Below are 58,875 nucleotides of genomic sequence, written 5' to 3'. Positions count from 1 at the left end.
ATAAAAGCACATGTCCCATAAGGTTATGTTTTAATTGCATGTATTAGCTCTAGAATTACCACAGTTATCCAAGTAACTGTTAACGATCTAAGGAACCATACTGATATAATGAGCCTTTTGCGGTTTCACTTTTAATTCGTGTGTATTAGACATGCATGGCTTAATCTTTGAGACAAGCATATAACTACTGGCAGGATCAACCAGAATAATGTTTTTCCTTCATATTCCATTCATATTTTTTGAATCGAAATAAGCAATATAATAGATATATGGATTTTTCACTTTATATAATTCCATGATTTTTATTATATTGAATAAAATTCAATATTTCGCCTTTGGGTAAAATTTTAAATATATATTTATAAGTAAAATATCCATTCGATTACGGCCATTTTTATATAGCATTCGTAATCCATAATTTCATTTTTAATTTATACTTGTTTTACCAATATAACAAGAATTTCATATAATTATTGTAATATATATGTTTCTATAATTATATCTTTTTATATATACATATTTCATTATAAAATATCATTTTATTTCCAACATACATAATTATTGTATCCACACATGTACAATTTTTGTTTAACCAATATAAATATTAAGTTAAATCATTTGCATTTTGAAGATAAATTTAAAATTTATCTCTTTTCATATATCTCTCTGGTAATATATAACATAAAACAAGCGCATATGATAATATTTCCACATTTAATATATAATTTTATATTTCTTTCATAAGAATCCATATTTGTATTATACCGTAACGATATAATAATCCAACTATACGGCAGGTAATAAATAAATATTTGCCTGCCTCCAAAAATTAACGATAATATATGGAAACGATTTGTTATTCTATATATAATAGAAACTTGACTTTTGTTTCAACGATATTATCTAAAAAGCGTATATTCCTATTATCCGCGGAGCCAAGTCCCGTGTTCTATAGAACTGAGAAACAAATTTGTACGGATAATAATATACTTTATTGTATGTAACCAATATAAACATAATCCGAAATAAATATTTCGAATAATGCGGAGGTCGGCAACCACTGCCTACCTATAGTAGTTTTTGAACCCGCTGTCGTCAAAGCGGGTATTTTCAATTCCGTTTGCCACCCAACATACGGGCTATTCTCTTATATATTAAGAGATTATATGAACATTTCATTTTTTTTTCCATTATTCATATATAATATGATTATTTTTTTCTTTATACATATAATACATATTAATTTTCATATGTTTATTATTTAATTTACTCATATTATTGCCAAAATCATATGAATACATAAGTTTTGAACAATATGAGAGGTCGGCAACCACTGCCTACCTATAGTAGTTTTTGAACCCTCTGTCGTAATTCCGGTCGTTTACACTACTATACCCTCTCCCTATAATGGCTTTTCTCTATAATACTAAGAGAATGTGGGAATATTTCAGCATTTTTTTCCTTATACATATAATAATTAATCATTTTCATATGTATATTATTTAATTTACTCATATAATTCCCAAAATCATATGAATTCATAAGTTTTGAACAATATGAGAGGTCGGCAACCACTGCCTACCTATAGTAGTTTTTGAACCCTCTGTCGTAATTCCGGTCGTTTACACTACTATACCCTCTCACTATAATGGCTTTTCTCTATAATACTGAGAGAATGTGGGAATATTTCAGCATTTTTTCCCTTATACATATAATAATTAATCATTTTCATATGTATATTATTTAATTTACTCATATAATTCCCAAAATCATATGAATACATAAGTTTTGAACAATATGAGAGGTCGGCAACCACTGCCTACCTATAGTAGTTTTTGAACCCTCTGTCGTAATTCCGGTCGTTTACACTACTATACCCTCTCACTATAATGGCTTTTCTCTATAATACTGAGAGAATGTGGGAATATTTCAGCATTTTTTCCCTTATACATATAATAATTAATCATTTTCATATGTATATTATTTAATTTACTCATATAATTGCCAAAATCATATGAATACATAAGTTTTGAACAATATAAGAGGTCGGCAACCACTGCCTACCTATAGTAGTTTTTGAACCCTCTGTCGTAATTCCGGTCGTTTACACTACTATACCCTCTCACTATAATGGCTTTTCTCTATAATACTGAGAGAATGTGGGAATATTTCAGCATTTTTTCCCTTATACATATAATAATTAATCATTTTCATATGTATATTATTTAATTTACTCATTTAATTGCCAAAATCATATGAATACATAAGTTTTGAACAATATGAGAGGTCGGCAACGGTCTTTCCTCTATAATACTAAGATAATATGGGAATATTTCAGCATTTTTTCCCTTATACATATAATAATTAATCATTTTCATAAGTATATTATTTAATTTACTCGTATATAATTGCCAAAATCCTATGAACACATAAGAGAATACAATATGAGAGGTCGGCGCAACCATAATATAGTAGTTGATGACGAGGTGTTTGGCAACTTGATACAATTCTTTAAAGTCTTTATATCAAAAATATATGATAGGGACAATATCATATGCGTCACTAAATTGATGACGAGGTGTTTGGCAACTTGACACAATTCATTAAAAGTTTTTATATTAATTATATGATAGGGACAATATCATATGCGTCACTAAATTGATGACGAGGTGTTTGGCAACTTGACACAATTCATTAAAATTCTTTATATTAATTATATGATAGGGACAATATCATATGCGTCACTAAATTGATGACGAGGTGTTTGGCAACTTGACACAATTCATTAAAGTCTTTATATTAATTATATGATAGGACAATATCATATGCGTCACTAAATTGATGACGAGGTGTTTGGCAACTTGAACAATTCTTAAAGTCTTTATATAATTATATGATAGGACAATATCATATGCGTCACTAAATTGATGACGAGGTGTTTGGCAACTTGACACAATTCATTAAAGTCTTTATATTAATTATATGATATGGACAATATCATATGCGTCACTAAATTGATGACGAGGTGTTTGGCAACTTGACACAATTCATTAAAGTCTTTATATTAATTATATGATAGGACAATATCATATGCGTCACTAAATTGATGACGAGGTGTTTGGCAACTTGACACAATTCATTAAAGTCTTTATATTAATTATATGATATGGACAATATCATATGCGTCACTAAATTGATGACGAGGTGTTTGGCAACTTGATACAATTCTTTAAAGTCTTTATATCAAAATTATATGATAGGGACAATATCATATGCGTCACTAAATTGATGACGAGGTGTTTGGCAACTTGACACAATTCATTAAAGTCTTTATATTAATTATATGATATGGACAATATCATATGCGTCACTAAATTGATGACGAGGTGTTTGGCAACTTGATACAATTCTTTAAAGTCTTTATATCAAAAATTATATGATAGGGACAATATCATATGCGTCACTAAATTGATGACGAGGTGTTTGGCAACTTGACACAATTCATTAAAGTCTTTATATTAATTATATGATATGGACAATATCATATGCGTCACTAAATTGATGACGAGGTGTTTGGCAACTTGATACAATTCTTTAAAGTCTTTATATCAAAAATTATATGATAGGGACAATATCATATGCGTCACTAAATTGATGACGAGGTGTTTGGCAACTTGACACAATTCATTAAAATTCTTTATATTAATTATATGATAGGGACAATATCATATGCGTCACTAAATTGATGACGAGGTGTTTGGCAACTTGACACAATTCATTAAAGTCTTTATATTAATTATATGATAGGGACAATATCATATGCGTCACTAAATTGATGACGAGGTGTTTGGCAACTTGATACAATTCTTTAAAGTCTTTATATCAAAAATTATATGATAGGGACAATATCATATGCGTCACTAAATTGATGACGAGGTGTTTGGCTACAGGAAAAAATCATTTATTTATCGAATCATCAAGCAAAGGATAAGCTTCAGTGGATCGCAGTATGGCAGCTGCTCAACCACTTACAACACCTTGCCTGTTACAAAAGTCGTTTACAATTGATTCTAGGCTTTGTCATTGTATTAAATAATGCTTTTATATGTAACTAGCGCGGCATCAGGTGATCGAAGATCCTCCTAATTTACTATGTTACAAATTACATTGGCATCACATCCATTGTCGTTTATAAAATAAATTATAAACTTTAAATGGTTTAGAAGCCATACAATGCAAATTGCCCCTTATTTATCATTGCAGTCCAGCACGGATACGACCTTAGAGGCGTTCAGGCATAATCCAACGGACGTAGCGTCATACCACTGTTCGCTCGAACAAGTATTGTGCCATTGGTCCGTACCTGCGGTTCCTCTCGTACTACGCAGGAATGCTGTCGCAACAACGTTTTGTCATTAGTAGGGTAAAACTAACCTGTCTCACGACGGTCTAAACCCAGCTCACGTTCCCTTGCATGGGTGAACAATCCAACGCTTGGTGAATTTTGCTTCACAATGATAGGAAGAGCCGACATCGAAGGATCAAAAAGCGACGTCGCTATGAACGCTTGGCCGCCACAAGCCAGTTATCCCTATGGTAACTTTTCTGACACCTCTTGTTAAAAACTCTTTAAACCAAAAGGATCGATAGGCCGAGCTTTTGCTGTCCCTGTGTGTACTGAACACCGAGATCAAGTCAGCATTTGCCCTTTTGCTCTATGTGTGGTTTCTGTCCGCACTGAGCTGGCCTTGGGACACCTCCGTTATTATTTGAGAGATGTACCGCCCCAGTCAAACTCCCTACCTGGCAATGTCCTTGAATTGGATCATACCTGAGTAATTGGAGTTATACCAAATTTTCAAATCAAAAATACATAAATGCATCGTTTTATTAAAGAATTTGTTTGCGATTATATAACAAACTCGTGATACTTTGATCAAGAAGCTTGCATCAAAACCCAATACCATAAGATATAATAAATATATCCGTATAATGGCTAGGAAATGATACACGTTCCATTTAATCAAGTAAGTAAGGAAACAATAAGAGTAGTGGTATTTCATTGACGATACCAAACCGAGGTCTAATATCTCCCACTTATTCTACACCTCTTATGTCTCCTTACACTGCCAGATTAGAGTCAAGCTCAAAAGGGTCTTCTTTCCCCGCTAATTATTCCAAGCCCGTTCCCTTGGCTGTGGTTTCGCTAGATAGTAGATAGGGACAGTAGGAATCTCGTTAATCCATTCATGCGCGTCACTAATTAGATGACGAGGCATTTGGCTACCTTAAGAGAGTCATAGTTACTCCCGCCGTTGACCCGCGCTTACTTGAATTTCTTCACTTTGACATTCAGAGCACTGGGCAGAAATCACATTGTGTCAACACCCGCTAGGGCCATCACAATGCTTTGTTTTAATTAGACAGTCGGATTCCCCAAGTCCGTGCCAGTTCTGAATTGATTGTTAATTGATAATCGTTATAATTGATAAGAACTAATTGGTTTAACCCAAATAGTATTCTTAAAAATTTTAGCAAGAAAGTTCCACAATTGGCTACGTAACTAAACTATCCGGGGAACAAGTAACTAACATAAATGCTAGAAACTCTATTTACCCAGAACGAGCACATAAACCATGTTATTGTTTCCCAATCAAGCCCGACTATCTCAATCTTCAGAGCCAATCCTTATCCCGAAGTTACGGATCTAATTTGCCGACTTCCCTTACCTACATTATTCTATCGACTAGAGACTCTTCACCTTGGAGACCAGCTGCGGATATTGGTACGGCCTGTTGAGAAGTTTGCGTGTCCCCACCATAAATTTTCAAGGTCCGAGGAGAAAATATCGACACAACAGTATATGTCATGCTCTTCTAGCCCATCTACCATATCTCTCTGCGAAAGACTTCCATGGTAGTACGGCTATAAAACAGAAAAGAAAACTCTTCCGATATCTCTCGACGGCTTCTTTATGGTCGTTCCTGTTGCCAGGATGAGCACGAGGCCCATATTTAATAACAAACGGATACTCAACAGGTTACGGAATTGGAACCGTATTCCCTTTCGTTCAAAATTATTCAAGTGTATTATATTCGCTTTGTTTATATAGTTAGGCATTTTTGTTTTACTTGAAAATTTTCGGCTTTCGCCTTGAACTTAGGACCGACTAACTCGTGATCAACCACTGTTCACACGAAACCCTTCTCCACTTCAGTCCTCCAAGGTCTCATTCGATTATTTGCTACTACCACCAAGATCTGTACCAATGGCAGCTCCATGCAGGCTTACGCCAAACACTTCTACGCATACCATTGTACCTTCCTACTCACTAAAGTTTCAAAATTTATATCACAAGTAATATAAATCATCTACTTTAGCGGTAATGTATAGGTATACAACTTAAGCGCCATCCATTTTAAGGGCTAGTTGCTTCGGCAGGTGAGTTGTTACACACTCCTTAGCGGATTTCGACTTCCATGATCACCGTCCTGCTGTTTTAAGCAACCAACGCCTTTCATGGTATCTGCATGAGTTGTTAATTTGGGCACCGTAACATTACGTTTGGTTCATCCCACAGCGCCAGTTCTGCTTACCAAAAGTGGCCCACTGGGCACATTATATCATAACCTTGAACTTCATATCAAGAAAGTTAAGGTTCTTACCCATTTAAAGTTTGAGAATAGGTTAAGATCGTTTCGACCCTAAGGCCTCTAATCATTCGCTTTACCAGATAAGATTATTTTATATAATATTAAAATGCACCAGCTATCCTGAGGGAAACTTCGGAAGGAACCAGCTACTAGATGGTTCGATTGGTCTTTCGCCCCTATACTCAATTCTGACAATCGATTTGCACGTCAGAACTGTTTCGGTCTTCCATCAGGGTTTCCCCTGACTTCAACCTGATCAAGTATAGTTCACCATCTTTCGGGTCACAGCATATATGCTCAAGGTACGTTCCAGTTAGAGGCATAAATAATATAAATATACATTATACATAACTATATAGAACGCCCCGGGATTGTGTTAATTAGCTATAAATAGCTAAAAAACTAATCCCATTATTAGTCAAGTTAATTACGCTATTAGGTTTACATCCCAATAACTTGCACATATGTTAGACTCCTTGGTCCGTGTTTCAAGACGGGTCCCGAAGGTATCCTGAATCTTTCGCATTGTTAATCATACAAGAGCATATAATAAACACAAAAATCAATGATAATTATGCCATTATATAATTCCGAAAAATTAACGCTCTGTAATAATATAAATCTATCAGCACTTTATCAAATTAATAACATTTATTCTGTGTTAAAATGCAAGCAATTTAATTGGAATAAACTATAAGTTATATTTTATGATAAATTTGGGATATGCTAATAGATTACAATGTCCTTATATGGAAAAAATGCACATTATTCTTAATAATATTATTTAAATATTACAATTTTAATGATGAATTTTCCATAACGGATATTCAGGTTCATCGGGCTTAACCTCTAAGCAGTTTCACGTACTGTTTAACTCTCTATTCAGAGTTCTTTTCAACTTTCCCTCACGGTACTTGTTTACTATCGGTCTCATGGTTATATTTAGTTTTAGATGGAGTTTACCACCCACTTAGTGCTGCACTATCAAGCAACACGACTCTTTGGAAACATCATCTAGTAATCATTAACGTTATACGGGCCTGGCACCCTCTATGGGTAAATGGCCTCATTTAAGAAGGACTTAAATCATTAATTTCTCATACTAGAATATTGACGCTCCATACACTGCATCTCACATTTGCCATATAGACAAAGTGACTTAGTGCTGAACTGTTTTCTTTTCGCTCGCCGCTACTAAGAAAATCCTTGTTAGTTTCTTTTCCTCCCCTAATTAATATGCTTAAATTCAGGGGGTAGTCCCATATGAGTTGAGGTTGTATATATAACTATATTTTGCCATAAATTCTTTATATATAAATGATAAAACAATCAATTAAATTCGTTATAAATAGTTCCAATAGTTCTTGTAAGCAAAGTTATTTTTTATCCATTTAACGAACCAACGAAGAATAATAACATAACCAAGTTTTTTTTTTTTCGAATCATTAATAAGAGACAATTCTAGATGAAAAATATTTCAATTTTTTATGCTAGACATTTCTCAGTATTATTTGATTGAAAAAGAAAATATTTCTCTTCGTTTTTCACATTCAAATGTGAGATAATGTTTTTCATTTCTTTTTTAATATTATGAATAAAATCATTATTTAATCCAATAATATACCATATGCTTATAAAAAATTTATAAACAACTTAATTAGCATAGTCTTACAACCCTCAACCATATGTAGTCCAAGCAGCACTATAAAATTAATTAAAGTACATAACAGCATGGACTGCGATATGCGTTCAAAATGTCGATGTTCATGTGTCCTGCAGTTCACACGATGACGCACAGTTTGCTGCGTTCTTCATCGACCCATGAGCCGAGTGATCCACCGCTTAGAGTTTTATAATTCATTTTTATATAATGTCAATATTGTTTTTATTGAAAGAAATTAAAAATACACCATTTTACTGGCATATATCAATTCCTTCAATAAATTTATTTTTATACCTAAAATAAATGTTGCGAAATGTCTTAGTTTCATATAAGCATTATGTATCATAATAATCTGGTTATGGTTTGCTATTTTGGGTGACACATACTGCAAAATTTATATAAAACATTAACCTGATGGATGACAGGTACAAACATTGTATATTTTAGGTTGTTGCATTAGCCAACGTATGCTCATAACATAGATGAACAATACATATTCGCAACGCGTGTATATTATGGTCCATATACACACAAACTTATTTCGATTACCACATTCAAAATTATTTTAATTTTAATTCGACTTCCACTTTCGAATTTAGTTTAGTTTCTTCGATTTCCATTTTCGAGAATTTGTTTTTATAGGAAACGCCGTTGTTGTAGTAAGTACTGCCACAAATACGCACAACAACATTAATAATGTTAAAGTCTTTTTATGAGGTTGCCAAGCCCCACATATAAATAAAATAAAAGCCATCTACATTTTATTTTCACTTTAACTTTTGATTCCGTAGAATCATTTTGTAATATTTTTATTTTGGTAAATTGTATTTATTTGTATTATAACAAATGTTTATTAACGGTAAGGATATTATACAATAATGATCCTTCCGCAGGTTCACCTACGGAAACCTTGTTACGACTTTTACTTCCTCTAAATAATCAAGTTCGGTCAACTTTTGCGAAACAACCGTAACACGCAAGGCGTCACAGTGATCACGTCCGGAGACCTCACTAAATAATTCAATCGGTAGTAGCGACGGGCGGTGTGTACAAAGGGCAGGGACGTAATCAATGCGAGTTAATGACTCACACTTACTGGGAATTCCAAGTTCATGTGAACAGTTTCAGTTCACAATCCCAAGCATGAAAGTGGTTCAGCGGTTTACCCGGACCTCTCGGTCTAGGAAATACACGTTGATACTTTCATTGTAGCGCGCGTGCAGCCCAGGACATCTAAGGGCATCACAGACCTGTTATTGCTCAATCTCATTATTGCTAGACGCAATTTGTCCATTTAAGAAGCTAGTGTCCTTATAATGGGACAAACCAACAGGTACGGCTCCACTTACATAAACACATTCAAACACAATAAACATTTTACTGCCACCATGAATGAAGGCTACATAAGCTTCAGCACCATAATCCTGAAGATATCTATTTAATATATTTGAGTCTCGTTCGTTATCGGAATTAACCAGACAAATCACTCCACGAACTAAGAACGGCCATGCACCACCACCCATAGATTCGAGAAAGAGCTATCAATCTGTCTTACACACTTATGTTCGGACCTGGTAAGTTTTCCCGTGTTGAGTCAAATTAAGCCGCAGGCTCCACTCCTGGTGGTGCCCTTCCGTCAATTCCTTTAAGTTTCAGCTTTGCAACCATACTTCCCCCGGAGCCCAAAAGCTTTGGTTTCCCGGGAAGCGACTGAGAGAGCCATAAAAGTAGCTACACCCAATTGCTAGCTGGCATCGTTTATGGTTAGAACTAGGGCGGTATCTGATCGCCTTCGAACCTCTAACTTTCGTTCTTGATTAATGAAAACATCTTTGGCAAATGCTTTCGCTTAAGTTAGTCTTACGACGGTCCAAGAATTTCACCTCTCGCGTCGTAATACTAATGCCCCCAAACTGCTTCTATTAATCATTACCTCTTGATCTGAAAACCAATGAAAGCAGAACAGAGGTCTTATTTCATTATCCCATGCACAGAATATTCAGGCATTTGAAGCCTGCTTTAAGCACTCTAATTTGTTCAAAGTAATAGTACCGGCCCACAATAACACTCGTTTAAGAGCACTAGTGCAGGTTTTTAAATAGGAGGAACATATGAAAAAATACAAGTATTTAATCACATATAAGAACTCCACCGGTAATACGCTTACATACATAAAGGTATAGTACTAACCACAATTGTAAGTTGTACTACCCGTATGAAGCACAAGTTCAACTACGAACGTTTTAACCGCAACAACTTTAATATACGCTATTGGAGCTGGAATTACCGCGGCTGCTGGCACCAGACTTGCCCTCCAATTGGTCCTTGTTAAAGGATTTAAAGTGTACTCATTCCAATTACAGGGCCTCGGATATGAGTCCTGTATTGTTATTTTTCGTCACTACCTCCCCGAGCTGGGAGTGGGTAATTTACGCGCCTGCTGCCTTCCTTAGATGTGGTAGCCGTTTCTCAGGCTCCCTCTCCGGAATCGAACCCTGATTCCCCGTTACCCGTTGCAACCATGGTAGTCCTAGATACTACCATCAAAAGTTGATAGGGCAGACATTTGAAAGATCTGTCGTCGGTACAAGACCATACGATCTGCATGTTATCTAGAGTTCAACCAATATAACGATCTTGCGATCGCTTGGTTTTAGCCTAATAAAAGCACATGTCCCATAAGGTTCATGTTTTAATTGCATGTATTAGCTCTAGAATTACCACAGTTATCCAAGTAACTGTTAACGATCTAAGGAACCATAACTGATATAATGAGCCTTTTGCGGTTTCACTTTTAATTCGTGTGTACTTAGACATGCATGGCTTAATCTTTGAGACAAGCATATAACTACTGGCAGGATCAACCAGAATAATGTTTTTCCTTCATATTCCATTCATATTTTTTGAATCGAAATAAGCAATATAATAGATATATGGATTTTTCACTTTATATAATTCCATGATTTTTATTATATTGAATAAAATTCAATATTTCGCCTTTGGGTAAAATTTTAAATATATATTTATAAGTAAAATATCCATTCGATTACGGCCATTTTTATATAGCATTCGTAATCCATAATTTCATTTTTAATTTATACTTGTTTTACCAATATAACAAGAATTTCATATAATTATTGTAATATATATGTTTCTATAATTATATCTTTTTATATATACATATTTCATTATAAAATATCATTTTATTTCCAACATACATAATTATTGTATCCACACATGTACAATTTTTGTTTAACCAATATAAATATTAAGTTAAATCATTTGCATTTTGAAGATAAATTTAAAATTTATCTCTTTTCATATATCTCTCTGGTAATATATAACATAAAACCAAGCGCATATGATAATATTTCCACATTTAATATATAATTTTATATTTCTTTCATAAGAATCCATATTTGTATTATACCGTAACGATATAATAATCCAACTATACGGCAGGTAATAAATAAATATTTGCCTGCCTCCAAAAATTAACGATAATATATGGAAACGATTTGTTATTCTATATATAATAGAAACTTGACTTTTGTTTCAACGATATTATCTAAAAAGCGTATATTCCTATTATCCGCGGAGCCAAGTCCCGTGTTCTATAGAACTGAGAAACAAATTTGTACGGATAATAATATACTTTATTGTATGTAACCAATATAAACATAATCCGAAATAAATATTTCGAATAATGCGGGAGGTCGGCAACCACTGCCTACCTATAGTAGTTTTTGAACCCGCTGTCGTCAAAGCGGGTATTTTCAATTCCGTTTGCCACCCAACATACGGGCTATTCTCTTATATATTAAGAGATTATATGAACATTTCATTTTTTTTTCCATTATTCATATATAATATGATTATTTTTTTCTTTATACATATAATACATATTAATTTTCATATGTTTATTATTTAATTTACTCATATTATTGCCAAAATCATATGAATACATAAGTTTTGAACAATATGAGAGGTCGGCAACCACTGCCTACCTATAGTAGTTTTTGAACCCTCTGTCGTAATTCCGGTCGTTTACACTACTATACCCTCTCCCTATAATGGCTTTTCTCTATAATACTAAGAGAATGTGGGAATATTTCAGCATTTTTTTCCTTATACATATAATAATTAATCATTTTCATATGTATATTATTTAATTTACTCATATAATTCCCAAAATCATATGAATTCATAAGTTTTGAACAATATGAGAGGTCGGCAACCACTGCCTACCTATAGTAGTTTTTGAACCCTCTGTCGTAATTCCGGTCGTTTACACTACTATACCCTCTCACTATAATGGCTTTTCTCTATAATACTGAGAGAATGTGGGAATATTTCAGCATTTTTTCCCTTATACATATAATAATTAATCATTTTCATATGTATATTATTTAATTTACTCATATAATTCCCAAAATCATATGAATACATAAGTTTTGAACAATATGAGAGGTCGGCAACCACTGCCTACCTATAGTAGTTTTTGAACCCTCTGTCGTAATTCCGGTCGTTTACACTACTATACCCTCTCACTATAATGGCTTTTCTCTATAATACTGAGAGAATGTGGGAATATTTCAGCATTTTTTCCCTTATACATATAATAATTAATCATTTTCATATGTATATTATTTAATTTACTCATATAATTGCCAAAATCATATGAATACATAAGTTTTGAACAATATAAGAGGTCGGCAACCACTGCCTACCTATAGTAGTTTTTGAACCCTCTGTCGTAATTCCGGTCGTTTACACTACTATACCCTCTCACTATAATGGCTTTTCTCTATAATACTGAGAGAATGTGGGAATATTTCAGCATTTTTTCCCTTATACATATAATAATTAATCATTTTCATATGTATATTATTTAATTTACTCATTTAATTGCCAAAATCATATGAATACATAAGTTTTGAACAATATGAGAGGTCGGCAACGGTCTTTCCTCTATAATACTAAGATAATATGGGAATATTTCAGCATTTTTTCCCTTATACATATAATAATTAATCATTTTCATAAGTATATTATTTAATTTACTCGTATATAATTGCCAAAATCCTATGAACACATAAGAGAATACAATATGAGAGGTCGGCGCAACCATAATATAGTAGTTGATGACGAGGTGTTTGGCAACTTGATACAATTCTTTAAAGTCTTTATATCAAAAAATATATGATAGGGACAATATCATATGCGTCACTAAATTGATGACGAGGTGTTTGGCAACTTGACACAATTCATTAAAAGTTTTTATATTAATTATATGATAGGGACAATATCATATGCGTCACTAAATTGATGACGAGGTGTTTGGCAACTTGACACAATTCATTAAAATTCTTTATATTAATTATATGATAGGGACAATATCATATGCGTCACTAAATTGATGACGAGGTGTTTGGCAACTTGACACAATTCATTAAAGTCTTTATATTAATTATATGATATGGACAATATCATATGCGTCACTAAATTGATGACGAGGTGTTTGGCAACTTGATACAATTCTTTAAAGTCTTTATATCAAAAATTATATGATAGGGACAATATCATATGCGTCACTAAATTGATGACGAGGTGTTTGGCAACTTGACACAATTCATTAAAGTCTTTATATTAATTATATGATATGGACAATATCATATGCGTCACTAAATTGATGACGAGGTGTTTGGCAACTTGACACAATTCATTAAAGTCTTTATATTAATTATATGATAGGGACAATATCATATGCGTCACTAAATTGATGACGAGGTGTTTGGCAACTTGACACAATTCATTAAAGTCTTTATATTAATTATATGATATGGACAATATCATATGCGTCACTAAATTGATGACGAGGTGTTTGGCAACTTGATACAATTCTTTAAAGTCTTTATATCAAAAATTATATGATAGGGACAATATCATATGCGTCACTAAATTGATGACGAGGTGTTTGGCAACTTGACACAATTCATTAAAGTCTTTATATTAATTATATGATATGGACAATATCATATGCGTCACTAAATTGATGACGAGGTGTTTGGCAACTTGATACAATTCTTTAAAGTCTTTATATCAAAAATTATATGATAGGGACAATATCATATGCGTCACTAAATTGATGACGAGGTGTTTGGCAACTTGACACAATTCATTAAAGTCTTTATATTAATTATATGATATGGACAATATCATATGCGTCACTAAATTGATGACGAGGTGTTTGGCAACTTGATACAATTCTTTAAAGTCTTTATATCAAAAATTATATGATAGGGACAATATCATATGCGTCACTAAATTGATGACGAGGTGTTTGGCAACTTGACACAATTCATTAAAATTCTTTATATTAATTATATGATAGGGACAATATCATATGCGTCACTAAATTGATGACGAGGTGTTTGGCAACTTGACACAATTCATTAAAGTCTTTATATTAATTATATGATAGGGACAATATCATATGCGTCACTAAATTGATGACGAGGTGTTTGGCAACTTGATACAATTCTTTAAAGTCTTTATATCAAAAATTATATGATAGGGACAATATCATATGCGTCACTAAATTGATGACGAGGTGTTTGGCTACAGGAAAAAATCATTTATTTATCGAATCATCAAGCAAAGGATAAGCTTCAGTGGATCGCAGTATGGCAGCTGCTCAACCACTTACAACACCTTGCCTGTTACAAAAGTCGTTTACAATTGATTCTAGGCTTTGTCATTGTATTAAATAATGCTTTTATATGTAACTAGCGCGGCATCAGGTGATCGAAGATCCTCCTAATTTACTATGTTACAAATTACATTGGCATCACATCCATTGTCGTTTATAAAATAAATTATAAACTTTAAATGGTTTAGAAGCCATACAATGCAAATTGCCCCTTATTTATCATTGCAGTCCAGCACGGATACGACCTTAGAGGCGTTCAGGCATAATCCAACGGACGTAGCGTCATACCACTGTTCGCTCGAACAAGTATTGTGCCATTGGTCCGTACCTGCGGTTCCTCTCGTACTACGCAGGAATGCTGTCGCAACAACGTTTTGTCATTAGTAGGGTAAAACTAACCTGTCTCACGACGGTCTAAACCCAGCTCACGTTCCCTTGCATGGGTGAACAATCCAACGCTTGGTGAATTTTGCTTCACAATGATAGGAAGAGCCGACATCGAAGGATCAAAAAGCGACGTCGCTATGAACGCTTGGCCGCCACAAGCCAGTTATCCCTATGGTAACTTTTCTGACACCTCTTGTTAAAAACTCTTTAAACCAAAAGGATCGATAGGCCGAGCTTTTGCTGTCCCTGTGTGTACTGAACACCGAGATCAAGTCAGCATTTGCCCTTTTGCTCTATGTGTGGTTTCTGTCCGCACTGAGCTGGCCTTGGGACACCTCCGTTATTATTTGAGAGATGTACCGCCCCAGTCAAACTCCCTACCTGGCAATGTCCTTGAATTGGATCATACCTGAGTAATTGGAGTTATACCAAATTTTCAAATCAAAAATACATAAATGCATCGTTTTATTAAAGAATTTGTTTGCGATTATATAACAAACTCGTGATACTTTGATCAAGAAGCTTGCATCAAAACCCAATACCATAAGATATAATAAATATATCCGTATAATGGCTAGGAAATGATACACGTTCCATTTAATCAAGTAAGTAAGGAAACAATAAGAGTAGTGGTATTTCATTGACGATACCAAACCGAGGTCTAATATCTCCCACTTATTCTACACCTCTTATGTCTCCTTACACTGCCAGATTAGAGTCAAGCTCAAAAGGGTCTTCTTTCCCCGCTAATTATTCCAAGCCCGTTCCCTTGGCTGTGGTTTCGCTAGATAGTAGATAGGGACAGTAGGAATCTCGTTAATCCATTCATGCGCGTCACTAATTAGATGACGAGGCATTTGGCTATTTTTTTTTTTTTTTTTTTGATCGCGGAGGTATGGAAATCTATCGAAAGATACTAGGGCTGCCAACACTGCGTGTGGTCAGTTTTCCTAGCATGCACGATTCATTGCTCTATCGAACCGAAGTTCCGCAACGCCTACGTACTAAAACCATCCTCATAGCCATTTATATATAACCATTGTTTTGCGATGTTTATGCCTTTATTGATGTTATGCCAAGACAGCAAGCAAATGTTTTGAACCAAACGTTTTAGCTAAGTCCAATCTCGGGAAAACCCGCTCAGGTACATGAACTGTTTAAAACAACCGAGACTGCCTCTCATAACCTGGACGCTAATGATATGACTATCATATTTGCTGAGGAGACCCTTTGCTATCAATCTTTTAACGGATTGACCACTCCAGATCCCCTCCAGTTCAGGGTGGCAGAATGGAATTCAATGTCACCTGCGGCTTCGAATCTGCGACGCAATTCAGTTCGTATGTCCGGTCTGTCGTATCTATTGATTTTGCGCTGGTGTGCATCATCCATAGAGTGTCCGTCTGTCACAATTTGTATGTCGATCACATCAATGTGATCTTGTCGTAGTGCCACCAGGTCCGGTTTATTAAGGCCGGATTCGCACTGCAGACTTGGTTCAACAATGACCACGCAGCCTCTCTCCTCAAGTCCCCGCTTGATTCGATTTACTACGCAGTTGTGTCTAGCTACGCGCCTCCCATGCGATCGATAACATTTTTGCATTATGTGGTTTGTTGTTTCGGGAGCGTCACATCCTGCACGACACTGTCGTTCCAATTCGTGTCTTCCCCTTGTAGTACGAGACTTCGTGGGTAGGGCATTTATCCGCAGACGAATACCGTCTATATATTCCTTTCCTGTTAGTAAACGCGTGGGTTGATTAACCCACCCGTGTTGCGGTCCCCAATGGCCCGCTTCACGGAGTCCGCTGCCATCAACTGAGAGGTACAATTTGTTCGCCCAATATTTTTCTATTGCCGGACGCGATAACAATTCATTTTGTTCAGCTAATAATCTATCTCGGTTTTTTTTTTTTTTTTTTTTTTTTTTTTTTTTTTTTTCTTTGTGGTTCCGTACTTTTTTTTGTGCTTGCATTAGTTTATCTTCGCTGTTTTTTTTTGTTTTTTCGTGGCTATCCCTGGTTTGTATAGAGCTGTGGATGAGTCCTAGTTTAGGTCATAGTTACTCCCGCCGTTGACCCGCGCTTACTTGAATTTCTTCACTTTGACATTCAGAGCACTGGGCAGAAATCACATTGTGTCAACACCCGCTAGGGCCATCACAATGCTTTGTTTTAATTAGACAGTCGGATTCCCCAAGTCCGTGCCAGTTCTGAATTGATTGTTAATTGATAATCGTTATAATTGATAAGAACTAATTGGTTTAACCCAAATAGTATTCTTAAAAATTTTAGCAAGAAAGTTCCACAATTGGCTACGTAACTAAACTATCCGGGGAACAAGTAACTAACATAAATGCTAGAAACTCTATTTACCCAGAACGAGCACATAAACCATGTTATTGTTTCCCAATCAAGCCCGACTATCTCAATCTTCAGAGCCAATCCTTATCCCGAAGTTACGGATCTAATTTGCCGACTTCCCTTACCTACATTATTCTATCGACTAGAGACTCTTCACCTTGGAGACCAGCTGCGGATATTGGTACGGCCTGTTGAGAAGTTTGCGTGTCCCCACCATAAATTTTCAAGGTCCGAGGAGAAAATATCGACACAACAGTATATGTCATGCTCTTCTAGCCCATCTACCATATCTCTCTGCGAAAGACTTCCATGGTAGTACGGCTATAAAACAGAAAAGAAAACTCTTCCGATATCTCTCGACGGCTTCTTTATGGTCGTTCCTGTTGCCAGGATGAGCACGAGGCCCATATTTAATAACAAACGGATACTCAACAGGTTACGGAATTGGAACCGTATTCCCTTTCGTTCAAAATTATTCAAGTGTATTATATTCGCTTTGTTTATATAGTTAGGCATTTTTGTTTTACTTGAAAATTTTCGGCTTTCGCCTTGAACTTAGGACCGACTAACTCGTGATCAACCACTGTTCACACGAAACCCTTCTCCACTTCAGTCCTCCAAGGTCTCATTCGATTATTTGCTACTACCACCAAGATCTGTACCAATGGCAGCTCCATGCAGGCTTACGCCAAACACTTCTACGCATACCATTGTACCTTCCTACTCACTAAAGTTTCAAAATTTATATCACAAGTAATATAAATCATCTACTTTAGCGGTAATGTATAGGTATACAACTTAAGCGCCATCCATTTTAAGGGCTAGTTGCTTCGGCAGGTGAGTTGTTACACACTCCTTAGCGGATTTCGACTTCCATGATCACCGTCCTGCTGTTTTAAGCAACCAACGCCTTTCATGGTATCTGCATGAGTTGTTAATTTGGGCACCGTAACATTACGTTTGGTTCATCCCACAGCGCCAGTTCTGCTTACCAAAAGTGGCCCACTGGGCACATTATATCATAACCTTGAACTTCATATCAAGAAAGTTAAGGTTCTTACCCATTTAAAGTTTGAGAATAGGTTAAGATCGTTTCGACCCTAAGGCCTCTAATCATTCGCTTTACCAGATAAGATTATTTTATATAATATTAAAATGCACCAGCTATCCTGAGGGAAACTTCGGAAGGAACCAGCTACTAGATGGTTCGATTGGTCTTTCGCCCCTATACTCAATTCTGACAATCGATTTGCACGTCAGAACTGTTTCGGTCTTCCATCAGGGTTTCCCCTGACTTCAACCTGATCAAGTATAGTTCACCATCTTTCGGGTCACAGCATATATGCTCAAGGTACGTTCCAGTTAGAGGCATAAATAATATAAATATACATTATACATAACTATATAGAACGCCCCGGGATTGTGTTAATTAGCTATAAATAGCTAAAAAACTAATCCCATTATTAGTCAAGTTAATTACGCTATTAGGTTTACATCCCAATAACTTGCACATATGTTAGACTCCTTGGTCCGTGTTTCAAGACGGGTCCCGAAGGTATCCTGAATCTTTCGCATTGTTAATCATACAAGAGCATATAATAAACACAAAAATCAATGATAATTATGCCATTATATAATTCCGAAAAATTAACGCTCTGTAATAATATAAATCTATCAGCACTTTATCAAATTAATAACATTTATTCTGTGTTAAAATGCAAGCAATTTAATTGGAATAAACTATAAGTTATATTTTATGATAAATTTGGGATATGCTAATAGATTACAATGTCCTTATATGGAAAAAATGCACATTATTCTTAATAATATTATTTAAATATTACAATTTTAATGATGAATTTTCCATAACGGATATTCAGGTTCATCGGGCTTAACCTCTAAGCAGTTTCACGTACTGTTTAACTCTCTATTCAGAGTTCTTTTCAACTTTCCCTCACGGTACTTGTTTACTATCGGTCTCATGGTTATATTTAGTTTTAGATGGAGTTTACCACCCACTTAGTGCTGCACTATCAAGCAACACGACTCTTTGGAAACATCATCTAGTAATCATTAACGTTATACGGGCCTGGCACCCTCTATGGGTAAATGGCCTCATTTAAGAAGGACTTAAATCATTAATTTCTCATACTAGAATATTGACGCTCCATACACTGCATCTCACATTTGCCATATAGACAAAGTGACTTAGTGCTGAACTGTTTTCTTTTCGCTCGCCGCTACTAAGAAAATCCTTGTTAGTTTCTTTTCCTCCCCTAATTAATATGCTTAAATTCAGGGGGTAGTCCCATATGAGTTGAGGTTGTATATATAACTATATTTTGCCATAAATTCTTTATATATAAATGATAAAACAATCAATTAAATTCGTTATAAATAGTTCCAATAGTTCTTGTAAGCAAAGTTATTTTTTATCCATTTAACGAACCAACGAAGAATAATAACATAACCAAGTTTTTTTTTTTTCGAATCATTAATAAGAGACAATTCTAGATGAAAAATATTTCAATTTTTTATGCTAGACATTTCTCAGTATTATTTGATTGAAAAAGAAAATATTTCTCTTCGTTTTTCACATTCAAATGTGAGATAATGTTTTTCATTTCTTTTTTAATATTATGAATAAAATCATTATTTAATCCAATAATATACCATATGCTTATAAAAAATTTATAAACAACTTAATTAGCATAGTCTTACAACCCTCAACCATATGTAGTCCAAGCAGCACTATAAAATTAATTAAAGTACATAACAGCATGGACTGCGATATGCGTTCAAAATGTCGATGTTCATGTGTCCTGCAGTTCACACGATGACGCACAGTTTGCTGCGTTCTTCATCGACCCATGAGCCGAGTGATCCACCGCTTAGAGTTTTATAATTCATTTTTATATAATGTCAATATTGTTTTTATTGAAAGAAATTAAAAATACACCATTTTACTGGCATATATCAATTCCTTCAATAAATTTATTTTTATACCTAAAATAAATGTTGCGAAATGTCTTAGTTTCATATAAGCATTATGTATCATAATAATCTGGTTATGGTTTGCTATTTTGGGTGACACATACTGCAAAATTTATATAAAACATTAACCTGATGGATGACAGGTACAAACATTGTATATTTTAGGTTGTTGCATTAGCCAACGTATGCTCATAACATAGATGAACAATACATATTCGCAACGCGTGTATATTATGGTCCATATACACACAAACTTATTTCGATTACCACATTCAAAATTATTTTAATTTTAATTCGACTTCCACTTTCGAATTTAGTTTAGTTTCTTCGATTTCCATTTTCGAGAATTTGTTTTTATAGGAAACGCCGTTGTTGTAGTAAGTACTGCCACAAATACGCACAACAACATTAATAATGTTAAAGTCTTTTTATGAGGTTGCCAAGCCCCACATATAAATAAAATAAAAGCCATCTACATTTTATTTTCACTTTAACTTTTGATTCCGTAGAATCATTTTGTAATATTTTTATTTTGGTAAATTGTATTTATTTGTATTATAACAAATGTTTATTAACGGTAAGGATATTATACAATAATGATCCTTCCGCAGGTTCACCTACGGAAACCTTGTTACGACTTTTACTTCCTCTAAATAATCAAGTTCGGTCAACTTTTGCGAAACAACCGTAACACGCAAGGCGTCACAGTGATCACGTCCGGAGACCTCACTAAATAATTCAATCGGTAGTAGCGACGGGCGGTGTGTACAAAGGGCAGGGACGTAATCAATGCGAGTTAATGACTCACACTTACTGGGAATTCCAAGTTCATGTGAACAGTTTCAGTTCACAATCCCAAGCATGAAAGTGGTTCAGCGGTTTACCCGGACCTCTCGGTCTAGGAAATACACGTTGATACTTTCATTGTAGCGCGCGTGCAGCCCAGGACATCTAAGGGCATCACAGACCTGTTATTGCTCAATCTCATTATTGCTAGACGCAATTTGTCCATTTAAGAAGCTAGTGTCCTTATAATGGGACAAACCAACAGGTACGGCTCCACTTACATAAACACATTCAAACACAATAAACATTTTACTGCCACCATGAATGAAGGCTACATAAGCTTCAGCACCATAATCCTGAAGATATCTATTTAATATATTTGAGTCTCGTTCGTTATCGGAATTAACCAGACAAATCACTCCACGAACTAAGAACGGCCATGCACCACCACCCATAGATTCGAGAAAGAGCTATCAATCTGTCTTACACACTTATGTTCGGACCTGGTAAGTTTTCCCGTGTTGAGTCAAATTAAGCCGCAGGCTCCACTCCTGGTGGTGCCCTTCCGTCAATTCCTTTAAGTTTCAGCTTTGCAACCATACTTCCCCCGGAGCCCAAAAGCTTTGGTTTCCCGGGAAGCGACTGAGAGAGCCATAAAAGTAGCTACACCCAATTGCTAGCTGGCATCGTTTATGGTTAGAACTAGGGCGGTATCTGATCGCCTTCGAACCTCTAACTTTCGTTCTTGATTAATGAAAACATCTTTGGCAAATGCTTTCGCTTAAGTTAGTCTTACGACGGTCCAAGAATTTCACCTCTCGCGTCGTAATACTAATGCCCCCAAACTGCTTCTATTAATCATTACCTCTTGATCTGAAAACCAATGAAAGCAGAACAGAGGTCTTATTTCATTATCCCATGCACAGAATATTCAGGCATTTGAAGCCTGCTTTAAGCACTCTAATTTGTTCAAAGTAATAGTACCGGCCCACAATAACACTCGTTTAAGAGCACTAGTGCAGGTTTTTAAATAGGAGGAACATATGAAAAAATACAAGTATTTAATCACATATAAGAACTCCACCGGTAATACGCTTACATACATAAAGGTATAGTACTAACCACAATTGTAAGTTGTACTACCCGTATGAAGCACAAGTTCAACTACGAACGTTTTAACCGCAACAACTTTAATATACGCTATTGGAGCTGGAATTACCGCGGCTGCTGGCACCAGACTTGCCCTCCAATTGGTCCTTGTTAAAGGATTTAAAGTGTACTCATTCCAATTACAGGGCCTCGGATATGAGTCCTGTATTGTTATTTTTCGTCACTACCTCCCCGAGCTGGGAGTGGGTAATTTACGCGCCTGCTGCCTTCCTTAGATGTGGTAGCCGTTTCTCAGGCTCCCTCTCCGGAATCGAACCCTGATTCCCCGTTACCCGTTGCAACCATGGTAGTCCTAGATACTACCATCAAAAGTTGATAGGGCAGACATTTGAAAGATCTGTCGTCGGTACAAGACCATACGATCTGCATGTTATCTAGAGTTCAACCAATATAACGATCTTGCGATCGCTTGGTTTTAGCCTAATAAAAGCACATGTCCCATAAGGTTCATGTTTTAATTGCATGTATTAGCTCTAGAATTACCACAGTTATCCAAGTAACTGTTAACGATCTAAGGAACCATAACTGATATAATGAGCCTTTTGCGGTTTCACTTTTAATTCGTGTGTACTTAGACATGCATGGCTTAATCTTTGAGACAAGCATATAACTACTGGCAGGATCAACCAGAATAATGTTTTTCCTTCATATTCCATTCATATTTTTTGAATCGAAATAAGCAATATAATAGATATATGGATTTTTCACTTTATATAATTCCATGATTTTTATTATATTGAATAAAATTCAATATTTCGCCTTTGGGTAAAATTTTAAATATATATTTATAAGTAAAATATCCATTCGATTACGGCCATTTTTATATAGCATTCGTAATCCATAATTTCATTTTTAATTTATACTTGTTTTACCAATATAACAAGAATTTCATATAATTATTGTAATATATATGTTTCTATAATTATATCTTTTTATATATACATATTTCATTATAAAATATCATTTTATTTCCAACATACATAATTATTGTATCCACACATGTACAATTTTTGTTTAACCAATATAAATATTAAGTTAAATCATTTGCATTTTGAAGATAAATTTAAAATTTATCTCTTTTCATATATCTCTCTGGTAATATATAACATAAAACCAAGCGCATATGATAATATTTCCACATTTAATATATAATTTTATATTTCTTTCATAAGAATCCATATTTGTATTATACCGTAACGATATAATAATCCAACTATACGGCAGGTAATAAATAAATATTTGCCTGCCTCCAAAAATTAACGATAATATATGGAAACGATTTGTTATTCTATATATAATAGAAACTTGACTTTTGTTTCAACGATATTATCTAAAAAGCGTATATTCCTATTATCCGCGGAGCCAAGTCCCGTGTTCTATAGAACTGAGAAACAAATTTGTACGGATAATAATATACTTTATTGTATGTAACCAATATAAACATAATCCGAAATAAATATTTCGAATAATGCGGGAGGTCGGCAACCACTGCCTACCTATAGTAGTTTTTGAACCCGCTGTCGTCAAAGCGGGTATTTTCAATTCCGTTTGCCACCCAACATACGGGCTATTCTCTTATATATTAAGAGATTATATGAACATTTCATTTTTTTTTCCATTATTCATATATAATATGATTATTTTTTTCTTTATACATATAATACATATTAATTTTCATATGTTTATTATTTAATTTACTCATATTATTGCCAAAATCATATGAATACATAAGTTTTGAACAATATGAGAGGTCGGCAACCACTGCCTACCTATAGTAGTTTTTGAACCCTCTGTCGTAATTCCGGTCGTTTACACTACTATACCCTCTCCCTATAATGGCTTTTCTCTATAATACTAAGAGAATGTGGGAATATTTCAGCATTTTTTTCCTTATACATATAATAATTAATCATTTTCATATGTATATTATTTAATTTACTCATATAATTCCCAAAATCATATGAATTCATAAGTTTTGAACAATATGAGAGGTCGGCAACCACTGCCTACCTATAGTAGTTTTTGAACCCTCTGTCGTAATTCCGGTCGTTTACACTACTATACCCTCTCACTATAATGGCTTTTCTCTATAATACTGAGAGAATGTGGGAATATTTCAGCATTTTTTCCCTTATACATATAATAATTAATCATTTTCATATGTATATTATTTAATTTACTCATATAATTGCCAAAATCATATGAATACATAAGTTTTGAACAATATAAGAGGTCGGCAACCACTGCCTACCTATAGTAGTTTTTGAACCCTCTGTCGTAATTCCGGTCGTTTACACTACTATACCCTCTCACTATAATGGCTTTTCTCTATAATACTGAGAGAATGTGGGAATATTTCAGCATTTTTTCCCTTATACATATAATAATTAATCATTTTCATATGTATATTATTTAATTTACTCATTTAATTGCCAAAATCATATGAATACATAAGTTTTGAACAATATGAGAGGTCGGCAACGGTCTTTCCTCTATAATACTAAGATAATATGGGAATATTTCAGCATTTTTTCCCTTATACATATAATAATTAATCATTTTCATAAGTATATTATTTAATTTACTCGTATATAATTGCCAAAATCCTATGAACACATAAGAGAATACAATATGAGAGGTCGGCGCAACCATAATATAGTAGTTGATGACGAGGTGTTTGGCAACTTGATACAATTCTTTAAAGTCTTTATATCAAAAAATATATGATAGGGACAATATCATATGCGTCACTAAATTGATGACGAGGTGTTTGGCAACTTGACACAATTCATTAAAAGTTTTTATATTAATTATATGATAGGGACAATATCATATGCGTCACTAAATTGATGACGAGGTGTTTGGCAACTTGACACAATTCATTAAAATTCTTTATATTAATTATATGATAGGGACAATATCATATGCGTCACTAAATTGATGACGAGGTGTTTGGCAACTTGACACAATTCATTAAAGTCTTTATATTAATTATATGATAGGGACAATATCATATGCGTCACTAAATTGATGACGAGGTGTTTGGCAACTTGACACAATTCATTAAAGTCTTTATATTAATTATATGATATGGACAATATCATATGCGTCACTAAATTGATGACGAGGTGTTTGGCAACTTGATACAATTCTTTAAAGTCTTTATATCAAAAATTATATGATAGGGACAATATCATATGCGTCACTAAATTGATGACGAGGTGTTTGGCAACTTGACACAATTCATTAAAGTCTTTATATTAATTATATGATATGGACAATATCATATGCGTCACTAAATTGATGACGAGGTGTTTGGCAACTTGACACAATTCATTAAAGTCTTTATATTAATTATATGATAGGGACAATATCATATGCGTCACTAAATTGATGACGAGGTGTTTGGCAACTTGACACAATTCATTAAAGTCTTTATATTAATTATATGATATGGACAATATCATATGCGTCACTAAATTGATGACGAGGTGTTTGGCAACTTGATACAATTCTTTAAAGTCTTTATATCAAAAATTATATGATAGGGACAATATCATATGCGTCACTAAATTGATGACGAGGTGTTTGGCAACTTGACACAATTCATTAAAGTCTTTATATTAATTATATGATATGGACAATATCATATGCGTCACTAAATTGATGACGAGGTGTTTGGCAACTTGATACAATTCTTTAAAGTCTTTATATCAAAAATTATATGATAGGGACAATATCATATGCGTCACTAAATTGATGACGAGGTGTTTGGCAACTTGACACAATTCATTAAAGTCTTTATATTAATTATATGATATGGACAATATCATATGCGTCACTAAATTGATGACGAGGTGTTTGGCAACTTGATACAATTCTTTAAAGTCTTTATATCAAAAATTATATGATAGGGACAATATCATATGCGTCACTAAATTGATGACGAGGTGTTTGGCAACTTGACACAATTCATTAAAATTCTTTATATTAATTATATGATAGGGACAATATCATATGCGTCACTAAATTGATGACGAGGTGTTTGGCAACTTGACACAATTCATTAAAGTCTTTATATTAATTATATGATAGGGACAATATCATATGCGTCACTAAATTGATGACGAGGTGTTTGGCAACTTGATACAATTCTTTAAAGTCTTTATATCAAAAATTATATGATAGGGACAATATCATATGCGTCACTAAATTGATGACGAGGTGTTTGGCTACAGGAAAAAATCATTTATTTATCGAATCATCAAGCAAAGGATAAGCTTCAGTGGATCGCAGTATGGCAGCTGCTCAACCACTTACAACACCTTGCCTGTTACAAAAGTCGTTTACAATTGATTCTAGGCTTTGTCATTGTATTAAATAATGCTTTTATATGTAACTAGCGCGGCATCAGGTGATCGAAGATCCTCCTAATTTACTATGTTACAAATTACATTGGCATCACATCCATTGTCGTTTATAAAATAAATTATAAACTTTAAATGGTTTAGAAGCCATACAATGCAAATTGCCCCTTATTTATCATTGCAGTCCAGCACGGATACGACCTTAGAGGCGTTCAGGCATAATCCAACGGACGTAGCGTCATACCACTGTTCGCTCGAACAAGTATTGTGCCATTGGTCCGTACCTGCGGTTCCTCTCGTACTACGCAGGAATGCTGTCGCAACAACGTTTTGTCATTAGTAGGGTAAAACTAACCTGTCTCACGACGGTCTAAACCCAGCTCACGTTCCCTTGCATGGGTGAACAATCCAACGCTTGGTGAATTTTGCTTCACAATGATAGGAAGAGCCGACATCGAAGGATCAAAAAGCGACGTCGCTATGAACGCTTGGCCGCCACAAGCCAGTTATCCCTATGGTAACTTTTCTGACACCTCTTGTTAAAAACTCTTTAAACCAAAAGGATCGATAGGCCGAGCTTTTGCTGTCCCTGTGTGTACTGAACACCGAGATCAAGTCAGCATTTGCCCTTTTGCTCTATGTGTGGTTTCTGTCCGCACTGAGCTGGCCTTGGGACACCTCCGTTATTATTTGAGAGATGTACCGCCCCAGTCAAACTCCCTACCTGGCAATGTCCTTGAATTGGATCATACCTGAGTAATTGGAGTTATACCAAATTTTCAAATCAAAAATACATAAATGCATCGTTTTATTAAAGAATTTGTTTGCGATTATATAACAAACTCGTGATACTTTGATCAAGAAGCTTGCATCAAAACCCAATACCATAAGATATAATAAATATATCCGTATAATGGCTAGGAAATGATACACGTTCCATTTAATCAAGTAAGTAAGGAAACAATAAGAGTAGTGGTATTTCATTGACGATACCAAACCGAGGTCTAATATCTCCCACTTATTCTACACCTCTTATGTCTCCTTACACTGCCAGATTAGAGTCAAGCTCAAAAGGGTCTTCTTTCCCCGCTAATTATTCCAAGCCCGTTCCCTTGGCTGTGGTTTCGCTAGATAGTAGATAGGGACAGTGACTTTCGGACCTCTCCGAACTTGTTTTACGTGGCGTGTTCCACACTGAAGGGATTACAACCACGACACCCTGAACACCCACTAGTGGTGCATGTATCAACATGGTGCATGAGTCTGGATACGCCAGACAAGCGTCCCGGACTGGAAGCTATAGCTATGTACATAGCGACCACCCCGGTAGCAATTCGAGTACTTGCTTGCCGGGCAAGCACTCCCCCTTGCTGAGGAGCGAGATCTACCTAAAATCTCTACTGATCTCTGGGTCACAGCACCCGAGTTTTGCGCAACCAGCACCGCAACTCAAACGTCGAACACGAAGGCTCTACCCGCGATATGGGTACCAACCACAGCCACCACGATACTCCCACCAGGGGGCCTACCTCAATGTGCAGTCTTGGATAGCTGCACAACCCGTGGTACCGAAAGAGAGGCTCGGTGGGCCTCCTCCTTTTGCTCCGACAAGCACGGTTAGAGGAACCTATCACTATATTAGTCGCCTCTTACGACAAGCAATAGCGGCTGTGGAAGTATTCTCGCCCGCTAACCACACGGCGAAGTTTTGGGCTAAACGCCCCTCCTCCTACGGAACACCTCGTCCGCAAACTCTGCCAGCTGTTGAGTCCTCTGTTGATCTTCCAGGATTCTATCGAAGGTCCAGTTTTCGCCAAGGCGCTGCACTCCAAGTCCATCGAGGTTCCGCAAATCTGCATATAGGGGGCAGGCGCACAATATGTGCATCCAATCCTCATATGGATCTCCACAAGCGCAAGCAGTGGTATCGCTGAGGGCTCTCCCTTGCAAAAATGCGTTAAACGACCCGTGGCCTGTCAGCAGGTAAGACGTCCTCATCGAGAATCCAAAGCTTGGATTCCGATAGGCAAGAGTGACGTATGGGATGAACTTGTGCGTCACCCGTCCTGGCTCGCTGTCGTCATCCCATCTATTCTGCCAATTCTGCAGTAAGCACTCTTCTAGGCGCGTCTTCCTCTGCTTCCAGCTTAGACACGTAGTGTCCTCGTCGTATAGCCAGTCGTTCTCCTCCAGCGGGTATCCACGCTTCAGCTTGTATTTGACCGCTAGAAACTTAGCAGCCAAGTCAAGCGGGGGAGCTCCACCAAGTACCTGCAATGCCACTGTGGACACAGTTCGGCACACCGAAAGGCTTCCAAGCAGGATTAGCCTCTGGCAGGAAGCTAGTCTTCTCCGGGCGGCTACTTGCTCGGCGGTGTCATACCATACCGGGGCACCAAACAGCACACAAGGTGCCATGAGTCCGTCATATATGGTCCGCCTGGCTCGAGGACTGAAGCCCCAGTCTGCTCGAAGCACACGCGCCAATGCTCCAACGACTCCGGTCATTCGCTGGCGAAGCGAAGCTATGTGCGTGAGGAATTTCATTCCTTCACTGACCGTGATGCCAAGGTACCGACAGCTACGCACATACGGAAGGTTCGCTCCAGCAAACCTCACCGTAGGCGCACGTCTCAAGGCACCTTTCAGCAGCATTATTACCGTCTTGCTGGTCGAGACGGCAACGCCAACTTCCGCTCCCCACGCTTCTACGATGGACATCAGCTGTGCACCTTTTTCCTCTAGCATAGCTCGGGAATTTCCCTCGACGAGAAGCAGCAAGTCATCCGCGTATGCACTCAGCTGGCAATACGGCTGGAGACGCTGAAGCAGTACATCCATCAGTATGTCCCAGATAAATGGGCCACTGATTGATCCCTGCGGGCAGCCTCTAGTTACCGGTACATCCACAGTACCGAAACTGCTTCGGATCACTGCTCTTCGGCCGGAGAAAAAGCTCTGCCACAAGCCCATCTCCCGGCATCCCAAGTCGGCTAGTCGGCGGAGTGCAGCACTCCATTCGACGTTGTCGAATGCTCCTTTGAAGTCCACGAATGTGCCGAGCACGTATTGCGCCGGGCTGGCACCAACACTGCTCTTCACGTGCCTCCAAGCATCCTCCACACATCGTCCTTGGCGAAATCCAAACTGCCATCTGCAGCCTTCCGGAAGAACTTCTCTCACACGATTCACCATGATGGCCTCGAGCACCTTACCAAAGACTGGTAGCAAGCATATTCCTCTATATGAGGAGGGCTCACACTTGTCCTTATCTGGCCCTTTGAGCAGCGAGACAACTCGTGGGCACTTCCATTCGGCGGGAAAATATCCTAATCGGATGCATCGGGAAAACAACGATGCAAGGTGCTCGGGTATGGCGCGCCAGACTGCCTTGCAGATAGTGCCATTGATGCCGTCCAAGCCGGGAGAGCGCCTGCTCTTCAACCGGGCAACACATGCATCAACCTCGAATACTTCGAGGGCCGGTGGGACTTCCTCCGCGATGGCAGTCGGTGCTTCGGACTCCGCAACTGGGAAGAAATTGCGGAGGAGCACTCGTGCACAGTCACCCCAATCAGTGATCATCTCGCCATTCACGCGGAGGCACCCAATCTCCGTGCACTTCCTGCGGCCTCGGCAAATCTTGTAGACGCGCCCCCATGGGTCGTCGGCATGATCTCCCACGAAGCGTTTCCAGTCATCCATTTTCGCCCTCCAAATGAGCTTCTTGTAGTTGGCTGAGGCCCGCCTCAGCTCGGCCACTACACGCTCTATAGCGGCACCGTCATCACGACGCCTTCCATCTTGGAGTAGGCGACGAAGTCTCCGGACTTCGCGCCTTGCATCGCAGAGGTCGGCAGTCCACCAACGTGCTCTCCTGTTGGGCGATCGAATTGACTTTCTTCCCAGCGCAATATCACATACATTATGTACTATACTGCGCAGGGTCGAAACTTGCTGGTCCAACGGCGACTCTGAGAAGTTTTCCGGAAGTTCGGCTGTTCTACTCACCATTTCCTCCTTGAACAATCGCCAACGTGCATTGGAGAAGTTCCAGGACGGCACAGGAGCTATGCTCTCAACTGCGCGCGCGGTAGTTGGTTCGGCCACAACAGTAATGATGTTGTGGTCACTCAATTCCCACTCGTCCACTCTCCACTCATATGTGGCCCACATAGATGCTGCCTCATTGACGATTGTCACGTCGATATCGCTTGTAGCTCTGTGATTATCGAACGTGTACACCTCTGTTGACTGGTTTAGGGCGGCGACTCTTGCCTCCAGCATCCACTCTGACAGCAGCTCACCCCGTCTGTAGTTAGCTTGCCCCTCGGCATGACGAGAGAGTTTGCTAAGCCACATGGGGGACACTGCATTCGCGTCGAGGCCCAGGATTGCGGGGGTTCTGCTGGCCTGCAGCAGGACCGCATCCATGTACCGGAGGTACGGTTCCAGAGGTGCATCAAACTGGCAGTATGCGGCGCAAAGGAAGATGGAGCCAAAACTCCCTTTAACGACCAGACATACGCCATAATCTGTGGTGAGGGTCTCCACTGGCATACAGATGGCTTCCTGGTGATCCACTAGGATGGCTGCCTTCCCTCGCCGATCGATGAAAATTCTCATTCCTTCAGGCAGCACATCCATTCCGCGCCCGCCGAGATACGGCTCCTGCACCAGCGCGAACATAGACTCCGATCTCCTGAGTCGGACTCCGAGCTCGATGGTCGCAGCTCGGCCTCGGCCACAGTTCGCTTGGATGAAGCTAAACATTAGTGTCTAGCTTGCACCCTCGCCAGCAACGCCCCGTATATCGGGCAAACGCTCGAGAGCATGTGATGCCCCGAGGGTTGCCCTCTGTGGCGGCAGTTCCGGCAGTCCACCGGGTTTTGGCACTTTGCCGCAGTGTGGCCTTGTTGCCCGCACTGACGGCAGACACTGTCCTTCTGCCGGCATTCGCTGACCTTGTGGTCGAAACCCACGCATCTGTGGCAGGCGTATGTGCGGACCTGTGATCGGCATCGGAACGAAAACCACTTGATGTAGACACGACCTACATCAAGCTTCGCCATCGCCCGGTCGTCCACCTCTAGCGTCACATTTACTGTGGCGCCGTCGGCTACCGACCACGCCTTGGTCACCAGGTGCACAGACTTCTTAATTGGGACAGATTCATTTCGCTGTCGAAGTTGTTCTCGTGGAGCTCCTTCATAAACTCCTCAGGGCCGATAGCCGTGTCGACGTCATAGACGACGACCTTCGGCTTCTCGGCCGCATTCCGTGCCACATTTAGCCCAACCTCGGCGAATCTTTTGGAAGCTACCAACTTCTGCAGCTCTCCAACCGAAGGAGTACGAATGATCGCACCACCACCTCGACGGAGCTCACGGACCTCGTGTACTCTGACTCCGAGAGAGGGTGCAACCATCGTTCGCACCTTTTCCGCTATGGCTTTCCCCGATAGCGCAGGGTCGTCGCACTTCACCACCGCTGACCACGTCTCGCGGATCTTGGTGGTCCGCGGGGCAGCGGTGGGTGCAACCTGCTGCATCTGGGGAGCATTAACGGCCGTATTTTTCAACGGATTCGACGACGGCGGCGGCGGTGGCGGCATAGCAAGCCGCGTCTCCAGCTCTCCACACCGGAGCATTAACGCTAAGACCAGCTCATCGTAGCGGCTGATAGCATACGAGAGCTCTTCGGTGTCCACTTCTCCTAGTCTGCGGAAGCTGCTTCTCACCATGCGCTGTGTGGCCGACAGCTCTGCCATCATGGCTGCTTGCCCAGCGCGGGCGGCAGCGGTGGCGGCAGTGGCAGTGGTGGCAACAATTTTAGCAGCAGTGGAAACGGCGGAGACAGCAGTGTGGTCGGCAGCAGGGGCAGCAGCAGGGGCAGCAGTAGGATCAACAGCGGTGGCAGCAGCGTGGGGAGGGGCAGCATCGATGGCAGCGTTTGCCGTAGCCGCCCGGGCGTCCTCCAGCGACGAAAACGGCTCCTCCAGTACCCCAACGGGTTCTGGCACTCCATTCGCTGACAGGGCAACCAATTTCGGCTGCGTTGGCGCCGAGCTCTTAGATGCCAGGTGGCTTCTGCGCCTGCCTCGTTTAGACTTCCTCGAGGCACTACTTCCGCTCAAGGCACTCGCGCTACTGTCGCTCTCCATCGGCATAACTACGATGGTGGCTCCACCTACCGTCGACGCCAGCAACTCGTTTGCTCGCTGACAAAAGGTAGTTGCTTTGGAACTCGAGCTCCACCTATCGGTAGAGTCTGGTAGCACTAAAGCTCTCCCTAGACACAAACCTTAGCAGTGACAGACACCAAAAGCTTTGCGACAGCTGATCAAAAAGCTTACTCGAAAAAACTTACTCGTAAGCTCGCCTCGCAGCACGTGCTGAATGGAAAATTTGCAATAATTAATCGCTAATTACTTCCAAACCGCTTGTTTATAACACACGAAAATTAGCACACGACTTTCGCGGAGCACTAATTCACCGATTTTATTACTTTCCAAACACGGAAAACCAAGTTCTTCGCAATCTGTACACGAGCGCAACGAAAACACGTCCGTCGTTAATCCATTCATGCGCGTCACTAATTAGATGACGAGGCATTTGGCTACCTTAAGAGAGTCATAGTTACTCCCGCCGTTGACCCGCGCTTACTTGAATTTCTTCACTTTGACATTCAGAGCACTGGGCAGAAATCACATTGTGTCAACACCCGCTAGGGCCATCACAATGCTTTGTTTTAATTAGACAGTCGGATTCCCCAAGTCCGTGCCAGTTCTGAATTGATTGTTAATTGATAATCGTTATAATTGATAAGAACTAATTGGTTTAACCCAAATAGTATTCTTAAAAATTTTAGCAAGAAAGTTCCACAATTGGCTACGTAACTAAACTATCCGGGGAACAAGTAACTAACATAAATGCTAGAAACTCTATTTACCCAGAACGAGCACATAAACCATGTTATTGTTTCCCAATCAAGCCCGACTATCTCAATCTTCAGAGCCAATCCTTATCCCGAAGTTACGGATCTAATTTGCCGACTTCCCTTACCTACATTATTCTATCGACTAGAGACTCTTCACCTTGGAGACCAGCTGCGGATATTGGTACGGCCTGTTGAGAAGTTTGCGTGTCCCCACCATAAATTTTCAAGGTCCGAGGAGAAAATATCGACACAACAGTATATGTCATGCTCTTCTAGCCCATCTACCATATCTCTCTGCGAAAGACTTCCATGGTAGTACGGCTATAAAACAGAAAAGAAAACTCTTCCGATATCTCTCGACGGCTTCTTTATGGTCGTTCCTGTTGCCAGGATGAGCACGAGGCCCATATTTAATAACAAACGGATACTCAACAGGTTACGGAATTGGAACCGTATTCCCTTTCGTTCAAAATTATTCAAGTGTATTATATTCGCTTTGTTTATATAGTTAGGCATTTTTGTTTTACTTGAAAATTTTCGGCTTTCGCCTTGAACTTAGGACCGACTAACTCGTGATCAACCACTGTTCACACGAAACCCTTCTCCACTTCAGTCCTCCAAGGTCTCATTCGATTATTTGCTACTACCACCAAGATCTGTACCAATGGCAGCTCCATGCAGGCTTACGCCAAACACTTCTACGCATACCATTGTACCTTCCTACTCACTAAAGTTTCAAAATTTATATCACAAGTAATATAAATCATCTACTTTAGCGGTAATGTATAGGTATACAACTTAAGCGCCATCCATTTTAAGGGCTAGTTGCTTCGGCAGGTGAGTTGTTACACACTCCTTAGCGGATTTCGACTTCCATGATCACCGTCCTGCTGTTTTAAGCAACCAACGCCTTTCATGGTATCTGCATGAGTTGTTAATTTGGGCACCGTAACATTACGTTTGGTTCATCCCACAGCGCCAGTTCTGCTTACCAAAAGTGGCCCACTGGGCACATTATATCATAACCTTGAACTTCATATCAAGAAAGTTAAGGTTCTTACCCATTTAAAGTTTGAGAATAGGTTAAGATCGTTTCGACCCTAAGGCCTCTAATCATTCGCTTTACCAGATAAGATTATTTTATATAATATTAAAATGCACCAGCTATCCTGAGGGAAACTTCGGAAGGAACCAGCTACTAGATGGTTCGATTGGTCTTTCGCCCCTATACTCAATTCTGACAATCGATTTGCACGTCAGAACTGTTTCGGTCTTCCATCAGGGTTTCCCCTGACTTCAACCTGATCAAGTATAGTTCACCATCTTTCGGGTCACAGCATATATGCTCAAGGTACGTTCCAGTTAGAGGCATAAATAATATAAATATACATTATACATAACTATATAGAACGCCCCGGGATTGTGTTAATTAGCTATAAATAGCTAAAAAACTAATCCCATTATTAGTCAAGTTAATTACGCTATTAGGTTTACATCCCAATAACTTGCACATATGTTAGACTCCTTGGTCCGTGTTTCAAGACGGGTCCCGAAGGTATCCTGAATCTTTCGCATTGTTAATCATACAAGAGCATATAATAAACACAAAAATCAATGATAATTATGCCATTATATAATTCCGAAAAATTAACGCTCTGTAATAATATAAATCTATCAGCACTTTATCAAATTAATAACATTTATTCTGTGTTAAAATGCAAGCAATTTAATTGGAATAAACTATAAGTTATATTTTATGATAAATTTGGGATATGCTAATAGATTACAATGTCCTTATATGGAAAAAATGCACATTATTCTTAATAATATTATTTAAATATTACAATTTTAATGATGAATTTTCCATAACGGATATTCAGGTTCATCGGGCTTAACCTCTAAGCAGTTTCACGTACTGTTTAACTCTCTATTCAGAGTTCTTTTCAACTTTCCCTCACGGTACTTGTTTACTATCGGTCTCATGGTTATATTTAGTTTTAGATGGAGTTTACCACCCACTTAGTGCTGCACTATCAAGCAACACGACTCTTTGGAAACATCATCTAGTAATCATTAACGTTATACGGGCCTGGCACCCTCTATGGGTAAATGGCCTCATTTAAGAAGGACTTAAATCATTAATTTCTCATACTAGAATATTGACGCTCCATACACTGCATCTCACATTTGCCATATAGACAAAGTGACTTAGTGCTGAACTGTTTTCTTTTCGCTCGCCGCTACTAAGAAAATCCTTGTTAGTTTCTTTTCCTCCCCTAATTAATATGCTTAAATTCAGGGGGTAGTCCCATATGAGTTGAGGTTGTATATATAACTATATTTTGCCATAAATTCTTTATATATAAATGATAAAACAATCAATTAAATTCGTTATAAATAGTTCCAATAGTTCTTGTAAGCAAAGTTATTTTTTATCCATTTAACGAACCAACGAAGAATAATAACATAACCAAGTTTTTTTTTTTTCGAATCATTAATAAGAGACAATTCTAGATGAAAAATATTTCAATTTTTTATGCTAGACATTTCTCAGTATTATTTGATTGAAAAAGAAAATATTTCTCTTCGTTTTTCACATTCAAATGTGAGATAATGTTTTTCATTTCTTTTTTAATATTATGAATAAAATCATTATTTAATCCAATAATATACCATATGCTTATAAAAAATTTATAAACAACTTAATTAGCATAGTCTTACAACCCTCAACCATATGTAGTCCAAGCAGCACTATAAAATTAATTAAAGTACATAACAGCATGGACTGCGATATGCGTTCAAAATGTCGATGTTCATGTGTCCTGCAGTTCACACGATGACGCACAGTTTGCTGCGTTCTTCATCGACCCATGAGCCGAGTGATCCACCGCTTAGAGTTTTATAATTCATTTTTATATAATGTCAATATTGTTTTTATTGAAAGAAATTAAAAATACACCATTTTACTGGCATATATCAATTCCTTCAATAAATTTATTTTTATACCTAAAATAAATGTTGCGAAATGTCTTAGTTTCATATAAGCATTATGTATCATAATAATCTGGTTATGGTTTGCTATTTTGGGTGACACATACTGCAAAATTTATATAAAACATTAACCTGATGGATGACAGGTACAAACATTGTATATTTTAGGTTGTTGCATTAGCCAACGTATGCTCATAACATAGATGAACAATACATATTCGCAACGCGTGTATATTATGGTCCATATACACACAAACTTATTTCGATTACCACATTCAAAATTATTTTAATTTTAATTCGACTTCCACTTTCGAATTTAGTTTAGTTTCTTCGATTTCCATTTTCGAGAATTTGTTTTTATAGGAAACGCCGTTGTTGTAGTAAGTACTGCCACAAATACGCACAACAACATTAATAATGTTAAAGTCTTTTTATGAGGTTGCCAAGCCCCACATATAAATAAAATAAAAGCCATCTACATTTTATTTTCACTTTAACTTTTGATTCCGTAGAATCATTTTGTAATATTTTTATTTTGGTAAATTGTATTTATTTGTATTATAACAAATGTTTATTAACGGTAAGGATATTATACAATAATGATCCTTCCGCAGGTTCACCTACGGAAACCTTGTTACGACTTTTACTTCCTCTAAATAATCAAGTTCGGTCAACTTTTGCGAAACAACCGTAACACGCAAGGCGTCACAGTGATCACGTCCGGAGACCTCACTAAATAATTCAATCGGTAGTAGCGACGGGCGGTGTGTACAAAGGGCAGGGACGTAATCAATGCGAGTTAATGACTCACACTTACTGGGAATTCCAAGTTCATGTGAACAGTTTCAGTTCACAATCCCAAGCATGAAAGTGGTTCAGCGGTTTACCCGGACCTCTCGGTCTAGGAAATACACGTTGATACTTTCATTGTAGCGCGCGTGCAGCCCAGGACATCTAAGGGCATCACAGACCTGTTATTGCTCAATCTCATTATTGCTAGACGCAATTTGTCCATTTAAGAAGCTAGTGTCCTTATAATGGGACAAACCAACAGGTACGGCTCCACTTACATAAACACATTCAAACACAATAAACATTTTACTGCCACCATGAATGAAGGCTACATAAGCTTCAGCACCATAATCCTGAAGATATCTATTTAATATATTTGAGTCTCGTTCGTTATCGGAATTAACCAGACAAATCACTCCACGAACTAAGAACGGCCATGCACCACCACCCATAGATTCGAGAAAGAGCTATCAATCTGTCTTACACACTTATGTTCGGACCTGGTAAGTTTTCCCGTGTTGAGTCAAATTAAGCCGCAGGCTCCACTCCTGGTGGTGCCCTTCCGTCAATTCCTTTAAGTTTCAGCTTTGCAACCATACTTCCCCCGGAGCCCAAAAGCTTTGGTTTCCCGGGAAGCGACTGAGAGAGCCATAAAAGTAGCTACACCCAATTGCTAGCTGGCATCGTTTATGGTTAGAACTAGGGCGGTATCTGATCGCCTTCGAACCTCTAACTTTCGTTCTTGATTAATGAAAACATCTTTGGCAAATGCTTTCGCTTAAGTTAGTCTTACGACGGTCCAAGAATTTCACCTCTCGCGTCGTAATACTAATGCCCCCAAACTGCTTCTATTAATCATTACCTCTTGATCTGAAAACCAATGAAAGCAGAACAGAGGTCTTATTTCATTATCCCATGCACAGAATATTCAGGCATTTGAAGCCTGCTTTAAGCACTCTAATTTGTTCAAAGTAATAGTACCGGCCCACAATAACACTCGTTTAAGAGCACTAGTGCAGGTTTTTAAATAGGAGGAACATATGAAAAAATACAAGTATTTAATCACATATAAGAACTCCACCGGTAATACGCTTACATACATAAAGGTATAGTACTAACCACAATTGTAAGTTGTACTACCCGTATGAAGCACAAGTTCAACTACGAACGTTTTAACCGCAACAACTTTAATATACGCTATTGGAGCTGGAATTACCGCGGCTGCTGGCACCAGACTTGCCCTCCAATTGGTCCTTGTTAAAGGATTTAAAGTGTACTCATTCCAATTACAGGGCCTCGGATATGAGTCCTGTATTGTTATTTTTCGTCACTACCTCCCCGAGCTGGGAGTGGGTAATTTACGCGCCTGCTGCCTTCCTTAGATGTGGTAGCCGTTTCTCAGGCTCCCTCTCCGGAATCGAACCCTGATTCCCCGTTACCCGTTGCAACCATGGTAGTCCTAGATACTACCATCAAAAGTTGATAGGGCAGACATTTGAAAGATCTGTCGTCGGTACAAGACCATACGATCTGCATGTTATCTAGAGTTCAACCAATATAACGATCTTGCGATCGCTTGGTTTTAGCCTAATAAAAGCACATGTCCCATAAGGTTCATGTTTTAATTGCATGTATTAGCTCTAGAATTACCACAGTTATCCAAGTAACTGTTAACGATCTAAGGAACCATAAGTGATATAATGAGCCTTTTGCGGTTTCACTTTTAATTCGTGTGTACTTAGACATGCATGGCTTAATCTTTGAGACAAGCATATAACTACTGGCAGGATCAACCAGAATAATGTTTTTCCTTCATATTCCATTCATATTTTTTGAATCGAAATAAGCAATATAATAGATATATAGATTTTTCACTTTATATTATTCCATGATTTTTATTATATTGAATAAAATTCAATATTTCGCCTTTGGGTAAAATTTTAAATATATATTTATAAGTAAAATATCCATTCGATTACGGCCATTTTTATATAGCATTCGTAATCCATAATTTCATTTTTAATTCATACTTGTTTTACCAATATAACAAGAATTTCATATAATTATTGTAATATATATGTTTCTATAATTTTATCTTTTTATATATACATATTTCATTATAAAATATCATTTTATTTCCAACATACATAATTATTGTATCCACACATGTACAATTTTTGTTTAACCAATATAAATATTAAGTTAAATCATTTGCATTTTGAAGATAAATTTAAAATTTATCTCTTTTCATATATCTCTCTGGTAATATATAACATAAAACCAAGCGCATATGATAATATTTCCACATTTAATATATAATTTTATATTTCTTTCATAAGAATCCATATTTGTATTATATCCAACCAACCACACCAACACCACCACCACCACAGCTACGACAAACTAGAAGACATGGATACCGACTACACACCTACCAGAAAACCATCTACGGCATACTCATCACAACTCACAGAAGACCTAAAAATAAAAATCTTCCCTAAAGATAAGTCCAATAACCTATCCATAAACCTTAAAGCATCAAAACTAAAGGCCAAAGCCCACAAAAACAAGCACACTAACAACAGCGACAGCGAATCCATATAGAACCTTAAACTCTACACAAAACCCTAACCGTTAACACTACCTTTAAGTAAGTTATAAGCTTTAATTTTCTCACAAATGTCACTAACTATAATCCAATGGAATCTAAAAGGATATCTAAACAACTACAGCCATCTCCTTATTCTAATCAAAAAATACTCCCCCCACATAATTTCCCTCCAAGAAACCCATATACAATACACTAATAACATTCCAACCCCAATAAACTACAAACTATTAACAAATATTGCCACCAACAGATTTGGGGGCGTAGCACTACTAGTGCATAAGTCAATACAACACACTGTCCTCAACATAACAATCGATATAGAAGCAATAGCCATAAATATAGAATCTAAACTTAAATTAAACATATTTTCCACATACATTTCTCCGACCAAAAACATAACTAACCAGACACTCCATAACACATTTAACATACAACAAACACCCTCTCTAATTACGGGAGATTTTAATGGATGGCACCCATCCTGGGGCTCCCCAACAACAAATAAACGAGGAAAAATAACTCATAGATTCATTGACAACATGCACCTTATCCTGTTAAACGACAAATCTCCCACACACTTTTCAACACACAATACTTACACACACATAGACCTCACACTCTGCTCTCCAATCCTAGCCCCCCACGCCAAGTGGAAAATACTAAACGATCTTCACGGTAGCGACCATTTCCCTATTATCACAACACTATTCCCAACAACCAATCCACAAAAATTCTACAGACCCTTTTTTAAACTCAAAGAAGCCAACTGGGAACAGTTCAACGCTCTTACCCACCAAACCAACAAGAAATACCCCACCTCCCACAACGTAAACAAAGAAGCCGCTCTAATCAATAGAATCATCCTTTATAGCGCAAACCTCTCCATCCCACAAACCTCACCTAACACACATCCATACAGGGTTCCATGGTGGAATAAACACCTCGACCAATTACGTAAAGAAAAACAACTTGCCTGGAAAAAATTAAACCGCACAATTACTGTTGACAACATTCTAGACTATAGACGCAAAAACGCAATATTTAGATACGAACTAAAAAAGAGGAAAAAAGAAGCTTCCAGCTCTTTCACCTCAACCATCCATCCCACTACTCCCTCATCCAAAATATGGGCCAATATAAGACGCTTCTGCGGACTTAACCCAGCAAAACAAATTCATGCCATCACAAACCCAGTAAATAATGAGACTACATTGGCTAGCAACGAAATTGCTAACATATTCGCACAACATTTCTCTGACCTCTCCGGCGACTGGAACTTTTCAGAGGAGTTCCGGAACAATAAATATAGAAATAACCTACATCTCTACACCCCCTCTCCAATAGCCCAAACCATAGAAGAGAACATAACGTATCTAGAACTTAGCTCTGCACTACAAACATTAAAAGGATGTGCTCCAGGACTAAATAGAATCTCGTATCAAATGATCAAAAATAGCTCCCACACAACAAAAAACCGAATAACGAAACTATTTAATGAAATATTCAATAGCCACATACCTCAAGCCTACAAAACAAGCCTAATCATCCCAATCCTTAAGCCAAACACCGACAAAACGAAAACTTCCTCATACCGACCCATCTCCCTCAACTGCTGTATAGCAAAGATACTTGATAAAATAATTGCGAAAAGACTCTGGTGGCTAGTGACATATAACAACCTAATTAACGACAAACAATTCGGATTCAAAAAAGGCAAATCGACTTCGGACTGTCTACTCTATGTAGACTATCTCATAACGAAGTCAAAAATGCACACCTCCCTCGTCACTCTTGATTTTTCAAGAGCCTTCGATCGAGTAGGTGTGCACTCCATAATCCAGCAATTGCAGGAATGGAAAACGGGCCCCAAAATAATAAAATACATTAAAAACTTCATGAGCAACAGAAAAATAACTGTCCGCGTCGGTCCGCATACATCAAGCCCGTTACCCCTATTCAACGGAATCCCCCAAGGTTCACCCATATCCGTAATACTTTTCCTCATAGCATTCAACAAATTATCCAACATCATATCCCTACATAAAGAAATTAAATTCAACGCATATGCCGACGACTTCTTCCTTATAATAAATTTCAACAAAAACACAAATACAAATTTCAACTTAGACAATCTATTCGACGATATAGAAAATTGGTGCTCCTACTCAGGGGCATCGCTTTCCCTATCCAAATGTCAACACCTCCACATATGCAGAAAACGTCACTGCACATGCAAGATAAGCTGCAACAACTTCCAAATTCCTAGCGTTACGTCCTTAAAAATTCTAGGAATAACCTTAAACAACAAATACAAATGGAACACACACATAAACCTACTTCTACCCAAACTACACAACAAGCTAAATATAATAAAATGCCTATCTAGTCTTAAATTTAATTGCAACACGCATACACTACTTAATGTCGCAAAAGCAACAATTATAGCCAAACTGGAGTATGGTTTGTTTCTGTACGGCCATGCTCCCAAAAGCATTTTAAACAAAATAAAAACACCGTTTAACTCCGCTATCCGTCTAGCTCTCGGCGCCTATCGCTCTACCCCAATAAATAACTTACTTTACGAATCGAATACTCCCCCCTTAGAAATGAAACGAGACCTTCAAATAGCCAAACTATCCCAAAACCTAATCCTCTCCAAAAACACACCAATACATAAGTTCTTAAAGCCTAAAAAAGCTAATAAGAAAAAAACATCAACAATAGACCGAACAATCAAACTTAGCCTAGAACTTAATCTACCCTACAAACCAATAAAACTCCATAAAAACAGACCACCATGGACCCTCCCCAATCTAATAGATACGTCACTTAGAATCCATAAGAAAGAACAAACATCTCCAGACCAATACAGAAAATTATACGAACACACAAAGAATAACCTCAAAACACACAATTTCATATTCACTGACGGTTCAAAAATTAATTACACAATATCATTCGCCATTACAACGGAGACAGACGTCTTGAAATACGGCATACTGCCCCCATATTCATCCGTCCTCACCTCCGAAACAATCGCCATCCTAGAAGCAATAGAACTTACTAAAAACCAAAGAGGCAAATTTATTATCTGTTCCGACTCCCTATCAGCAGTAGATTCAATTCAAAACACTAATAATAACAGCTTTTACCCAAGCAGAATACGATCGCTAATAACGCAACACGCACCTAAAATTAAAATAATGTGGATTCCTGGCCATTCAGGAATAAAAGGAAATGAATTAGCCGATCAAGCTGCAAAATCAGCAAGCAGTATGCCACTTATCCTCACCCCAAACATAAATACCACAGATATAAAAAAACACCTTAAAGCCGACCTTGCGACAAAACAGAAAGAACACATAATAAACTGCAGTCCATGGTACCAATCTATTAACACGAACACCTCACACCCATGCGATTACCTTAAACAATCCCACCCAAATTGGACCAGACTCGACCAAATAAAAATAATACGACTTCGACTAGGACACACAAACATAACCCACCAACACTACCTAAATCCCAATTCAATACCAACTTGCCCGTTTTGCCAAGGTGATATTTCTTTAAACCACATATTAAACTCATGCCCATCCCTCCTACAAACCAAGCAAGATATATTTAACAACACCAACCCTCTAGACCTTCTTAGCAAACCCAATCCAGATAACATACAAAAACTCATACTTTTCCTCAAAAAAACTAAATTATACCACAAAATCTAAAAACAAAACAGGCATTTGTACATAACAAGCCAGCAATTAGTTACCAAATTAGATATTAACTAAATTAAGATATAATAACATTGTAAATAAATATAGCTGTAAGCCCCGTAGCTAATGCTATACTATCTAGGTTAGTCTAGTTTTGTAAACTATTCTATCTATCATAATAAATAAATAAATAAATAAATATTAAGAGATTATATGAACATTTCATTTTTTTTTCCATTATTCATATATAATATGATTATTTTTTTCTTTATACATATAATACATATTAATTTTCATATGTTTATTATTTAATTTACTCATATTATTGCCAAAATCATATGAATACATAAGTTTTGAACAATATGAGAGGTCGGCAACCACTGCCTACCTATAGTAGTTTTTGAACCCTCTGTCGTAATTCCGGTCGTTTACACTACTATACCCTCTCCCTATAATGGCTTTTCTCTATAATACTAAGAGAATGTGGGAATATTTCAGCATTTTTTTCCTTATACATATAATAATTAATCATTTTCATATGTATATTATTTAATTTACTCATATAATTCCCAAAATCATATGAATTCATAAGTTTTGAACAATATGAGAGGTCGGCAACCACTGCCTACCTATAGTAGTTTTTGAACCCTCTGTCGTAATTCCGGTCGTTTACACTACTATACCCTCTCACTATAATGGCTTTTCTCTATAATACTGAGAGAATGTGGGAATATTTCAGCATTTTTTCCCTTATACATATAATAATTAATCATTTTCATATGTATATTATTTAATTTACTCATATAATTCCCAAAATCATATGAATACATAAGTTTTGAACAATATGAGAGGTCGGCAACCACTGCCTACCTATAGTAGTTTTTGAACCCTCTGTCGTAATTCCGGTCGTTTACACTACTATACCCTCTCACTATAATGGCTTTTCTCTATAATACTGAGAGAATGTGGGAATATTTCAGCATTTTTTCCCTTATACATATAATAATTAATCATTTTCATATGTATATTATTTAATTTACTCATATAATTGCCAAAATCATATGAATACATAAGTTTTGAACAATATGAGAGGTCGGCAACCACTGCCTACCTATAGTAGTTTTTGAACCCTCTGTCGTAATTCCGGTCGTTTACACTACTATACCCTCTCACTATAATGGCTTTTCTCTATAATACTGAGAGAATGTGGGAATATTTCAGCATTTTTTCCCTTATACATATAATAATTAATCATTTTCATATGTATATTATTTAATTTACTCATATAATTGCCAAAATCATATGAATACATAAGTTTTGAACAATATGAGAGGTCGGCAACCACTGCCTTATACATATAATAATTAATCATTTTCATATGTATATTATTTAATTTACTCATATAATTGCCAAAATCATATGAATACATAAGTTTTAAACAATATGAGAGGTCGGCAACCACTGCCTTACCTATAGTAGTTTTTGAACCCTCTGTCGTAATTCCGGTCGTTTACACTACTATACCCTCTCACTATAATGGCTTTTCTCTATAATACTGAGAGAATGTGGGAATATTTCAGCATTTTTTCCCTTATACATATAATAATTAATCATTTTCATATGTATATTATTTAATTTACTCATTTAATTGCCAAAATCATATGAATACATAAGTTTTGAACAATATGAGAGGTCGGCAACGGTCTTTCCTCTATAATACTAAGATAATATGGGAATATTTCAGCATTTTTTCCCTTATACATATAATAATTAATCATTTTCATAAGTATATTATTTAATTTACTCGTATATAATTGCCAAAATCCTATGAACACATAAGAGAATACAATATGAGAGGTCGGCGCAACCATAATATAGTAGTTGATGACGAGGTGTTTGGCAACTTGATACAATTCTTTAAAGTCTTTATATCAAAAATTATATGATAGGGACAATATCATATGCGTCACTAAATTGATGACGAGGTGTTTGGCAACTTGACACAATTCATTAAAAGTTTTTATATTAATTATATGATAGGGACAATATCATATGCGTCACTAAATTGATGACGAGGTGTTTGGCAACTTGACACAATTCATTAAAGTCTTTATATTAATTATATGATAGGGACAATATCATATGCGTCACTAAATTGATGACGAGGTGTTTGGCAACTTGACACAATTCATTAAAGTCTTTATATTAATTATATGATAGGGACAATATCATATGCGTCACTAAATTGATGACGAGGTGTTTGGCAACTTGACACAATTCATTAAAGTCTTTATATTAATTATATGATAGGGACAATATCATATGCGTCACTAAATTGATGACGAGGTGTTTGGCAACTTGACACAATTCATTAAAGTCTTTATATTAATTATATGATATGGACAATATCATATGCGTCACTAAATTGATGACGAGGTGTTTGGCAACTTGATACAATTCTTTAAAGTCTTTATATCAAAAATTATATGATAGGGACAATATCATATGCGTCACTAAATTGATGACGAGGTGTTTGGCAACTTGACACAATTCATTAAAGTCTTTATATTAATTATATGATATGGACAATATCATATGCGTCACTAAATTGATGACGAGGTGTTTGGCAACTTGACACAATTCATTAAAGTCTTTATATTAATTATATGATAGGGACAATATCATATGTGTCACTAAATTGATGACGAGGTGTTTGGCAACTTGACACAATTCATTAAAGTCTTTATATTAATTATATGATATGGACAATATCATATGCGTCACTAAATTGATGACGAGGTGTTTGGCAACTTGATACAATTCTTTAAAGTCTATATCATATGCGTCACTAAATTGATGACGAGGTGTTTGGCAACTTGATACAATTCTTTAAAGTCTTTATATCAAAAATTATATGATAGGGACAATATCATATGCGTCACTAAATTGATGACGAGGTGTTTGGCAACTTGACACAATTCATTAAAGTCTTTATATTAATTATATGATATGGACAATATCATATGCGTCACTAAATTGATGACGAGGTGTTTGGCAACTTGATACAATTCTTTAAAGTCTTTATATCAAAAATTATATGATAGGGACAATATCATATGCGTCACTAATTGATGACGAGGTGTTTGGCAACTTGACACAATTCATTAAAGTCTTTATATTAATTATATGATAGGGACAATATCATATGTGTCACTAAATTGATGACGAGGTGTTTGGCAACTTGACACAATTCATTAAAGTCTTTATATTAATTATATGATATGGACAATATCATATGCGTCACTAAATTGATGACGAGGTGTTTGGCAACTTGATACAATTCTTTAAAGTCTTTATATCAAAAATTATATGATAGGGACAATATCATATGCGTCACTAAATTGATGACGAGGTGTTTGGCAACTTGACACAATTCATTAAAGTCTTTATATTAATTATATGATATGGACAATATCATATGCGTCACTAAATTGATGACGAGGTGTTTGGCAACTTGATACAATTCTTTAAAGTCTTTATATCAAAAATTATATGATAGGGACAATATCATATGCGTCACTAAATTGATGACGAGGTGTTTGGCAACTTGACACAATTCATTAAAATTCTTTATATTAATTATATGATAGGGACAATATCATATGCGTCACTAAATTGATGACGAGGTGTTTGGCAACTTGACACAATTCATTAAAGTCTTTATATTAATTATATGATATGGACAATATCATATGCGTCACTAAATTGATGACGAGGTGTTTGGCAACTTGACACAATTCATTAAAGTCTTTATATTAATTATATGATAGGGACAATATCATATGTGTCACTAAATTGATGACGAGGTGTTTGGCAACTTGACACAATTCATTAAAGTCTTTATATTAATTATATGATATGGACAATATCATATGCGTCACTAAATTGATGACGAGGTGTTTGGCAACTTGACACAATTCATTAAAGTCTTTATATTAATTATATGATAGGGACAATATCATATGCGTCACTAACTTGATGACGAGGTGTTTGGCAACTTGACACAATTCATTAAAGTCTTTATATTAATTATATGATATGGACAATATCATATGCGTCACTAAATTGATGACGAGGTGTTTGGCAACTTGATACAATTCTTTAAAGTCTTTATATCAAAAATTATATGATAGGGACAATATCATATGCGTCACTAAATTGATGACGAGGTGTTTGGCTACAGGAAAAAATCATTTATTTATCGAATCATCAAGCAAAGGATAAGCTTCAGTGGATCGCAGTATGGCAGCTGCTCAACCACTTACAACACCTTGCCTGTTACAAAAGTCGTTTACAATTGATTCTAGGCTTTGTCATTGTATTAAATAATGCTTTTATATGTAACTAGCGCGGCATCAGGTGATCGAAGATCCTCCTAATTTACTATGTTACAAATTACATTGGCATCACATCCATTGTCGTTTATAAAATAAATTATAAACTTTAAATGGTTTAGAAGCCATACAATGCAAATTGCCCCTTATTTATCATTGCAGTCCAGCACGGATACGACCTTAGAGGCGTTCAGGCATAATCCAACGGACGTAGCGTCATACCACTGTTCGCTCGAACAAGTATTGTGCCATTGGTCCGTACCTGCGGTTCCTCTCGTACTACGCAGGAATGCTGTCGCAACAACGTTTTGTCATTAGTAGGGTAAAACTAACCTGTCTCACGACGGTCTAAACCCAGCTCACGTTCCCTTGCATGGGTGAACAATCCAACGCTTGGTGAATTTTGCTTCACAATGATAGGAAGAGCCGACATCGAAGGATCAAAAAGCGACGTCGCTATGAACGCTTGGCCGCCACAAGCCAGTTATCCCTATGGTAACTTTTCTGACACCTCTTGTTAAAAACTCTTTAAACCAAAAGGATCGATAGGCCGAGCTTTTGCTGTCCCTGTGTGTACTGAACACCGAGATCAAGTCAGCATTTGCCCTTTTGCTCTATGTGTGGTTTCTGTCCGCACTGAGCTGGCCTTGGGACACCTCCGTTATTATTTGAGAGATGTACCGCCCCAGTCAAACTCCCTACCTGGCAATGTCCTTGAATTGGATCATACCTGAGTAATTGGAGTTATACCAAATTTTCAAATCAAAAATACATAAATGCATCGTTTTATTAAAGAATTTGTTTGCGATTATATAACAAACTCGTGATACTTTGATCAAGAAGCTTGCATCAAAACCCAATACCATAAGATATAATAAATATATCCGTATAATGGCTAGGAAATGATACACGTTCCATTTAATCAAGTAAGTAAGGAAACAATAAGAGTAGTGGTATTTCATTGACGATACCAAACCGAGGTCTAATATCTCCCACTTATTCTACACCTCTTATGTCTCCTTACACTGCCAGATTAGAGTCAAGCTCAAAAGGGTCTTCTTTCCCCGCTAATTATTCCAAGCCCGTTCCCTTGGCTGTGGTTTCGCTAGATAGTAGATAGGGACAGTAGGAATCTCGTTAATCCATTCATGCGCGTCACTAATTAGATGACGAGGCATTTGGCTACCTTAAGAGAGTCATAGTTACTCCCGCCGTTGACCCGCGCTTACTTGAATTTCTTCACTTTGACATTCAGAGCACTGGGCAGAAATCACATTGTGTCAACACCCGCTAGGGCCATCACAATGCTTTGTTTTAATTAGACAGTCGGATTCCCCAAGTCCGTGCCAGTTCTGAATTGATTGTTAATTGATAATCGTTATAATTGATAAGAACTAATTGGTTTAACCCAAATAGTATTCTTAAAAATTTTAGCAAGAAAGTTCCACAATTGGCTACGTAACTAAACTATCCGGGGAACAAGTAACTAACATAAATGCTAGAAACTCTATTTACCCAGAACGAGCACATAAACCATGTTATTGTTTCCCAATCAAGCCCGACTATCTCAATCTTCAGAGCCAATCCTTATCCCGAAGTTACGGATCTAATTTGCCGACTTCCCTTACCTACATTATTCTATCGACTAGAGACTCTTCACCTTGGAGACCAGCTGCGGATATTGGTACGGCCTGTTGAGAAGTTTGCGTGTCCCCACCATAAATTTTCAAGGTCCGAGGAGAAAATATCGACACAACAGTATATGTCATGCTCTTCTAGCCCATCTACCATATCTCTCTGCGAAAGACTTCCATGGTAGTACGGCTATAAAACAGAAAAGAAAACTCTTCCGATATCTCTCGACGGCTTCTTTATGGTCGTTCCTGTTGCCAGGATGAGCACGAGGCCCATATTTAATAACAAACGGATACTCAACAGGTTACGGAATTGGAACCGTATTCCCTTTCGTTCAAAATTATTCAAGTGTATTATATTCGCTTTGTTTATATAGTTAGGCATTTTTGTTTTACTTGAAAATTTTCGGCTTTCGCCTTGAACTTAGGACCGACTAACTCGTGATCAACCACTGTTCACACGAAACCCTTCTCCACTTCAGTCCTCCAAGGTCTCATTCGATTATTTGCTACTACCACCAAGATCTGTACCAATGGCAGCTCCATGCAGGCTTACGCCAAACACTTCTACGCATACCATTGTACCTTCCTACTCACTAAAGTTTCAAAATTTATATCACAAGTAATATAAATCATCTACTTTAGCGGTAATGTATAGGTATACAACTTAAGCGCCATCCATTTTAAGGGCTAGTTGCTTCGGCAGGTGAGTTGTTACACACTCCTTAGCGGATTTCGACTTCCATGATCACCGTCCTGCTGTTTTAAGCAACCAACGCCTTTCATGGTATCTGCATGAGTTGTTAATTTGGGCACCGTAACATTACGTTTGGTTCATCCCACAGCGCCAGTTCTGCTTACCAAAAGTGGCCCACTGGGCACATTATATCATAACCTTGAACTTCATATCAAGAAAGTTAAGGTTCTTACCCATTTAAAGTTTGAGAATAGGTTAAGATCGTTTCGACCCTAAGGCCTCTAATCATTCGCTTTACCAGATAAGATTATTTTATATAATATTAAAATGCACCAGCTATCCTGAGGGAAACTTCGGAAGGAACCAGCTACTAGATGGTTCGATTGGTCTTTCGCCCCTATACTCAATTCTGACAATCGATTTGCACGTCAGAACTGTTTCGGTCTTCCATCAGGGTTTCCCCTGACTTCAACCTGATCAAGTATAGTTCACCATCTTTCGGGTCACAGCATATATGCTCAAGGTACGTTCCAGTTAGAGGCATAAATAATATAAATATACATTATACATAACTATATAGAACGCCCCGGGATTGTGTTAATTAGCTATAAATAGCTAAAAAACTAATCCCATTATTAGTCAAGTTAATTACGCTATTAGGTTTACATCCCAATAACTTGCACATATGTTAGACTCCTTGGTCCGTGTTTCAAGACGGGTCCCGAAGGTATCCTGAATCTTTCGCATTGTTAATCATACAAGAGCATATAATAAACACAAAAATCAATGATAATTATGCCATTATATAATTCCGAAAAATTAACGCTCTGTAATAATATAAATCTATCAGCACTTTATCAAATTAATAACATTTATTCTGTGTTAAAATGCAAGCAATTTAATTGGAATAAACTATAAGTTATATTTTATGATAAATTTGGGATATGCTAATAGATTACAATGTCCTTATATGGAAAAAATGCACATTATTCTTAATAATATTATTTAAATATTACAATTTTAATGATGAATTTTCCATAACGGATATTCAGGTTCATCGGGCTTAACCTCTAAGCAGTTTCACGTACTGTTTAACTCTCTATTCAGAGTTCTTTTCAACTTTCCCTCACGGTACTTGTTTACTATCGGTCTCATGGTTATATTTAGTTTTAGATGGAGTTTACCACCCACTTAGTGCTGCACTATCAAGCAACACGACTCTTTGGAAACATCATCTAGTAATCATTAACGTTATACGGGCCTGGCACCCTCTATGGGTAAATGGCCTCATTTAAGAAGGACTTAAATCATTAATTTCTCATACTAGAATATTGACGCTCCATACACTGCATCTCACATTTGCCATATAGACAAAGTGACTTAGTGCTGAACTGTTTTCTTTTCGCTCGCCGCTACTAAGAAAATCCTTGTTAGTTTCTTTTCCTCCCCTAATTAATATGCTTAAATTCAGGGGGTAGTCCCATATGAGTTGAGGTTGTATATATAACTATATTTTGCCATAAATTCTTTATATATAAATGATAAAACAATCAATTAAATTCGTTATAAATAGTTCCAATAGTTCTTGTAAGCAAAGTTATTTTTTATCCATTTAACGAACCAACGAAGAATAATAACATAACCAAGTTTTTTTTTTTTCGAATCATTAATAAGAGACAATTCTAGATGAAAAATATTTCAATTTTTTATGCTAGACATTTCTCAGTATTATTTGATTGAAAAAGAAAATATTTCTCTTCGTTTTTCACATTCAAATGTGAGATAATGTTTTTCATTTCTTTTTTAATATTATGAATAAAATCATTATTTAATCCAATAATATACCATATGCTTATAAAAAATTTATAAACAACTTAATTAGCATAGTCTTACAACCCTCAACCATATGTAGTCCAAGCAGCACTATAAAATTAATTAAAGTACATAACAGCATGGACTGCGATATGCGTTCAAAATGTCGATGTTCATGTGTCCTGCAGTTCACACGATGACGCACAGTTTGCTGCGTTCTTCATCGACCCATGAGCCGAGTGATCCACCGCTTAGAGTTTTATAATTCATTTTTATATAATGTCAATATTGTTTTTATTGAAAGAAATTAAAAATACACCATTTTACTGGCATATATCAATTCCTTCAATAAATTTATTTTTATACCTAAAATAAATGTTGCGAAATGTCTTAGTTTCATATAAGCATTATGTATCATAATAATCTGGTTATGGTTTGCTATTTTGGGTGACACATACTGCAAAATTTATATAAAACATTAACCTGATGGATGACAGGTACAAACATTGTATATTTTAGGTTGTTGCATTAGCCAACGTATGCTCATAACATAGATGAACAATACATATTCGCAACGCGTGTATATTATGGTCCATATACACACAAACTTATTTCGATTACCACATTCAAAATTATTTTAATTTTAATTCGACTTCCACTTTCGAATTTAGTTTAGTTTCTTCGATTTCCATTTTCGAGAATTTGTTTTTATAGGAAACGCCGTTGTTGTAGTAAGTACTGCCACAAATACGCACAACAACATTAATAATGTTAAAGTCTTTTTATGAGGTTGCCAAGCCCCACATATAAATAAAATAAAAGCCATCTACATTTTATTTTCACTTTAACTTTTGATTCCGTAGAATCATTTTGTAATATTTTTATTTTGGTAAATTGTATTTATTTGTATTATAACAAATGTTTATTAACGGTAAGGATATTATACAATAATGATCCTTCCGCAGGTTCACCTACGGAAACCTTGTTACGACTTTTACTTCCTCTAAATAATCAAGTTCGGTCAACTTTTGCGAAACAACCGTAACACGCAAGGCGTCACAGTGATCACGTCCGGAGACCTCACTAAATAATTCAATCGGTAGTAGCGACGGGCGGTGTGTACAAAGGGCAGGGACGTAATCAATGCGAGTTAATGACTCACACTTACTGGGAATTCCAAGTTCATGTGAACAGTTTCAGTTCACAATCCCAAGCATGAAAGTGGTTCAGCGGTTTACCCGGACCTCTCGGTCTAGGAAATACACGTTGATACTTTCATTGTAGCGCGCGTGCAGCCCAGGACATCTAAGGGCATCACAGACCTGTTATTGCTCAATCTCATTATTGCTAGACGCAATTTGTCCATTTAAGAAGCTAGTGTCCTTATAATGGACAAACCAACAGGTACGGCTCCACTTACATAAACACATTCAAACACAATAAACATTTTACTGCCACCATGAATGAAGGCTACATAAGCTTCAGCACCATAATCCTGAAGATATCTATTTAATATATTTGAGTCTCGTTCGTTATCGGAATTAACCAGACAAATCACTCCACGAACTAAGAACGGCCATGCACCACCACCCATAGATTCGAGAAAGAGCTATCAATCTGTCTTACACACTTATGTTCGGACCTGGTAAGTTTTCCCGTGTTGAGTCAAATTAAGCCGCAGGCTCCACTCCTGGTGGTGCCCTTCCGTCAATTCCTTTAAGTTTCAGCTTTGCAACCATACTTCCCCCGGAGCCCAAAAGCTTTGGTTTCCCGGGAAGCGACTGAGAGAGCCATAAAAGTAGCTACACCCAATTGCTAGCTGGCATCGTTTATGGTTAGAACTAGGGCGGTATCTGATCGCCTTCGAACCTCTAACTTTCGTTCTTGATTAATGAAAACATCTTTGGCAAATGCTTTCGCTTAAGTTAGTCTTACGACGGTCCAAGAATTTCACCTCTCGCGTCGTAATACTAATGCCCCCAAACTGCTTCTATTAATCATTACCTCTTGATCTGAAAACCAATGAAAGCAGAACAGAGGTCTTATTTCATTATCCCATGCACAGAATATTCAGGCATTTGAAGCCTGCTTTAAGCACTCTAATTTGTTCAAAGTAATAGTACCGGCCCACAATAACACTCGTTTAAGAGCACTAGTGCAGGTTTTTAAATAGGAGGAACATATGAAAAAATACAAGTATTTAATCACATATAAGAACTCCACCGGTAATACGCTTACATACATAAAGGTATAGTACTAACCACAATTGTAAGTTGTACTACCCGTATGAAGCACAAGTTCAACTACGAACGTTTTAACCGCAACAACTTTAATATACGCTATTGGAGCTGGAATTACCGCGGCTGCTGGCACCAGACTTGCCCTCCAATTGGTCCTTGTTAAAGGATTTAAAGTGTACTCATTCCAATTACAGGGCCTCGGATATGAGTCCTGTATTGTTATTTTTCGTCACTACCTCCCCGAGCTGGGAGTGGGTAATTTACGCGCCTGCTGCCTTCCTTAGATGTGGTAGCCGTTTCTCAGGCTCCCTCTCCGGAATCGAACCCTGATTCCCCGTTACCCGTTGCAACCATGGTAGTCCTAGATACTACCATCAAAAGTTGATAGGGCAGACATTTGAAAGATCTGTCGTCGGTACAAGACCATACGATCTGCATGTTATCTAGAGTTCAACCAATATAACGATCTTGCGATCGCTTGGTTTTAGCCTAATAAAAGCACATGTCCCATAAGGTTCATGTTTTAATTGCATGTATTAGCTCTAGAATTACCACAGTTATCCAAGTAACTGTTAACGATCTAAGGAACCATAACTGATATAATGAGCCTTTTGCGGTTTCACTTTTAATTCGTGTGTACTTAGACATGCATGGCTTAATCTTTGAGACAAGCATATAACTACTGGCAGGATCAACCAGAATAATGTTTTTCCTTCATATTCCATTCATATTTTTTGAATCGAAATAAGCAATATAATAGATATATGGATTTTTCACTTTATATAATTCCATGATTTTTATTATATTGAATAAAATTCAATATTTCGCCTTTGGGTAAAATTTTAAATATATATTTATAAGTAAAATATCCATTCGATTACGGCCATTTTTATATAGCATTCGTAATCCATAATTTCATTTTTAATTTATACTTGTTTTACCAATATAACAAGAATTTCATATAATTATTGTAATATATATGTTTCTATAATTATATCTTTTTATATATACATATTTCATTATAAAATATCATTTTATTTCCAACATACATAATTATTGTATCCACACATGTACAATTTTTGTTTAACCAATATAAATATTAAGTTAAATCATTTGCATTTTGAAGATAAATTTAAAATTTATCTCTTTTCATATATCTCTCTGGTAATATATAACATAAAACCAAGCGCATATGATAATATTTCCACATTTAATATATAATTTTATATTTCTTTCATAAGAATCCATATTTGTATTATACCGTAACGATATAATAATCCAACTATACGGCAGGTAATAAATAAATATTTGCCTGCCTCCAAAAATTAACGATAATATATGGAAACGATTTGTTATTCTATATATAATAGAAACTTGACTTTTGTTTCAACGATATTATCTAAAAAGCGTATATTCCTATTATCCGCGGAGCCAAGTCCCGTGTTCTATAGAACTGAGAAACAAATTTGTACGGATAATAATATACTTTATTGTATGTAACCAATATAAACATAATCCGAAATAAATATTTCGAATAATGCGGGAGGTCGGCAACCACTGCCTACCTATAGTAGTTTTTTGAACCCGCTGTCGTCAAAGCGGGTATTTTCAATTCCGTTTGCCACCCAACATACGGGCTATTCTCTTATATATTAAGAGATTATATGAACATTTCATTTTTTTTTCCATTATTCATATATAATATGATTATTTTTTTCTTTATACATATAATACATATTAATTTTCATATGTTTATTATTTAATTTACTCATATTATTGCCAAAATCATATGAATACATAAGTTTTGAACAATATGAGAGGTCGGCAACCACTGCCTACCTATAGTAGTTTTTGAACCCTCTGTCGTAATTCCGGTCGTTTACACTACTATACCCTCTCCTATAATGGCTTTTCTCTATAATACTAAGAGAATGTGGGAATATTTCAGCATTTTTTCCTTATACATATAATAATTAATCATTTTCATATGTATATTATTTAATTTACTCATATAATTCCCAAAATCATATGAATTCATAAGTTTTGAACAATATGAGAGGTCGGCAACCACTGCCTACTATAGTAGTTTTTGAACCCTCTGTCGTAATTCGGTCGTTTACACTACTATACCTCTCACTATAATGGCTTTTCTCTATAATACTGAGAGAATGTGGGAATATTTCAGCATTTTTTCCCTTATACATATAATAATTAATCATTTTCATATGTATATTATTTAATTTACTCATATAATTCCAAAATCATATGAATACATAAGTTTTGAACAATATGAGAGGTCGGCAACCACTGGCCTACCTATAGTAGTTTTTGAACCCTCTGTCGTAATTCCGGTCGTTTACACTACTATACCCTCTCACTATAATGGCTTTTTCTCTATAATACTGAGAGAATGTGGGAATATTTCAGCATTTTTTCCCTTATACATATAATAATTAATCATTTTCATATGTATATTATTTAATTTACTCATATAATTGCCAAAATCATATGAATACATAAGTTTTGAACAATATGAGAGGTCGGCAACCACTGCCTACCTATAGTAGTTTTTGAACCCTCTGTCGTAATTCCGGTGTTTACACTACTATACCCTCTCACTATAATGGCTTTTCTCTATAATATGAAGAATGTGGAATATTTCAGCATTTTTTCCCTTATACATATAATAATTAATCATTTTCATATGTATATTATTTAATTTACTCATTTAATTGCCAAAATCATATGAATACATAAGTTTGAACAATATGAGAGGTCGCACGGTCTTTCCTCTATAATACTAAGATAATATGGGAATATTTCAGCATTTTTTCCTTATACATATAATAATTAATCATTTTCATAAGTATATTATTAATTTATCGTATATAATTGCAAAATCCTATGAACACATAAGAGAATACATATGAGAGGTCGGCGCAACCATAATATGTAGTTGATGACGAGGTGTTTGGCAACTTGATACAATTCTTTAAAGTCTTTATATAAAATTATATGATAGGGACAATATCATATGCGTCACTAAATTGATGACGAGGTGTTTGGAACTTGACACAATTCATTTAAAAGTTTTTATATTAATTATATGATAGGGACAATATCATATGGTCATAAATTGATGACGAGGTGTTTGGCAACTTGACACAATCATTAAAGTCTTTATATTAATTATATGATAGGGACAATATCATATGCGTCACTAAATTGATGACGAGGTGTTTGGCAACTTGACACAATTCATTAAAGTCTTTATATTAATTATATGATAGGGACAATATCATATGCGTCACTAAATTGATGACGAGGTGTTTGGCAACTTGACACAATTCATTAAAGTCTTTATATTAATTATATGATATGGACAATATCATATGCGTCACTAAATTGATGACGAGGTGTTTGGCAACTTGATACAATTCTTTAAAGTCTTTATATCAAAATTATATGATAGGGACAATATCATATGCGTCACTAAATTGATGACGAGGTGTTTGGCAACTTGACACAATTCATTAAAGTCTTTATATTAATTATATGATATGGACAATATCATATGCGTCACTAAATTGATGACGAGGTGTTTGGCAACTTGACACAATTCTTAAAGTCTTTATATTAATTATATGATAGGGACAATACATATGCGTCACTAAATTGATGACGAGGTGTTTGGCAACTTGACACAATTCATTAAAGTCTTTATATTAATTATATGATATGGACAATATCATATGCGTCACTAAATGATGACGAGGTGTTTTGGCAACTTGATACAATTCTTTAAAGTCTTTATATCAAAATTATATGATAGGGACAATATCATATGCGTCACTAAATTGATGACGAGGTGTTTGGCAACTTGACACAATTCATTAAAGTCTTTATATAATTATATGATAGGACAATATCATATGCGTCACTAAATTGATGA

The 58,875-nt window shown here is 36.6% G+C and overlaps 10 non-coding genes and 2 pseudogenes across 10 annotated transcripts; all 12 read right to left on the bottom strand.

The window, feature by feature from the left end:
• Positions 1-3,968: 3,968 nt before the first annotated feature.
• On the bottom strand, positions 3,969-7,930 carry LOC120285572. The gene has a single exon (XR_005544827.1). It is a non-coding gene; the product is annotated as a large subunit ribosomal RNA (ribosomal RNA).
• Positions 7,931-8,324: 394 nt separating this feature from the next.
• Positions 8,325-8,503, bottom strand: LOC120285577. Its single transcript, XR_005544830.1, has one exon. It is a non-coding gene; the product is annotated as a 5.8S ribosomal RNA (ribosomal RNA).
• A 689-nt stretch (positions 8,504-9,192) lies between these two features.
• On the bottom strand, positions 9,193-11,187 carry LOC120285568. The gene has a single exon (XR_005544823.1). It is a non-coding gene; the product is annotated as a small subunit ribosomal RNA (ribosomal RNA).
• A 3,774-nt stretch (positions 11,188-14,961) lies between these two features.
• Positions 14,962-20,106, bottom strand: LOC120285573 (annotated as a pseudogene).
• A 394-nt stretch (positions 20,107-20,500) lies between these two features.
• Positions 20,501-20,679, bottom strand: LOC120285576. The gene has a single exon (XR_005544829.1). It is a non-coding gene; the product is annotated as a 5.8S ribosomal RNA (ribosomal RNA).
• Positions 20,680-21,368: 689 nt separating this feature from the next.
• LOC120285578 lies at positions 21,369-23,363 on the bottom strand. Its single transcript, XR_005544831.1, has one exon. It is a non-coding gene; the product is annotated as a small subunit ribosomal RNA (ribosomal RNA).
• A 3,623-nt stretch (positions 23,364-26,986) lies between these two features.
• LOC120285574 lies at positions 26,987-36,362 on the bottom strand (annotated as a pseudogene).
• Positions 36,363-36,756: 394 nt separating this feature from the next.
• Positions 36,757-36,935, bottom strand: LOC120285575. The gene has a single exon (XR_005544828.1). It is a non-coding gene; the product is annotated as a 5.8S ribosomal RNA (ribosomal RNA).
• Positions 36,936-37,624: 689 nt separating this feature from the next.
• Positions 37,625-39,619, bottom strand: LOC120285570. The gene has a single exon (XR_005544825.1). It is a non-coding gene; the product is annotated as a small subunit ribosomal RNA (ribosomal RNA).
• An 8,788-nt stretch (positions 39,620-48,407) lies between these two features.
• On the bottom strand, positions 48,408-52,369 carry LOC120285571. The gene has a single exon (XR_005544826.1). It is a non-coding gene; the product is annotated as a large subunit ribosomal RNA (ribosomal RNA).
• A 394-nt stretch (positions 52,370-52,763) lies between these two features.
• Positions 52,764-52,942, bottom strand: LOC120285567. The gene has a single exon (XR_005544822.1). It is a non-coding gene; the product is annotated as a 5.8S ribosomal RNA (ribosomal RNA).
• Positions 52,943-53,631: 689 nt separating this feature from the next.
• Positions 53,632-55,625, bottom strand: LOC120285569. The gene has a single exon (XR_005544824.1). It is a non-coding gene; the product is annotated as a small subunit ribosomal RNA (ribosomal RNA).
• Positions 55,626-58,875: the final 3,250 nt, after the last annotated feature.

The sequence above is a fragment of the Drosophila simulans genome, unplaced genomic scaffold, assembly GCF_016746395.2.
Source record: "Drosophila simulans strain w501 unplaced genomic scaffold, Prin_Dsim_3.1 Segkk50_quiver_pilon, whole genome shotgun sequence".
Classification (NCBI taxonomy): domain Eukaryota; kingdom Metazoa; phylum Arthropoda; class Insecta; order Diptera; family Drosophilidae; genus Drosophila; species Drosophila simulans.
This window is presented reverse-complemented; position numbering and strand designations above follow the sequence as displayed.